Source organism: Crinia signifera, chromosome 4, assembly GCF_055691185.1.
Source record: "Crinia signifera chromosome 4, ASM5569118v1, whole genome shotgun sequence".
Classification (NCBI taxonomy): Eukaryota; Metazoa; Chordata; class Amphibia; order Anura; family Myobatrachidae; genus Crinia; species Crinia signifera.
The window spans coordinates 241215870-241287958 of record NC_139220.1 but is presented as its reverse complement, the minus strand read 5'-3'; the positions used below and the strand labels follow the sequence as shown (position 1 = coordinate 241287958).

The 72089-nt window shown below is 46.9% G+C and overlaps 2 long non-coding RNA genes across 2 annotated transcripts; both read left to right on the top strand.

Moving 5' to 3' along the window:
- The first annotated feature begins 25726 nt into the window (after positions 1 to 25726).
- Positions 25727 to 58068, top strand: LOC146075176 (uncharacterized). The gene is made up of 2 exons (XR_014473516.1): positions 25727 to 25873; positions 56752 to 58068. It is a non-coding gene; the product is annotated as an uncharacterized LOC146075176 (long non-coding RNA).
- A 4233-nt stretch (positions 58069 to 62301) lies between these two features.
- Positions 62302 to 65241, top strand: LOC146075175 (uncharacterized). Its single transcript, XR_014473515.1, has 2 exons — positions 62302 to 63851; positions 63925 to 65241. It is a non-coding gene; the product is annotated as an uncharacterized LOC146075175 (long non-coding RNA).
- Positions 65242 to 72089: the final 6848 nt, after the last annotated feature.

Here is a 72089-nt window from a genome sequence, read left to right as displayed (position 1 = left end):
TTTTCCTTGCACCAGGGACTACAGTTCAGTATATACAGGGTGCAGTATAGTGTTATATGTGCAGTATAGTGTTATATGTGCAGTATAGTATTTTAGTGATGTCATATTATTGTCTTTAATATTGCTCTCTTTGATGTCATTGTCTTTGTGTTTTTTTTATCTTTCTTTTTGATGTTTGCATATGTGTACAAGTATATCACAGCGACTAGTCTAGTTGTTTTTCTTTAATAAATATTTGTCGCTGCTAACTGAAGTAGCGTTGTCTTTTGTGGGTCCCTTGGGTTGTGCCGTTCCCTGCCACAGGTTCTCCAGCAGAAGCCGCGAAGAATCCAGAAGCCGCCGCCGTCACCAGCTCCAGATTAAGGTACGCCATCTTGCACCACACCGTACAGGGGCACTGTCACACTTGGCGTCTACGAACAGGATTGCACAAGACCCCTGTGAACGGCAAGATGTGGCGATCGCAGTACACAGAACCGCAGCAGATGCGAAGAACCACCACTCCACCAGCCCAAGCCAATCAGAACTCGATTGGGGCCATCATCGGAGCGATGACCGAAATGACCAGGATGATCCGTGAGATGCGTCAGGAATGGGCGGAGGATGAAAAGGAAAGACAGCAACGTGAAGGTGGCAGAAGGCATAGATGGCAACAGAATCGCCAATGGAGGTCGAAACGACTACACAGTGACCGAGCCGATGTATGCCCACAGACTGTGAGATGGCATGGTAGAAGAGGTCCACCGGCAGTGTTCCAGAACACGTCAAGAGCATCCGGTGTAACGCAGATGACTGATAGGCCGCGAACCTGCCCAAGAAGGATCACAGGTCGTGTCCTGTGGTTTGATGTGCCACGCGGATATGGATTCATTAAGCGCGCAGACACTGGCCATAGCGTGTATGTCCACTATACCGCCATCCAGCATGCCAACCCCCAAAACAGCTTCCGGAGCCTGAGCAACGGTGAATTTGTAGAATTTGAATTGACAAGCGGGAAGAAAGGCAACAAGGCCGCCAACGTGACTGGACCGAATGGAACACCGGTGCTACGTAACAGACGCACCCCAGCACACTATCCAAGTCATAGAGAGCCCCAACCGTACTACCAGCAAGAGTACAGCCACAGCGGAAGTAGAGCTAAACTGAGGGAAGTAAATGGCGAGAGTGACCGATTTAATGTCAACCCTCCTCGACCAGGACAGATGCCCCGCCCACCAGAACCTGACATCACGAGGTCAAGCAAGAAACCGGTCGTGCGGAGTGAGGCAGTCCATCAGAACTGGCAAAAAGCGACCAGGCCTCAACTTCCGGAGCCGACGCGGGAGTATGTGCCCAGGATGGACGATGCCGATTACCGGGTGGCGAATCTAAGGCCGAGAAATGTCGGAATGGTAGACCAGCAGAGAAGCCCAGAGATTGTGGTTCACATGGCCGTGACACAGACAGTGGAGCCGTCAGCAGCAGAACCAGTTGTGCCACTGCCTGAATCCAAGGCCAAAGTAGAAGCACCAGAGAGAGAAGACAAGGCCAAGATCTGTTTCATCGGTGGGAAGCCGGTAACAAGTGGTGAATATACGACCATCTCAGGAAAGGAATTCGCCCTCAGAATCCAGCAGGCGATACAGAGGTCGAAGAGGCAAGATCGAGAGGTGAGACATGCCTAAAGATGCGTACATCGTGAGAGTGGGCGCCATCCATTGACAGCCTTGGAGAAGCTGGACCGCAGAGGGATGGAGGTCCTGTGGCAGAGGGATGGTTGACCTGGGGAGCCCACATTAGATATCAGGTGGCAGGAAGGTAGTGATGCTTATAGTTGTTATTGAATGTATAATTGATCACACCTGTTTTCATTTAGCGTTTGAATGTTGTCATGGACATTGACAGGACTTTGTCAAGAACTTATTGGTCCGGGTAAGTTGCCTGCGGACAGGCAAATTTCCAGCAGGGAGGTGTGTGGCAGTCCACCCCAGAGGTGTCCCTGTGCCCTCAAAGAAGGTAAATTGCAGCTAATGCTGCTCAGAGAAAGAACTGCATTTTTATAGAAACAGCAGGGCTGTGAGGGGTTAACAGACAACTAGTGTCCCAGCTCCCCTGCACTTGTGACAGGAAGCTGAGAGGTCAGAGGTGATCCCAGCAGCAAGGTGAGAGGGAGGAAGTGTGCAGAGAGTGAGAAGATGTGCTGGGAGCAGGGTGAGACTCAGGCAGAGAGAGGAAAAGGAGAAAGCCCAGCAGCGTGGGTGCAGTGAATGGAGAAGCTGTTTCCCCTGTCCTGCACTGAAGAGGAGTGAGACCCAGAGAGGAGTGAGACCCAGAGAGGAGTGAGAGACCCTGAAGAGTCATGACCAGCAGGAGCTGGCATCTGCAGCTGAGAGTTAAGGTACAGGAGCACCCCTACCCCCAGGCTGGCCTGAACCCCACATTGGCCCACTTTACCCAGCCATTGAAGTGGCTCTCCACTGCATAGGGGACAACTGTTATTGGGGTGCTGATCACCCTGCGACATTAGCAGCCCAGAGACACCTGCAACGCCCCTCTGGCTGCATGCCAGATTTGCCACCACCTCCAAGCCCATATCTACAGCCTGTGTTGTATGTCTAGCAGGGAGTTGCCCTAGGTAACGGGGACTCGCCTGTACCCCGTTATAGGGGACCATTAATATTTTCTGGCCTTTATATAGTAGTGTGCACACTAAGGTAGGGCCTACCCTTGTACTTGTGAGGATCTTCCTTCGTGGGACCGTTTCTTCATTGACTGTTTTCCTTGCACCAGGGACTACAGTTCAGTATATACAGGGTGCAGTATAGTGTTATATGTGCAGTATAGTGTTATATGTGCAGTATAGTATTTTAGTGATGTCATATTATTGTCTTTAATATTGCTCTCTTTGATGTCATTGTCTTTGTGTTTTTTTTATCTTTCTTTTTGATGTTTGCATATGTGTACGAGTATATCACAGCGACTAGTCTAGTTGTTTTTCTTTAATAAATATTTGTCGCTGCTAACTGAAGTAGCGTTGTCTTTTGTGGGTCCCTTGGGTTGTGCCGTTCCCTGCCACAGGTTCTCCAGCAGAAGCCGCGAAGAATCCAGAAGCCGCCGCCGTCACCAGCTCCAGATTAAGGTACGCCATCTTGCACCACATCGTACAGGGGCACTGTCACACTTACCCGGGAAAGACCTGATAAAACCCTGCTTGTTACCTGGATAAAATTCCCGGGACTTGCAGCTGACAAAAAAACAAAGTAGGTGAGTGTTCATGTGCAAAAACCCAGATTTTTCATGTCAGTGGAAAAGAGGCATACATTTACACCATACACACACACATAAAGACATATGCATTCAAACAAATTAGCACACTGATGTCTGGAGCCTGCATAAGAGGGGACTGCAGGAAGTCATTGTATAGGGGAACACTTTTCATCTTTAGGCCATGCCCCCACAGCAGAATTCACCCCCTCAATACTGCTGTGATGGGCTGGGGCTACAATCTCTGGGCAGTGGGCATAGGACCACAGGAGGGTAAAAAAGATATGCTCTGTGTGTGTGTGTGTGTGTGTGTGTGTGTGTGTGTGTGTGTGTGTGGTGGTGGTGGGGGGGGGCAGAAAAGGACAGTGGGCCTTATTCTAGTTCACTCTTTCTGACAAAAACCTTCTTAGATGGACAAAACCATGTGCACTGCAGGTGGGACAGATGTAAAATGTGCAGATATATTTAGATTTGGGTGAGTTATTTTGTTTCTGTGCAGGGTAAATACTGGCTGCATTATTTTTACACTGCAATATAGATCTCACTTTGAAGTAAAACCCCACCCAAATCGAATTATGTCTGCACAAGTAACATCTGCCCCACCTGCAGTGCACATGGTTTTGTCCATCTAAAGGCCCCCATACACTATGCGATTTTTGGCCGATTTCATCCGATTTCGGTCCTTTGGGCCGATAAATCGGGTGAAATCGGCCCAAAATCGCATGTGTTTGACATCTGATCTGATGCGCGGTCCCGCGCGCATCGGATCGGATCACGGCGTCGGACCTGCAGAACATAAGATATATCAGAATCTGAGCCATCATGGGTGCTTTTTAGCACCCACGATGTTCAGATCCAATATATCTTTATATACAGCCCCCCTGTCTTACTAGCAGCGCCCCCCCGCATTGACGGCTCCCGGCGGAGGTAGTGCAGGCGGGGACCGCAGGCGTTGCAGAGCAGAGACCGTCGGTGCGGCGGGAGAATAGGAAGAAATCCTATTCAAAAGACCGGGCGGCCCAATCAGCGGCCGCCCAGTCTTTTGAATAAGATTTCTTTCGGTACTTATATATTATCTGGGCTCCCATGTTAAATGCACCCCATTTTTTCATACCCCTACTATCCAACTACGCATGGAGTTGATTTTATATAGTGTGGCGAGCGCAGCGAGCCACCGTGCCCGAAGCGTGGCGAGCCCCGCGAGGGGACATGGTCTCATAAGAAAAACGGGAGCCCAGATATTACATAAGTACCTTTCTTTCTATTCTCCTGCCGCGCCGACAGTCTCTGCTCTGCGACGCCTGCGGTACCCACCTGCACTACCTCCGCAGGGAGCCAGGAGCCGTCAATGCGGGGGGCGCTGCTAGTAAGACAGGGGGGTGCTGCGGGGGACACAGAGTTGGCAGTAACAGAGCCGGGCAGGAAAAGCTGTCAGCGCTGGAAAAAAAAAGCCCATACAATGAATGGGCAGCCTGTGATTGGCTGAGCGCTCTCTCAGCCAGTCAGCAATTGGCTGAGAGAGCGCTCAGCCAAGCACAGGCTGCCCATTCATTGTATGGGCTTTTTTTTCCAGCACTGACAGCTCCCGCCTCCCCCTGCCCGGCTCTGTCACTGTCCCCCGCAGCGTCCCCTTGCACGCTGCCATAGCAGCGCCCCCCACCAGCAGCCCCCCCCCCCCTGCTCCCCGGGTTTACATGTGATAAATCGAGACGATTTATCACATGTAAAAAATGGCACATCAAGTGCCAATCTTATCAAGCTCCCTCGGGGAGCTGCCGGGGAAGCTCAGGGGGAAGTCGGGGGCGACTTGTCCTCAGGACAAGTCGCCCTAGTGTATGGGGGCCTTGAGAAGGTTTTTGTCAGAAAGAGTGAACTAGAATAAGGCCCATTGTCACCGGCGATCAGAGACGCTTTCTCCCCCTGGACAATGGAGACCTGAGCCGCTGTGTCCACATAACACCAGATGCCGGAGATCTAAGCTGCTTTGCCATAGCCTCCCCCCCCCCCCACCCCTGGACACCAGAGTTCAGAGACTCTCTGTTCCTCCACCTCCACGGACGCACAAGATCTGAGCCGCTCTACCACCCCCGCCGGACGGAGATCTGAGCTGCTCTGTCTGGACGCTGGAGATCTAAACCGCCGCCCTCCTCTAGAAGCTGCATCATGAGGGGGAGCGGTGCTTGGCCTGCCTCTCGCTCTTGCACAGGGATGACTCCTCTGTGTCTTCAACCAGGCAGCCATCATGCTTTGCAGCAGTTCATCCTGGATTCACATTCTGGATTCCCCTGTCACCTGTCTCCCTTTCACCATGTAGCTGGGTCCACGGGTCTGACACCCTGCAGCTCATTACCCCACAGATTGGGAAGTGCCTGGTGAGCCCTGAACCAACCTACCTCCCCACCCAGTATGTGACCCCCTGTATATGAGAAGCATTATCACCCCCTTCCCTCTTCCTCTGTGTGTGTGACTCCCTCAAACCCCCATCATCTCTGGTGTATGCCCCCCTGTAACCCCTATCCCAATGTGTGTGACACCTTGACCCACCATAATCCCTACAACCCGTGTGTGTGTGTGTGTGTGTGTGTGTGTGTGAAACCATGTCCCCCTCCCCCACATCTTTCCTCTGTGTGTGACCCCCCCCCCCCCCCCCTAACCGTCTTAACCCTACCCCCCTAATCCACAGTGTGTGTGACCCCCTGTATGCCTTATCCCTGTACCTGACCCCCCCTGTAGCCCACTGTGTGTGTGTGTGTGTGTGTGTGTGTGTGTGTGTGTGTGTGTGTGTGTGTGTGTGTGTGTGTGTGTGTGTGTGTGTGTAAAACCCTGTCCCCACTACATCCTTCCTCTGTGTATTTTGACACCATGTGCTTGCCAAACATCCCCCTCCCATGTATGACATTGTGTGCCCTCCTAACCCTGTGTGAATATTTTTGTGACACCTTTTATCCCCACACTCACCGTGTGTGTGTCACCCTGTACAAGGGGGCCCCCTTTTCAAATTTTGCTATGTGGCCCAGAGAGTTCTAGTTACCCCCTGATTATAATATTATTGTTTCTGCATGAGAATTCACCATTCTTATCAGATAATAATCTTTCCCTGGCATGCAGTCACCTCCCATCATCCCAATTACACAAAGTCAGGTCTTCTGAGGACACAGGACTAGTAATGTACAGAGAAAGAACACAATGTTTAAACGCGTTGGATGCTGCTGCACTGGCAAACAGTCTACACCGTGCTTCCTTTCATCATGTATAGAATACAGCATTGTCGGGGTGACACTGAATTTTCTGTCACCTGAGGCAAAGTCTTTGTCCTCCCCTCCCCCAATAAGGTAGTAATCACCCTCAGCTTGCTTAAATGCAAATGTCAACATTGCAGAGAACTTCACACTGACCTCCAGTGTTCATTCTAGCACCCAAAACTTAGGGCCTAATTCATGGATCGCTCAACAGAGAATTTGCAAATGAAGCGATTATCAAATGACTGCACATGTGCATTACAAACAGTGAACAAATATCTGTACGCATAGATGTCACAGTTTGACTGGCAGGAAGCCAGCAGTGTGAGGCAGAAACATGGTGCTTACTAGGTTTGATTGTGAATACTCAGGCATCAGGGTCTCTGATGTCGATGACCACTTCCAGCATGGTTCTATATCTGATTAGTTATAGTGTATGCTATAGGGCCAGTATCCTGATTAGTGGAGAGGACATTTTGAAAATTACGTAAAATCTTTATCACATATCGACTTGTGGTAGTTTGACACATTACACACACAGTGGCACTTCTGTGCCCAACTCTCAAAACAGCAAGCAACTGCCCATACAGTAGGGCCGGATTTCCCACTAGGTCTGTGAGGCATTGGCCAGTTGTTGGGGGCGGCAAGGCGTTTCCCTCCACTCATGGATCGCCGGAGAGAATGACCCCGCTTCAAGTAAAGACCCTGTGATACACAAGCTGCACCATGGATGGAAGTATATGTACTTTCAGCGCTACAGGGGTCCATGCTCTCCACACCGCACAGCTATGACGGCAGCCTGGGGCCTGCTCCCCACTCCCGCCTCACAGCTGCTGGCTGTCCTACTACAGGCCGGGTCTATGCAGCTTCTGTATTCCTTTTCACGCCGGCAAAAGTCGCATGCTAAGGGGAAGTGAGTGAGCGGCGCTCAGACTGCCATCATAGCTGTGCACATTTGTGATGGTGTGTGTAGCAGGGTGTGCCAGTGTGTGCCTGAGCATGCTGAGTGTCTAGACAACACATTTATTGGCAAGCTGCTCAGCTTGCTGCGTGTCTCCTGCCAGTGTGGGTGGGAGCAGAGGCCAGGGCAGTCAGTGTGTGCTGCATGCAGGAGGTAGCTGCCAGCAGCCTGGAGGCTCTCAGTAGTGGCACATGGGGCTGCCAGGTAGGTGATGGGCAGGCTACCACACTCCCGTGTATTTAGGTGTCCTGCTGCCACACTGCCAGGGCCAAAACTAGGGTTTCCGGCGCCCGAGGCAAGGCAGTTATTTGGTCGCCCCCCCTCCCCCCTGACTGGGGGGGGGGGGCACCAAATTACTGGCTTGCCCCTGGCGCCGGAGGCTGAGCAAGCCCTGTGGGGTTCGGGGACGGCAGCGGGGTCCAGGGACGGGCAGCGGGGGTTCCGGTCTGGGCAGCGGGGGTTCCAGTCCCGGCAGCGGTGTCTGGGGACGGGCAGCGCCACAGCGGCTTTCACTTGTAGTAAGCTACGCTATTTGCCTGGCAGCGGGAAGCGCTGCTGATTTTGAAAAGACTTGCCGGACGCTGATTGGCTGAGACAGCGCCCCCCCCCCCCCCCATGCAGCGCCCGGTGCGCATGACCCCCCAGCCCCCCCTAGTTACGACCATGACACTGCTGTGTGCATATCATGCCACATGCCTAATAGGAGGGAAGGGGCAGCCAAAAATGTACGTAGGGCAGCCAAAAATGTTGTGCCTAGGGGCGGCCTGATTCAGTCCTGCATGTTTGAGGATGGTATAATGCATGGGTCCTCAAACTGCGGCCCTCCAGATGTTGTGAAACTACAAATCCCAGCATGCCTTGCCACAGTTTTGCTATAAGGGAGTGTTAAAACTGTGGCAATGCATGCTGGGATTTGAAGTTTCACAACATCTGGAGGGCCGCAGTTTAAGGACCCATGGTATAATGTCTGGGGGATTACTAGGAGGAATGGTAGGTGGGTGGCAGAGTGGGGAGGGTAGCTTGAGGGAGACAAGTGGTCAAGGTTATGAGGTTTGTCTACAGCATATCTGATTAAATTCTTTCGAAATGCATCATTTGACTGTCTGGCACTTCACATAGTGCACCGCTGACATATGAGGCAAACCGAACTGATTTTGTCTGATGGTTATTATGATAATGCCTCCCTGGCTTCGATAAGAAATTGGTCTTCTGTGTTTTTTCTTATTTCTGTGGAAGGAGGAGCTGGTGGAGTTTACATTGATGGAGTTTCTGGGGTGGATGGAATGTCCATGTCAGGAGTCTGTTAAACATAAAAAATATAAATGTAATTTATTAAATTTAAAAATTTCTTACAGTTCCCTACAAGTATGGAGGAATGGATAGTCATTAGTGAGGAGTTTGAAAAGTGTTGGCAGTTCCCTAACTGTGGAGGAGCCATAGATGGGAAGCACATAAACATTACCCCACCTGCCAACAGCCGATCTTACTACTTTAACTACAATGGGTATTTCAGCATCGCTCTAATGGCAGTGGTGAATAGGGATGGCCATCGACCATCAATGATTTGAAATCATGGTTCATGGCCGATGTCAAATACTTTTGCCATCGATGGGGGAGAACCAGATGGTTTCCCTCCATCGATGGAACAGCGCAACAATGTTTTCCTTTTTTATTTTTTTTAAGTGCCGGGACACGGAGCATAGATCCGCCCCCTGGCACCCGCGGAGCCCCGTCCCTGTGCTTTGATTGGCCCACAGGCCAATCAATCAAACACAATGGATGACCATCGATATGTAAAAATATTGATGTCAGCCATTGCATAGTTTAGCACTATCAATGGCCAGTTGCAGAATTGCCATCGATCCCTAGTGGCGAATGCTAACAATGAGATTATCTTTGTAGATGGCTGTGATTTGGATGGTTGCTAGTTTAAAAATACTGTTTTCTACATCTGGCTTACCACCAAGACCCTGCATTTGCTAGCCCAGGAGGAAACCAGGCACATTCTAAATTTCATGTTTGTTGCAGATGAGGCCTTCACACTTTGGCCCTTATTCAGATTTGATCGCAGTACAAATTTGTTCTCAAAATGGGCAAACCCATGTGCATTGCAGGTGGGGCAGATGTAACATGTGCAGAGAGAATTAAATTTGGGCGGGGTGTGTTGAAACTGAAATCTAAATTGCAGTGTAATGCTGCTTTCAGACCGCAAAACTGGCTTTGACCAGGTATTTTAAAACGTTTCTAAAAACAGGTCTGCCAGCTAAAACCCCTTTCACACCATCTTTAAACGGTATTTCAGTGCAGTTTTGTCCTTAAACGGTATTTGAAAACAGAAATTTTTTGACTAAATAGGTGCGCAATTAAACCTTGGTGCAGCCACACTCAAATCCACCCAGTAGAAACACCAATTACTACTGAAAGTACAGTTTAGATAGAAAAGAGTGATTCAAGACTGTAGCGCTCACAGGTAACAATGTGATAAGGTAAATGGACCTTACATAGGGGGATAGCAAACCCCCTATGTAAGGTCTGAAAAAGGAATCATTTCCGAAACGCGTTAAGCGTGCGTTTATGCAGACTCGTGGACCCTGAAAGGCTAAGTGGAGAGTGTGACCCCCGGCTGTGGCTTCTTATTCCGGACTAAGGAACCCAGAAGGGAACTCGTGGATATCATCATCTGCCTGCTGCTTTGCCATATGGGACCCCTGTCTTATGCTGTTTTAAAAGTCACTTTGTTGTAAGTGCGAAATTTGTATTAAACCTTTTTAAATGTTATTGACCTGCACTATGGTGTATTCTATTGTGTCTCCCCTGCTTGTCTAATTAAGGGACAAAGAAGGAGCTGTTGAATACACAGGATTGTTGACCTACAAACAATTGGTCTAATTGGGGTTTGCTATCCCCCTATGTAAGGTCCATTTACCTTATCACATTGTTACCTGTGAGCGCTACAGTCTTGAATCACTCTTTTCTATCTAAACTATCCTTAAACAGTATTTCAATGCAGTTTTTGTTCCTTCACAACACTGAACCTGTTTTAACCCATAGAAAACAGTGGATGAAAAAAAATGGGTCTGAAACGGGAAGGACCCTGCTTTAATACCGTTTACAAATACCAGTTCAATAGAACCGGTAAATTCACTCTGCACCTTTCAGACTGCACAAATTACCGTTTTAAAACGGTAAAATACGCCAAAATAACGGGTAAAAAGTGTGGTCTGAAAGGGGCATCAAAATAATGCAGCCAGTATTTACCCAGCACAGAAACAAAATAACTCACCCAAATCTAACTCTCTTTGCACATGTTACATCTGCCCCACCTACACTGCACATCGTTTTGCTCGCCATGCTTTGGGCCCGGTGGCTCACTGCGCTCGCACCACTTTATAAAATTAACTCCACGCCCAATTGGCTAATGGGGGTATGACGTGGATAGTGGGTATATGATTGTGTTAGTGGGTGTTGTGTGTGTGTGTAGTGCATCATACTTACCCATCAACGATGTCCCCGACGCCTCCAGCACTTGGCTCCCCATATTCCTGGCCGCCATGACATTCTTCCTCGACGGGCGCAATGTACGCAATTTGTGTAGTGGCGCTGGGGTAGCCGGGAAAACATGTGATGCTCCCCCAGCGGCTGCCTCGCCTCACCGCCGGCTTTATCCCCCTCCGCCCGTCCGCCGCTCCAGCGCACCCGCCCACCGCTCCAGCACTGGCCGCCCCACCAAGCCTGCTGCCCGGACACGAAGTAAGTGTAAGGGGGCGCCGCAACACACATATTAGCCGGGCACACGACTAGGCTACACTGGCAACGTAGCCTAAGCTACGTTGTCAGCGTAGCGTGGCCGGGCACCCGGCTAATACATAAGTACCAGAGAAGTTTATATCAATTACCAGCTGTCTCGAGCACAGCGCATTGTTGAAAATGCATTCCGGATATTGAGCAACTGATTCCGGGTCTTTTACGCACCAATCAACTTGAGAATGGACAAGATTGACTGGGTCGTCACTGACTTCTGTGTTCTACACAACTTTCTGTGCACAAAAGCCACCCAGCAAAGGACAGTAGGCACAGTTGAAGTGTAAGATTCAGAGAATCCAGAAGAGGTTGCTCAATTTTCTTCCTTTGCGGTATCAGCGGTAACAACAACTCTGTCAAGGCACGAGGACAGCATAAGGAAAAGTGGTCCCTCCCTACACACTACATCATATACACTCCCTCTGCTACATCTTCTCTCTCAGCTACTACCCTTCCTCCCTTATTAAGTATAAATACTGCTACTTATGGGAATGGACTCTAGTGTATCATGCAGATCCTCTGGCTGTCCACTGCACTCTTCAGTCTCTGCCATAAGTACAAGTGAAGGTCTGGTTTCTGGTGGACTGTGAAGAGCAACTCATTGTAGTACCCGAGATTTGGTTGATATCTGTCATCAGCGCTACCTCCAGACCTCTGGGTATTCTTGAATTTGTTGTGTTCCTTTAAAAAAAAATGATTTTCTGAATTTTCTTCCAGCACCAATCAATGGAGGCTATGTCATGGTAAGGTTTGCTGAACCTGACTAGTTCCTCCAATCCACTTTTGTTTGTTGGCAGTCCCTAGACTTAACCCTCCACAAACATTTATTATATCTGTATACGTCAATGAATCCTTGAGTAAATTCTCTCTCAGAATCGAGTGACATTTCTGAAATAGTAAAAAAAATTAAAGACAATTTTAAAGTACAATGGGCAAAAAACATGCACTACACTTAGAAAACGGGCCACCCCCAACAGTGGACATGACCATTGAATGTTGAATTAAATGTTGTATTTTGTATATAATTAAAGTTTGTTTTTTACTCACTTGTCATTTATTTAATAAGTATGTAATTGCCTATGTATAGAATCAATACAGCATTCTTGCCTATTTTGAAAATGAGTTTCAGGGAGATTATAGTTGGTAATAGAATTTTGCAAAGGGAGGGGGAGTGTCATGCTCCACCCAAAGGGCGTGTCTAGTTCCATATATGGATAGATTGTGAAAAGAGATTGTGAACATGGCAACTAGAAGCGTGGGTGTGTGCTGCTACATCTGAGAGGAATCTTTTAAAATGACTTATATCCAAATGTAGACGAGCCCCAAAGCAGTTAGTAAGAGCTACTATACTTGGTAAAGTGCTGGGAAATGGTGCTGATGATTCAATGTAAATGTATCTATCTCTCATTCCTTTTTCTCCAAAAATGTAACCATGTAATGTGGGCTAGGTGACATGAGGGAGATTGCTAGACTAATGAGGGAGAGAGGGAGATTGTTGTTATTTCCGGGAGTCTCCTGCAGAATGCAGGAGAGTAGGCAACTATGCAATAGAGGGACATAAAACCCTAATTGCACATAATCAGCACATGAAAACATGGAGGATACTTTTGTTCATAATGCACATTAGTACATATTTAGCACATGAAAACACGTGGGACACTTGTTTAGGATGCACATGTGCAGTGTATTGTTGGGCAAACTGGGGATCAGTGTTGTGGTCAGTGTATTGGTGGTCAGTGTGGAACCTGATTAAGGGGGGCTCTGGGGGTACGTATCCCTGGGCCCCCCTCTCTAAAAGGGCCACCTGCCACGCATCCGCAGTACTACTCTCCTTCATGATAGCTGCACAGCCGCAGCTGGGCTCAAGGCTGCGGCAGCTCACTATGACATGTGATACTGCAGTGCAGTGTGCAGCTCCTTGAATTGTTGGTTGGTCCAGAAAGGAAGCAGAGTCCCGACATGCTCTTCCTCTCCTCCTGATTTATGTATCATTCACAGCCAGTGCCAGCAGCAGGAGAAAGTAAGGCTGCACCTGCCTTTTTTTATATTTATACTATGAATTTGTAGCTGAGATAATATATATGTTTGTGTTTTTTTATCGGGTTTGGCACTCGGGATGATATTTAATATTCTGGGGTGCCCTCCTCACAATAACCCAGGGATGTGCAGTGCCTCCCCTGTCATTAATGATTAATATAATAAAATAATACAAAGAAAATACTTATTATTATTATTATTATAATTTTATTTATAAGGCGCCACAAGTGTTTCGCAGCGCCGTACAAAGGAACAATACAGGGAAACAAAACTTGGCATAACATTGAATAAATAACAAAAATACAGTACAAATAAAGAGCGCCACAGATCAATACACATTACAGCTTGGGTACAAGTAGTGAGGACTCAATCAACATACAACTAGAGGCTTGAGGCCAATGATGGAGAGGAGTATGCAGACGAAGATGGTCACTGAGTGTTGGAGTAAAGGAGAGCTGTGAGTGAGATGTGAAGAGAAGTGGGCTTTGACAACAGGAGGGAAGAGGGCCCTACTCGGAGGAGCTTACAATCTAGTAGGAAGGGGAGACAGACAGATTACAAGAGGTGCAAGCGAGGGGGTGGTGGTTAGATAGCAGGATGTAAACAGGAAACAGGCAAGGGGTCGGAGAACCAGCTGGTTTATGCAGTGGAAGGGTACGCTTTGATGAATAGGTGAGTTTTCAGTGCCCGTTTGAATAACACATAACACATATTATGTGTCATAAGTATATGCTTTGTATTACTTGAATACTTTTTTCTCCATTTTCCTTTATTTTTAATAGTTTAGGAGGCACCAAGTGCAGTGCCTCCCGTTGCCTATAGTATAGAATTAGAAACAGGGGGGCGGGCAGTAGGAGGGACCGAACACCGGGCTGCAAAAGACCATTTAAAAAAGGTGCATATACGGCACCTATAGCAGTGCCTCAGTGACAGGGACGTGCTTTCTGCCTACATGAAAGCACGCCCCAGTCACTGAGGCAGATGTGATTGGGGACAGTGGCGCCTCCTCAGTGACAAGGGTGTGCTTTCATATAGGCAGAAAGCACGTCCCCCTGACTGTCACAGAGGGGCTCTATCTATACAGTAAGTGCCGCTTATATAGGCGGACAGCACTGGGTGCTGTTGAGGGGGGGGGGGGGGAATGGGCGCACGTATCCAGGCTGATAGCTCCCGCCAGTAGCTGGCCGCCGACACCGCTTATATAGGCGGACGGCATGGGGTGCCATTGGGGGGGGATGGGCGCACGGAGCCAGGCTGATAGCTCCCGCCATTAGCTGACCACCGGCACCGCTTATATAGCCGGACAAGCCGCACGGGGTGCCGTTGGGGGGGATGAAATGGGCGCGCGGAGCCAGGCTGATAGCATCTGGCCACCGGCACACACTGCTACACGCAATCTCTCAGCCCGTACCATCTCCTGTCCGGTTCTGTATCTGATTCTGTCTAAATGCTGGGCCAGGGACGTGCTGTGCTGCTTAGGTAAGCAGTATCAGTAAAAGGGTGCTGTGTGTGTGCCAATTGTGGAGGGTGGGGGCTGTGTTTATGTTAAGTGACAGATGTGTGTTTGTGTAAAGTAATAGAGGTGTGTGTATGTGTAAAGTAATAGAGGTGTGTGTATGTGTAAAGTAATAGAGGTGTGTGTATGTGTAAAGTAATAGAGGTGTGTGTATGTGTAAAGTAATAGAGGTGTGTGTATGTGTAAAGTAATAGAAGTGTGTATATGTGTAAAGTTATATAGTTGTGCACTGTATCTATGTGTTTCTGTAAAATAAGTGTTTTTAAATGAAAGAAGTATACAGTATGGGCCAAATGTACTAGCCTCTGCGTTCAGTGGTTGTGCAGGATGCCGGCTGAACTCGATGTTCTTTTAAAGAGGCAGACATTTACAAGGCAAACCTATCCCTTGTAAATGATTGCCCTCTTAAAAAAACCTCGGAGGTCAGCTGACATCCTGCACAACCACTGAACACAGTCTAGTACATTTGGCCACAAGTGTTTTTTTTTTTTTTTAAGTAGAAGAGGTATGTGGGCAGACCAATGGGCAGACCCCGTGACAGCTTGGTGGAGCCAGCGACGAGGGGGTATGTGGCAAGTGCTGGGTCCAGGTTGCTTCTGCGCTGTCAGGCAGGAGCTGCTCTGCCGGTCTCTCTGCTGCAGGGCATAAAGTGGTCATGCGGGGTGGGGGAACTCATTTCTTTATGCCACCTAATTACACCCCATCCCCTCCCCCCATTAGGCAGAGACAGGGCCAGTGGTAGGGTTTTTGGCACCCCCTGCAAACTAGAATGCTATCCTGTAAGAATTACTGTGCAGGGCCAATGTGGAGGTTAAAATGTTCCACCTCACCATTAGAGGTGGTGGAACTCAGTTCCACCCCGTTCCCCCTCACTTTAACCCCTGCTCTGCTGCTTATGCAGACGGCAGCTCCCACACCTGCCTGTCAGCGCAGAAGCAACCCGAACCCAGCTCTCCCCTCAGACCCCCTTGTCGCTGACTCCACCAAGCCAGTGCCTCACCAACCGCTAACCTCACCGCACGTCACTGCAATAACCTTAACCCTCCTCACTAGTGCCTAACACTACCCTTCATCCACCCAGTCTTACCATCTGCCCTTACCAGCCTAACCCTCCTTGCTAGTGCCCAAGCACAACATTCATACCCCACAGCCTAACCCTCCCCCACCCCACAATCCCATTCTCCTCCCCACAGCCTGGCACTAACCTTTTCCTCCCCCGCAGCCTAACCCTAAATCCCCCACTATTGCCTAAAAGTAACCCCCGCCAAACTAAACCTGACCTGCCCCGCATAGAAACATAGAATTTGACGGCAGATAAGAACCACTTGGCCCATCTAGTCTGCCCCTTTTTTAAACATGTTACCTCAAAATATATTTGATCCTTATTTTTTTGTAAGGATATCAATATGCTTATCCCAAGCATGTTTAAATTGTACTACTGTATTTGCGTCTACCACCTCTGATGGTAGGCTATTCCCCTTATCTACTACTCTTTCTGTGAAGTAATTCTTCCTCACATTTCCCCTGAATCTTCCTCCCTCTAGTTTCAGTGCATGTCCTTGTGTTCTGTTGCTCCTCTTCCTGTGAAGAATGTCTTCCTGTAAAGCCCTTGATATATTTGACAGTTTCTATCATGTCCCCCCCCCCCTTCCCTTATCTGCTCCAAACTATACATACAGATGGAGCCCCTCTCTTCTTTGCCTGTGGCCAGGACTCCATCAGACTGGTATGCGCGAGGGTTGGGGGGCGGATAGGTGGAGACAGGCGTCGGAATGGCGCGGTGAAGCGGCAGGGACCTGGGGGGAGCTTGGAATGGGGCGTCTGAGCATCTTGTGTGCACACGTCCCCTTCCGACAGCTGGCGGAAGGCGGGGGCTGGCGATAGAATCGCCAGCCCCTACAAAGAAGAGTAGCGCTCCATCTGTATTAAGATCTTTTAGTCTTTCCTGGTACATTTTGTGATGTAGGCCATGCACCATTTTAGTTGCCCTTCTTTGTCTCTAATGTATTTATATCCTTCTGGAGATATGGCCTCCAGAACTGAACACAATACTCTAGATGAGGTCGTACCAATTACCTATACAGTGGCATTATTACTTCTTTCTTTCTACTGCTGATACCTCTCCCTATGCAACCAAGCATCTGACCTGCCTTCTTCATTGCTTTGTAACATTGTCTACCTGCCTTTATGTCCCCTGAAATAGTGACAACTAGATCCCTCTCTTCCTCAGTAGTTTCCATTATAGTGCCATTTATATTATATACTTAGTCTTTGGATTTTTGAGACCCAAGTGCATGATTTTGCATTTTTTGGCATTAAACTGTAGTTGCAATGCTCTTGACCATTCCTCTAATCTACCTAGATCATTAATCATTTGTTTTACCCCTCCTGGTGTGTCTTCCCTTTTGCATACCTTTGTGTCATCTGCAAAAATGCACATTTTACCCTCAATTCCATTTGCATTATCATCAATAAAGATATTGAGGTACTTGTGTATTATCACGGCGCCCACGATATTAAGTCGTGCGATATATAATCTCATTGCATGCCATACACCCGATGCACAGCGATGCGATTTTAAATTGTATAAGGCCCCTATACGATTTTTAATTGTATAAGCACCCTAATGGGGGCTTACAATGTTAAATGCACCCCCACGCCACCCCCACTATGAACGCCAACCCAAAGCGTGGTGAGCGTAGCGAGACCGCGAGGGGCGGTTGTACGCGTCCTCCGACCTTTTTATACCTCCACTATCCACGTCGCTATCCATAGTGTGGCGAGCGCAGCGAGCCAACCAGCCCAAAGCGTGGCGAGCGCAGCAAGCCCCGGGAGGGGACATGTATTACTTTACATGTATTCCGCGTCCCTTCGCGGGGCTCGCTGCGCTCGCCACGCTTCGGGCTCGGTGATCTACTCCATGCCGACATGGATAGTGGGGGTATGAAAAGGTCGGAGGACGTGTACCGCTGCCGCTCGCCACGCTTCGGGTTGCCGTTGATAGTGGGGTGGCGTAGGGGTGCTTTTAACATAATAAGCACCCATCACGTTTAATTATGTTATAGGGGGCACTTTTAACATTGAATAACCCATTAGGGTGCTTATACAATTTTAAATCGCATACCATTGTATATGCGATACAATGGCATACAATGCCATACAATGTGATGGTATACAATTTAAAATTGTATAACATCGCCTGCCATTGCGTAACATCGCATCGCATACCATCGCATGCCTTATGGTCTGCGATGCGATGGGCGCCGTGCTAGTACACAAGTACCAATATTGAAAAGCACTGGTCCTCCACTTGTAACCTTTCCCTCCTTTGACTGTATTCTGTATACTACAACTCTCTGTTTTCTGTCGTGCAACCAAGATCTTACCTATTCAACCATCTTGGAATCCAATTTGGGACAGTTCCAAAAGCCTTACTAAAGTCTAGATAAGCTACATCTTCATCCCCACCTTGATCTATTACTTTAGTCACCCAGCCAAAAAAGTCAATAAGATTTGTTTACATGATCTTCCCCCAGTAAACCCATGCTGTTTTGGATCCTGTTAGTTGCTGGTTTTGAGATATTCTACAACTCTTTGTTTTAAGAGTCCTTACATCAATTTCCCTACTACTGCCTCCACGATCCAAGCAGTGTTATTCAAGCCCCGTCCATAAAAAAAAATGCAATATAAAAATACATTTTGCTTTTTTTTATTTTTTTGAGTGTATACTGCACCCCAATAGTATACACCATAAGTTCCGTGTGTGATTGTTCTGCCTCCACGTAGCATTATACAAGCTGCACATTACAAAAAAATAACAGTAAAAATCAAAATCAATTTTTCTCTTTTTTTTTTTTAAAGATTGAATTTTTATTGAATTTTCAAGAACGTGTCAAATAGACCGCTAAGGGGGGGAGGGTACAGAATGAAGAGGAGGGGGGGGGGGGGGGGTAAGGGGGAAGCAACACTTTACAACTTGCAAAAACAAGCAATATATATATATATATATATAATACAAACATATGGTTATAACAATACAAAAGTCACAATAAGGTGCCACTTTCAATAATAATTGACTCTGGGAAAGATGCGCAAATTGTGTATGTGTGGATTGTTCTTTTTGGGGTGTATATTTAGGCCTTTGCTAATTTATAAGCAAGCCAGGCCGACCACCTTGCTGTAGAGGGCGTAGTGGGCATAACACAGGCGGAGCCCTCGGTCTCAAATCGGAAATGGTTGTGGACCGCTTCTTCAATAGTTAGGGTCATAGGAACCAAGGCGGTCCGCCAATGACTGGCCAGAAACAATTTGGCTGATATTAGAATATGTCCCAACACATATTGGGTATCTTTAGGGACAGAGTCTGGGAATAGATGGAAAATAGCTATTTTCGGATGTTGAGGTATGGGGACACCTGAGACGCCCGAGAGTAATGTAAATATCCTAGTCCACATTCCCTTAAGCTTAGGGCACGACCAAAATATATGGAACAGTGTTCCCACTCCTCCACATTGTCTCCAGCATGAGTTGGAGGTGGATGGCCAGATCGTGTGTAGGAGGGCCGGAGTTAGGTATTGCCTGTGTACCAATTTGTAGAATTGTTCTGTATGAGATTGACATTTAAAGATAGGGAAGCAGTTGTAGTAGATGGTTTTCCATTCGTCAGCAGACATAGGGCTCGAAAGATCCTGTTCCCATTTACATTGGGAGCGTGTTTGAACAGGGTGTTGTGGGTCCGTGAGTACATTGTACCACCATGTTATAGAACCCTTGGTGCTTGTTCTTGTAAGTCTATGGTGAATGTATTTGGGTATTGGCACTGCTTTGTGTGTGGGGGGGCCTGTGCTCAGTAGCCAATGTCGTAATTGGAGAAACTTGTAAAAGTGCTTAGCTGAGATTGAGAAGGAGGTTTGGATATCGCCAAATGGGATCAAGGAATTTTTTTCTTTTTTATTCATTGTTTGTGTGTAATGCACCCATAGTATACTATCAGAAGTTCCATTTGTGATTGTTCTGCATCCACGCAGCGTTATACAAGCTGCACTTTAAAAATAAATGAAGAGATTAAAGGGTACTTGATTTCTAGCATGGCGCCCGTCGTGGTAGATTGCATACCTTAAGTTAAGGTAACTTAAGGTATGCGATCGACGCGATGGATGCAATTTTCTGTCAATTAAGTGTTTTAATTGCCGGCAATGAGAAAATCGCATTGATCGCATCCATCGCATGTCATTATAAAGGCATTCGATGCGACCGATGCGATCAACGTGATTTTACATAGGGCTCAATGTTAAATAAGCTTTCAATGAAAAAATCGCGTTGATCGCATCCATCGCATGCCATTATAAAGGCATTCGATGCGACCGACGCGATCAACGCGATTTTAAATAGGGCTCAATGTTAAATTAGCTTTCAATGAAAAAATCACGTTGATCACGTCCATCGCATGCCATTATAATGGCATGCGATGCGATCAACGCGATTTTACATAGGTAACAATGGGAAATGGGCCAATGGGCCCAATTTTTGATTGTATATGCACCGTCATGGGTTTTAAGTATGTAAAGTGTCCCCCCATTGTTAACGCCACCCTACTATTGACGCCAACCCGAAGCGTGGCGAGCGCAGCGAGCCCGCGAGGGGCGGCGGTACGCGTCCTCCGGCATTTCCATACCCCCACTATCCACGTCGGCATGGAGTTGATTTTATAAAGTCTGGCAAGCGCAGTGACCCCCGTGAGGGGACGAGTATACCTGTGAAGTTATGCGCGTCCCCTCGCGGGGCTCGGTGCACTCGCCACGCTTCAGGCTCGGTTGCTCGCCACACTTTATAAAATCAACTCCACGCCGACGTGGATAGTGGGGGTATAAAAAGGTCGGAGGACGCGTACCGCTGCCCCTCGCGGACTGAACGCGCTCACCACGCTTCGGGTTGGCGTTCATCGTGGGGTGGCGTTAACAATGGGGGGCCATTTCACCCATGAGGGGGGGGGTATGCAATTAAAATTGGGGTTTTGGGGGCTTTTTACATTAGGCCCAATGTAAAATTGGGTCTCAGGGACCATTTTACATTGATTCCAATGTAAAAATTGCGTTGATCGCATCGCATGCGATTTGGTTGCATGCGATGGACGCGATTTTTTAGGTCCCGATGCTTGAAATAAAAATCGCTGGCACCATGCTAGGAAACAAGTACCGATTAAGGTACAAAAAAAAATTGTTCTCTTCTTTATTGTTTGTGTGTAGTGTATTACACCCATAGTATACTGTCAGAAGTTCCATGTGTGATTGTTCGGCCTCCTCGCAGCATTATACAAGCTATGCATTAAAAATGAATTGAATAAAAACAACATTGTGAGCTGTAAAGTGGTCAAAATTGTCTGGAAATTAATGTTATCGGGGTTAATAGTACTCTAGGGACAGAAATTGCAAAAATTACGCGATTTGTATTATGATTGTAATTTTATACCTCAGAACCCCTGTCTTAAGTATCCTGGGCCCTCCAGAGCCTTAATCCAGCTCTGGGTCAATACCAGAATTGGGTGATCTGTAGCTGCTCCAGGGACATGTTTCTCTCCTCTGGAACTACAATGCTGTGCCACAGGAGGTGGGGTAGGAGTGTCCGGCTAAAATGCCAGTCAACTGATGCGGGCCGTAACATCTGTCCAACGACCGATCACATGTGCAAACACACACTCACCATCTGCATCCAATAACGACTTATCATATGTGTAGCACATATGATCTGAGAATCGACCATCATGACCAGCGGGACTGCGCATCGTACCTAAACACCTCACAATGTGCAAAAACAAAAAACCACACAATGCATCACACGACCTGTCGAAATTATACTTTCGGCCTGAAATTGTTTTGATGTATGTCACATAGAGGAGATGTACTAAGCTTTGAGTGGTAAAGTATCAGACACCATAGGCGCGCGCACATAGAGTGTTAGGGGTGCACAGGCACCCCCTAATGCTGTGCCCACCCTTATATACTTTTGCTTTTTAGAACTGGTATTCCATTAAAACAAGTGCCCATCAATCAAGTATGTGTGTTTTGCATTGTTAATTCTAATAGACCATTGTCATATCACTACATACCTGCGTCATCCATATATATTTATGACTGTATTTGCATGTACTGTTACTGATTGGTGGTGTTAGACATACCCAATGGGCGTGTAAGACACCCCCTAATAAAATCTGCACCTATGTCAGACACTAAGGTTCACTCCTTCTGGCAAATTCCTCCTCTGTACATTTTACATCTGCCCCAGCTGCAGTGCACATGGTTTTGTCCTTCTAAGAAGGAATTTGTCAGAAAGAGTGAACCAAAATAACCCCCTAAGCTCCCAAGTGTCGTGTTACAGACTCATACCTCTCAACTGTCCCGCTTTCCGTGGGAACATCCCGGGTTTTTTTTGGACATTCTCGGGGGGGCAGTTGGGAGTCCCTGTCATCTGTGAATAGACGCTGTGCGCATGTGCAAAGCATCTATCCATGCCCCCACAGCGGTGAAACCGGGAGCGTGACCTTGCGGGAGAGCGTCGTGAGTATAGGCCACACCCCCAACCCCCGCACAAGCTTCCCTCCTCCTCCATCCTCCATCCTCAAAGTTGGGAGGCATGCAGGCTGCATTTGGAAAATTACAGTTAGGAGCTGATTGATTGGTAGTTTATCTCTCTCCACTTTATCACTCTCAAAGGCTTAGTACATCTGCCCCATAGTTACAAACAGACAAAAAGCAATATAGCTGATATCTAAAAATATATGGGGCATCTCTGCTTGTGAAACTAGATGCAATACATGGACAGAATAGCAAATGACATCTTTTCTCACTTCACTTTACAATTGGAGCCAGTGATAATAAAGGCACTTGTGTTCCATGGCATAGAACACAGAATGTTTGTGTTTCTCCTGTTGGACTCCAGGTTTTTAAATTCTGGCAAGGGACTAAATTAAGTTAGAGCACTAGCTATGCCAGGGGTGGTCCCTCCAGTTGTTGATGAACTACACATCCCAGCATGCCTTGCTTTAGTTGTGCTATTTGGCCATGCTGAAACTAATGCAAGGCATGCTGGGATGTGTAGTTCATCAACAGCTGCAGGGCCGCTTATTGCCCACCCCTGAGCTATGCATAAGATCTTCATATTGAACCCCATTAGAGCTTAAGATGATTGAAGGGTTGTCAACATAAATGATTTAATGGCTGCTGAAGCTTGTAATATCACTTGCAAAGCTAACTTTCAGTGCTCTGAGTTTACACCAGTCTTGGAAAAAGGTTTATTACAGTGCCAGCAGGAGAGGCATAACTCCTAAAGGCAGTGGGGATGTCTGCCTCTGGGCTCCAAGCCAGTGGCGTAACTAGAAATTGTGCACCCCCATACATTACATATATACATTAATTATAATGTTTTTTATACATCTCCTTCCTGTACCTCCATCACAATTATCTCTCCTATGACCCATCACAATTATTCCTCATATCACAGTTATCCCTCCTGTGCCCCATCACAAATATCCCTTGTGTTCCTGTTCCCTCATTGAATATAAAACATACAGAGGCATGTCAGACCTGACACAGGATAGGGGTCAGGGTGCCTGGTCCTCCTGTTGCCAATGGTGGTGGTGGCAGGCAGGCTCCATGTCAAGGAGCAGGTGTCCAGCCTGGCACAGCAGGGAAGTTCATGTGCTTCTTTCTGCACACCGCTCTCTTATGCTGCTTTCACATCACAAAATAAAGGTTTGAACCAGGACGTTGAAATGGGTCAGCCCCGGCGCAAACCTTCATTTTGGGATGTTCACATTCCCACAACGAACCGTCAATAATGCCGGTTCACTGATGTCATCCTGGGGCGCGATGGGGAGTCGGCGCATCATCGGGGGAGGGGGAGGAGGCAGTGCTTAGAGCTGGTGCTGCTCCAAGCATTGCCTCCTCCATAGTGTGAACGGGGAACAGGTCGCTCGACCCATTTAACCAGTTCACACCGCTAAGCAACATGGCAACGAACCGGTAAGAACTTTTTTTACCGGTTCGTATTGCCGTGTTGCTACCCATCTAAGGGACACGGTAACCCTTTTCACATTGCACTAATTACCGGGTCAAAGCGACTTATACCCGGTAATTAGTTGCAATGTGAACGAGGTATCAGACTGTGGCAGACTTTATAATCAATGTAAAGTCTCTCTGTAATGTGCTTTACTTTGAGGATTTTAGGTTGATTGTAAAGTCTGCCCCAGTCTATATAAATCAAGTTTGGCAATGGGAGAGGAGTAGGGATGGCCATCGTTGCCATTACCATCGATATTTTTACTTATCGATGATCATCCATTGTGTTTGACTGATTGGCCTGTGGGTCAATCAAAACATGGGGGTGAAGCTTCGCGGGGTACTTGTGTATCATCATGGCGACCATCGCATCGCATACCACTAAATAGGGTATGCGATGGTATGCGATGCGATTTCCGCGTGAAAAAGCCCAAATGTACAATTAAATATCGCATCGCATGCCAGCAAATAGCATGCGATGCGATTTTTAATTGTACAAGCACCGTGATGGGTGCATACAATGTTCAATGCCCCCCAGAATGTTAAATGCCCCCCCATTGTCAACGCAACCACCACTATCAATGCCAACCCGAAGCGTGGCGAGCGCAGCGAGCCCACGAGGGGCGGCGGTATGCATCCTCCGACCTTTTCATACCCCCACTATCCACGTCGGCATGGAGTTGATCTTAGATAGTGCCCGAAGCGTGGCGAGCGCAGCGAGCCCTGTGTGGGGACGCGGAATACATGTAAAGTAATCCGCGTCCCCTCGCGGGGCTCGCTGCGCCCGCCACGCTTCGGGCTCGGTGGCTCGCTGTGTTGGTCGATGGCCATCCCTAGAGAGGAGACGAGTAATATCTTCATGATGCTGCTCCACTGCCTGACACAGACTGGAAGTGACAGCATACCTCATCTCAGCAAGGGAGCAGAGTGGGAAGAGTGGCTCCCTGCTTCACAGACCTGGCTGAGCAGCTAGCACTGGCTCTGGCTGCAGCACCAGTCATTCTCCTGCCTCCAGCTCCCACAGGTACTTCTGTGACACTGCGCCCATGTGTTGCTGGCTCTCTCAGCCACTGCTAGGGCTGCGGAGCCCTAGTTATGCCACTGCTCCAAGCCCTAAAGGGGCACCTACATGTACAGCAGCACTGGGTTGGCTTCTCCTCTTCCAACAGTGCATCCACTATTGCTACAGAGTTATTTGGCTCTATCCCAGGAGTGGCAACTCCCATACAGTGGCAAACGCAGGAATTTTAGAGGGGGGTTTCCAAATGTAATCCAAAATCTCCCACTCTGCATTAGAGTAAGAACGGGAAATCGGGGGAAATGGTAAAAGCCCTAAAAATTGGTCTTTTTATACACTGGAAATAGCGGATTAATATTTTACAGAAGGTCTATATTATAGGCTCTTTAAACATTTAAATAACATAAATGGTCAGGAAAAATTAAACCATATAATAAATAAATACACAAACATTATAGAACCAGTACTGTACCTTCTAAGATCATAATCTCCCACTTCATGGTAAGGCTCCTATCTCTTCCTCCAGGCAGCTGCTCTCCGGTCCATTGCGATGTTTGAGGGCTCAAATTCACACATGCAGGAAACTTGCCCACCTTCCCAAGGGGCCAGTAGGGGGACCTGATTTTCTGGAGCTCCACATCTATTCCAGGAGGGTAGGCAGGTATGGTCTATGCCCACCAGTGGCGGAAGTCTCGGAGGCAATGGAGTCATTTGCCGCCGGGCGCCACGTTTGAAGGGGACACTCAGCGGCCTGACATCCATTGCCTCTGATAAACGCCACCCCCTGCGCACCGGCAAGAATACTATATCAGAGCAGTGCTGCATTGATAGCAGGCAGCACTGCTCCACGATCTCTGTGAGAGGAGGAGGCGGGACTTCCTGCCTGCCCCTGCCTCCTATTGACAGACCTGTCCTGCAGCCCGTCCAGCTCTTCTTCACCTCTGGCTCCCACACAATCTTCTGACTCATGCTACACTATAATATTGACGGATGCTTCGTTTATAGGTGAGAGGGGGCAGTTGTAGAAGTGTTTGTTAAACTATTTATGTGTAGTGTGTACATCTATATAGGTCTATGTTTATATGCATGTGTTGCTTTGTGTGCATACAGTATGTGGCTGTGTATTTACAGAGGTGTGTGTATGTGCATATGTAGTTGTGTGTATACATATGTGTATGTTGCTGTGTGTATTCATGTGGGTGTGTACACATATGTGTGTATGTTGCTGTGTGTATACATGTGTGTGTTGTTGTGTGTGTATACATATGTGTATGTTGCTGTGTGTATTCATGTGGGTGTATGTGCATATGCAGTTGTGTGTATACAGTACATGTGTGTGGCTGTGTGTATATGTGTGTGTGTGTGTGGTTGTGTGTATACATATGTGTGTATGTTGCTGTGTGTGTGGCTGTGTGTATACATGTGTGTGTTGTTGTGTGTATACATATGTGTATGTTGCTGTGTGCATACATGTGGATGTATGTGCATATGTATCTGTGTGTATACATGTGATGTATGTGGCAGTGTATACATGTGGCTTCATGTGCGTACGTGGCTGTGCATATATGTGTGTGGCTGTGTGTGTGTGTGTGGGTGTGTATATATGTGTGTATGTGCCTATGGGGGTGTGTCTGCATATTGGGATGGCTAACCAATAGTTTTAAGTATGCAGGGGTTTTTTTGTGTGTGTGTGGGGGGGGGGGGGGGGGGGGGGGCAACATCACATTTTCGCCTCCGGGCCTCTGTTGTAAACTTACGCCACTGATGCCCACATATTATGTATATATGATACTGTATATGTAACCATCCATTTAAATAATCAGGTTTCAGTGCTAAAGAAACTCAGCTATTCAGTCATACAGTATAACACAATAACATCAGGTACAGAAGAGGACTAGGAGCTACAGCCATTAAACTTATCTAATCACTGTGTGACATCAATATAAAATGACATTTAAATATCACAGACTTTGGCACTTCACATGACTTTCATTTTCTAGTTCTATCTTTGAATGCTGACTATATTGCTGTTCAGTTTGGATACTATGACAACAATATGGTAATGTGACAAATTTCCTGTGAATAAAAACTGTTTTTAAATAGTAATTAACTGGCAGTATATTCACCCTTCAACTTTTAATGTATCACCAAACAGTACAGATCACATGTTCTCTTTGATGATTGTTTTGTTTCTAGAAAAGACACTTGCACAATCTGGTTTGTTGTAATGATTAAATCTCTCCAAGGTCAAATTCTAATTAAATAATTGGTACTTGTTTCCTAGCACGGCCACAACGATTTAGATCGTTGTGGTCGTAAGATAAAAAATCGGATCGATCGCATCGCATGCGATTTGGTCGCATGCGATGCGACCGATCCGACCGACCGATTTTTCACCCGATTTTTTTTTTTTTTTCACATGATTATTTTCAATTGCCCCCCCAAATGTTACTAAGTGGGCTAGACCCCACGATAGACGTCAACCCGAAGCGTGGCGAGCGCAGCGAGCCCGCGAGGGGCGGCGGTGCGCGTCCTCCGACCTTTTCATTCCCCTACTATCCACTAGGGCGTGGAGTGAGAATAGAATAGTGTGGCGAGCGCAGCGAGCCACCGAGCCCGAAGCGTGGCGAGCGCAGCGAGCCCCGCGAGGGGACGCGTATAACTTCACAGGTATACGCGTCCCCTCGCGGGGCTCGCTGCGCTCGCCACGCTTCGGGCTCGGTGGCTCGCTACGCTCGCCACACTATTCTATTCTCACTCCACGCCCTAGTGGATAGTAGGGGAATGAAAAGGTCGGAGGACGCGCACCGCCGCCCCTCGCGGGCTCGCTGCGCTCGCCACGCTTCGGGTTGACGTCTATCGTGGGGTCATGGCGGGCACATAAAAAAGGTGAAATGGGTCATATTGGCCCATTTCACCTTTTTTATCATTTTTCCCTATGTGAGATGGACTTAATCAAGTCCATCTCATCTTGTGCCATTATAATGGCACAAGACCGACCGATTTCAATGTTAAAAGATTTTTTAACATTGAAGTCTATGGAAAAATCGGGTCAATCGGTCGGTCGCATCGCGGCCGATTTTAATTGGTCGCGACCGACCGATTGACCCGATTTCTGTCAATCAAAGGGAAAAAATTGTAAAAAATCGGCCACATCGTGAGGATCGTGTCCCTTAATTAAGAGCCACGATCACTCACGATTGTGGCCGTTCTAGGAAACAAGTACCAAATAATTAAATAGCAAAGATGCTCAGGGATGACACTGAACTGGTTTTGGACACAGCAGGGCCACTTTGACAGATGGAGCCAAACTGTCTTGATATTAGGACCCCCAACACAGAGAATCACCTGTGATTAGCAGGTCTGCAATGAGGAATGTGGAACTAAATGAGGCTGTAAAGTCATTTTGCCCTGCCCCTCCCCCTCCCCCTTAAGGGTTAGTTACTTAAAGGAAGGGGGGGGGGGTTAGGCTGTGGGCTGGTTAGGTCTAGACGGCGGGGTATGGGGGGTTATGGTTAGGCTGTAGAGAGGGATGGTTAATGTAAGGGAGCAGGGGGGAGGGAAGTACTGTATACTTTCCTCCATCTGGATGCTGGCATCGGTATTGTAACCGCCAGTATTCCCTCCGCCGGTCATCTGTATGTATACCCTGAGGGGGACAACCCCGAAAAACTTGGTTGGTGAAATACAGCAGGTTGGACAACTTGATTTACCAAATCTGATCCCTTTTTGGTCAGAATCGGCGATTGTCAGACCCGATAAATTGCTGATTTTAATTACACCATCATCTACAAAACGCAGAGCTGCCCCAATTGATTGCTGATCTCTATGGGCCCCTGTAGCAAAGTACAACATTCAGTTTATAGAGTGTTTACATTATTTTTCTAAATACCTCTGACAGTAAAAGCAGATCCCTAGTGCCTGAAAGCAAACAATGTATATTACTGTAGGAAACAGAGGAATTTGACTCCCTGAAATTATCCAACAGTGCGGTTAAAGGAGTTCAGTAAACTCCAGCACGCTGAAGAAATAGCTCTGTACACAATCTATAACATGTATGGATTGAGGTTGTTAGACTAAATACACAACCTATACTGGTTACACAGTAACTCTCAAACAACTTTCTTCGGCTTCCACAATGCCCCGTAAAAATTCCATATTAAAAACCAGTTTCCCTGAGCAAGTAGCTGTAAACATTAGTTGCCGACAATATAAACGCCTTCTTGTTTCACCTCCTTAATTAGAGCACTGCGGATTATGTGCCAGACACATTAGGATACTATTTTGCTTCAGAGAACAGCATTAGAAATTTCTACATTACGCAGCAAGGGATTCAACAAATTAACGGAGAACTTTAGCTATGAGATTTTATTTGTTTTTAAACCCACATTTCCTACTGTTAGCAGCCCTATGGAGGGGTTACAGTTCTACTGAGGTCCCGCTGTTTTTCATGAACTAACCCTAAAGGCCTTTTGCATCCTACAGTGCCCTAGACCTGAGAGATTATGTTAGCTGGGCTCTCCCAGATGCCAAGACGAGTAGTAATTACACTCAACTGCTACTAGCTGATTCCTTGTTGTGGGGATAGGCATAACGATGGTGGATTCAACACCATTGCTATGGGGCCCATAAAGTGGGATCACTGTGGGGGTATAGGTAGTTCTGACTACTGGTCAATGACAGGAGCTGGGATCTGTACTATAACCATACCTTTTAATATTATAGTACATACATTCCCAAAAGGCTTAGGGAAGGGGGCATGGCTTCATAGAATGTTCTCAATTGCAAAACAATGCCTGTTTTGCCACTGTGGGGGGGGGGCATGGCCAGTGCACCGTGAGCTGCTGGCCATGACCCTGTCCCTCTGTCTCCCTGATTAGACGCTGTGTACATGCGCACAGTGTCCATTCCGGACTAGACAGAGCAGCGACTTACAGGGGGTATCCCAACTGCCCCCTCCTCCACACACGGGGGACACTGCCGGCCACGGAACAGTCTGAAAACAAATGGAACGGTCCCATGAAAATCAGGATAATTAGGATGTTTGCTTACGTGCAGCACTTGGTTACTGCCACAGCAATTTCCAGGAGCAGCCCTTATCTCCTGGACCCCAGAGTGAAGAAACTGGGGTTAGAATATGAAACCACAACAGCTCTTGTGAAGCCACGCCCCAGTTTACGTTTGGACTCTGAATGACTTCATTGTATCAAAGTGATGCCTCTGGGCTTAGGGGCTTGGTGAGGCCTGGTTCAAGCTCATATAGTTGTCTACCAAGTTTCCTAAAATTGCCTGCTAATAAATTGGGTCCCGTCTGATAAGGGGGCTTGTTGTAATGTGAAGTGAGGTGACAATATATAACAAATATCTTCTTTGCATTATTCTAATACATTTTATTGCGCACATTTTCTGCACAACTCACCAAATTTCCAGCAGTATATACTGCTGCACCTGTGTATAATGCTGACATGAAGCCTAATGTTCATATGTTGCATGTAGGTCTGGTATTAGTACTGGCCAGTGCCCCTCACTGTACATCCCTGATTAGTGGCGATCTGACCCTCCCTCATAGTAAAGCTCCGCATGGATATAATCTATCGCCCACACTCCTGTGTCATGCTCACAGACACATCTGTGCTAATCAGTTAGCCCAGCAATGTCGGAGACTAGGCTTCTCCTTGTTTACGGCTTTTGTAAAAGCTTTGTACCTGTAGTGGTAATTCAGCTTCGAGATTAGGACTTTTTCAGAAAGAAAAAGTGTGCCTACATGTACATATTCTCCACTTGGGGATGGGGACTAATACAGTATATCTCTTGCTGTACCCTTTCATTTTCGGCTATGGACAAATTCCTAAAAAAAACTGCAGGTTCACATATGGACAAAACTAGAAATACTAATAAATCTCAAGCTTCCAAAAGATCTCCACCTTCTCCGAGTTTGTTACTCACTTCTTCTGATATGCCTCATACAACTTTTTATCAGGTTTCCCTGCTGAGTGCTTTAAATGGAAACATCATAAGAAAATCTTCTCAACTTCTTTAACCACTTAAAAAATGGTTAATATCCAAGCAACTCTTAATACAACATTATCTCATCTGTAATCCATCAAATGAATAGAAGGGCTTAAAAAGAGCAAAATATAATATAAGGTATTGGCTCTATGAAATACTTTTGAATAACAGGAGAGTAATATCTTTGTGATGTCATACAAGCTGTGAGACCTGGAGAACAGACATAATTTGCCTTTTATAGCAATTGCGGAGAGCATTAAAGACACTGACCACCTGGACTTTCTCAGGACTGATCTAATCAAAACCCTCAGGTACAGTTAACATTAAGACAACCCATCACCTGGGGACTAAAAGGGGTCCATGTCCATTCTTAGCCAAATTCCTGGAATTTAAAAATAAAGAAAACATATAATAAAAATATATTCAGCACTCAATATGTAATTTCCTGCATTAGGACGTATCCCTCCCAGGTAGGAGCTTTTTGATAACTCCCCCCTGTGTGGCATAATGTGCACTCGCAGCACACAGTGGCATATTGTGAACTGGGGCAAAGTGGCATAATATAAACTTGTAACACTACGTAGTATAATGTGAACTAGGCCACTTCTATGGGGCATAAAACGAATTAGGGCATTATTACAGTATGTGCATAAAATGAAATAGGTCAAAATTATGGGGCATAAAATGAACTAATGCTGTGGAAAGAGGGGGAGGGGTCTATACAAGATGTTGCTATGGAGCACCCAAGTTCCATGTACAACACATGGTTTATAAACATTGCTCCTCCAGAATAAACTTCCAACTGTCCCTATTTTTTCTCAACAGTCATGATTTTTGTGACTGTCCCGCATCCCACCAACAGTGTCCCATGGTGGGGCAGTTGGGGGTCCCCCTGCCACAGTGGTGAATAGATGCTGTGAGTATGCTCTCAGAGTTGTGGTCATGCCCACACATTGGCAAAATGAGAGTGTGGCTTCGTGAGTGCGGACATTTCTACACAGCCATGCCCTTATTTAGAGGGAATGCCCCCTTTTTAGGAACACATGCGACTGCGAAAAAGTCCCGCTTCTCAAATTAAGAATGCTCTGAGGTGTGTACTGGTACGCTGGGTACACAATAGACGATTCCTTTGCCACGGGAGAATGATATTCACCTTAAAAACACTGGTCAATATCAGTCAGTGACGTCACCTGCCCCCCCCCCCCCCTCCTTACATGCAGTTGCTGATGATATCTTCAGATAAAACTACATGTACAGACAACAGGATAATGATATTGTGCATTAATAATGATATTGACTGTACATACTGATATACACCATATTGTCAACTTCTGTATATCGATATCATCCATATTGGTGTACAGTGTGTACCCAGCTGTTAACACATGAGAAATATGCTGCTCCAAATTCTAAATGCTGCATTCACATTTCAGAATGCATTGCTCTGAATCAAGGGCGTAACTACCACAGGTGCAAGGGGTGCAGCTGCTATGGGGCCCAGAGCTGAAGGGGGCCAATCTTTACTGTTTAAGTAATGTTTTATACACATTTATCACCATCAGTTGCTAAATAGGGGGCCCTTAATAAAACCTTGGCTATGGGGCCTACGAATATCTAGTTACGCCCCTGCTCTGAATGATTCCATTGCATCATATTTGCCCTATTTTTTATTTGCTTTTTTATGTATTTTCTAATATGTGGGGAAAATTCCAGCTAGTTACCAAAGATAGATTTTAATTTATGCAGAACAGACTGACAATTCCTTTGCTAAAAATAGATCGAGCAATATCACAGTTACTGTTGCTCTGTCTTTAGTGTACTTCTATCTTTAGTATACTGGTAACTGCAGCATTAATTTAGAAAATAACCACTTTATATTCAGCATATCGAATTCACTCAGAAGTTTACCAATGTGCTTAAATCGTAGTTATCATTTATATGATGCCACAAATTTCAAAATACAAGTATATTAAGTAAACACAAGAACAATGCATGACTAAGCATTAATGCTTTCAGAGATAGTAAAAGAGAAATGCAATGCATAGAATATCAGCACCAGGGCACAGATAAGGGGCAATACCATAATTCAGACCAAGCATGTGAGAGCTTACATTCTAGAGGGAGGGAGAAATGAGAGACATTCGGAGCCTGAGGGACACAAGTGAATGATAAGGGTGAAGGAAGAAGAAAGTGATTGGCTATATGGTAATCTAGGAGGGAGGTGCATCCATAAGGGGGTGTGGTTTACTTTCATATTCATACTGAATTGAATCTACATGAGGGAGCCCTTGACCCACCTCTGGAAGGGCAATTATAGGATTACTAGTTAAAAGCCCATCAAAATGATGGCTAAAGGCCCATACACACTAGAAGATTATCTGTCCAATTTGGCTGGTTGGAATGAAAATCTGGAAATTTCTGGGAACAAATTACAATCTACCATTTGCTCCCAAACGCTGGAACATGGACAAAAGCAGTCATCTGTATAAAGGCCCATACACACTAGAAGATATTGATCATCAATCTTGTTCAGGAAGGGGCTTCTGAATGATATTGATGGCAATATCTTCTAGTGTGTATGCCTAATATCTTTAACAATGCACCTGTTATGCATTGTTAATGATATTGACATCTTCTGGGCATGCAGGTCAATCTTCCAATATTACTCATGCCATTTGTACCCAGTGTTCAGTGTGGATGCACAATATCTTTCATGATCAGCTCAAAGGAAATTATTTACCAATATCTTTTATCTTTTATATCTTCTAGTCTGTATGACCAATTTGCCTCCATGTGTAGGAGCAAATGGTCAATTGTCATTTGCTCCCCAAAAATGCCAGATTTTCATTCCAACCAGCCAGATTGGAAAGATAATATTCTAGTGTGTATGGGCCTTTAGTCCCTATCTGCTCCTACCTCCAATCTCTGTCCTCACTGCTCCCTCTCGCCATATCCAGCAAGTTTGAAACAGATCACTTTGCTTTCACTTTTTGTTAAGGAGTCCATCGAATGGCCTCTAGTGGTCACTGGCAGTACTTCACCTCAGAGATGATAGAAAGACAGATATATATATATAGAATAGATAGATAGATAGATAGATAGATATTCATTCAGGCAAGAACTATATTGTTCATCAATGTCACTCATGTTGCGTTGTATCATAAATATAAATGCACAATCCCATAGGCAGGTTGCAGAGGTGCATCATTTCACAGTACTGATAATCTTTGATATGTAAGTACACCATTAGACTACTCACATGCAAAACATTATCTTAATCAAGAGAAATATCAGTCACCTACAAAACTAATCCCAAATCCAATAAAACATTGTTTGCAAAACTACAGAGGAAGGATCCACTGCTTAAAAGGAAATGTTGTGATTTCACTAGGAAAATGCACGCTGCAATACAATGGAGAACAGAAGAAGACAACTCATTAGTAGACAGGAGGAGAGGGTGATATAGACCAGTGTTCCTTTGCCTGAAACAATCCTGTTACATTTTGTACCCAGCTCCTGCAGTGCATGGCTATATTTAGAACACGGTTGAAGATCTTACTGGGAAAGGGATTGCAAAATGACCACGTGGGTTCTAAACCTCTTGGCTGCAATCCAGGGAATACATTGCTGCTGTGAGGCCGTGCAGGCAGTCATATACAGTATATACACAGTAATGACAGTATGAATTAACCCTCTGATAGTGCCAAGTGGGAAACTATTGAAGGAACCAACCATTGGCCTAACAGATGTTAGTGAATATATAGATTTACTATTATTACATCATTCAGTGGACTACAATGAGTGCAGCTTGTTCAGTCGATTTGGTCATTTTTAACAGAGAAAGTCATTGAAGACACAAATCCCTAAGTTTGCTCATAGCGTACATCTAGCGATAATGGAAAACTTTGTATATTTAGCAGATACAGTTCTCCATTGGTAGGCAGGCAGGAAAATCATTTTTGAGTTTACAGTGTCTTTAAAGCACACTGGTACCAATAAATGATGTTTGCTACTCAGAAGAGGTATAAACTATACAAAAGATTTGTTATGCTGTGTACACACTGAGCGATTCAGGGTCACTTTCTATTTGATATGGACTATATAGTCCAAATCAATTAGAAAGTGACCCTGAATTGCACATGTACAGATACATTCAATCCAACTTCAATCCCGATGAACGGTCCCACGGCATCGGGATCGAAAGCAGAAATTGTCCATTCAGGCAAGTCTATTTCTGCTTCGATATGCTAGAATGAAGGGAGGGCAATGATGCTCAATGCAGCATGGCCTCCCCACCCAAATTTAACTCTCTCTGCACATGTCACATCTGCCCCACCTGCAGTGCACATGGTTTACCTATTTTCCAAACAAATTTGTACTGCAATCAGATCTGAATAAAGGCCATTGTGATACTTCTCATGGAACATGAGGCAGATTCACTGTCACTAAACAAAGACCTTTCTGACCAAGTAGTCAATGACCAGACTGCTCCCTGACACAGGAATGCTGGTTATCAGTAGCACTGAGGATTAAGGGCAGAATTATTAACCTTTTCTTTTTTTTTTTTTACTAAAATAATGTGAAACACCCATTTCATATTAGTTTAGTATCACCTGAATATTTTAAAGGGCATGAATACATTTAACATGGTTAAAAGGATGATGTGGTAAAATGTAAAGGTGGACATTTTTTAGATTTTGTTAATTTATGCATACTTTACCATCCAAGTGGACGCCGATTGGGAACGGTAAAGCTGGGGCCACACATAGCATTTTAGTGGGTCCCGCTTGGCTGGAAGGAGACCGTAGTCTCCTATGCTGTCGCCCACACATATGTGGCAGGGCCGCAACCGCCGGGTCCTTCCACAGCATGCTGCGGTTTGGAAGGATGGTGGGATGACCGGATTTCAAGGCGAACACATACATTTCAATGTATGTGTTCACACAGTGTGGCTGTACCGCACTGTGTTATACTTGTAATCCGGTCGGCAGTGGGGAAAGGGTGTAATGTAAGGCAGTGGCCCTGGGCCTCCAACAGCTGCAACGGCTGGGGGAAGTGGTCCATGTCCCCCAGTGGCGGAAGTCCGGGCTTCCCAGCGGTGGCAGCAGTGGTACGTGCCCCCATCACAGGGGCAAACGCAGGATTTTCAGAAGGGGGTTTCCTGCCGGGCGGAGCAAAGCACGGAGATGGACACTTAGGTGACCCAGTATATGCCGGGTCAGTTAAAGTATTATAGATAGACCAAATGTATATAAATAATAATAATAACAATAAAAAAAAAAAAAATATATATATATATATATATATATATATATACACACACACACACAGCAGTGTAGACCCCTGGGCATAGCAATGTATTGGGGCCCCTACCGATCCTCCAGCGGTAGGGGTGTGGGGTGCTATGAGCGGAGGCTTTGATGTCCTGTGGGTGGTAGGGGGTATTATATCAACCACACAGATGGTGGGAGAAGGGGGCATTGGGCTGAATGAAGGGGTCCTGATACATAACTTCCAGGGTGGTAGAGGATGATTAGTATGCAGAGGAGGGGTGTATAGTGGAGTGGGCTTATTATTCAGAATTTTCTGGTGGGAGGACAGCTTGCTTGACTGCAGATATCTCCAGTTCCTGGAACTAGATTTCTTAGCTTTTAAAGGAATCCCACCTACCAAATGGTATTGGGGACTAGGGGATCAGAGTTCAGGAGGCAGAGCAATCTGCCAATAAATATATAAAACTACATACCAGGTGTGTGGAGCTGGAGCAGTAACCAGCTGCTGGAAGGCTGATATCTCTGGTTCTAGGAACAGTAGAGACCAGCTTCTAGTGTCCCTGAAAGGGGGAGAGTCCCAGCTTTTGGAATATACCCTCAGAAAAACTCTAAGTCAGACAGAACCTGAAATATCTGACTGGGAAGAGCAATTAACAGGCTTGGATGGGGACCACTGCTTTGAAGTCAGATATCTCCGGTTCCCATGGGCCAATTTTTAAAATCCTTATACCCATGGAAAGAGGGGACCATCTGCTTTCAGCCTAGGGCCCTTAGACTCCTGGGGGGGTTTCTGGGTACTCAGAACCCCTCCCCCCCTGCGTGCACTACTGCATCATCAGTGGTGGAAGCGGTGGTCTGGATCCTTCATCATCGGCGGGAGCATTGATGGTCTGGGTGCCTCAGCAGCATTACACCCACTGCAAGTGGTGCCTGGTGCTGGTCCACAAAATATGGCTGACCCCCGCTCATTTTGTCCCCAATATTTTGGGAATCAGGGCCAGCTCCAAGAGCCCAGTGCTGGGCCCTTAAATTTGGGGGAACCCCACTCATTTTTCCTGCCAAAAACTGCATCCTGCTAAAATGCAATGTATGAACACAAGAAGCTGCATCCTGCCAAACAGGTCCTGTTCGACTCCATCCTGCTAAACACAGAGGCCCAGATTCTCTATAAGCTTCAGAAGTGATAAATCGGAGAGTGATAAACAGCCAGCCAATCAGCTCCTACCTGCCAAGCCATAGACTGTGTTTGAAAAATGTCAGACAAAAGCTGATTGGCTGGCTGTTTATCACTCTCCATTTTATCACTTTTGAAGCTTAGAGAATCTGGCCCAATGTGTGCAGGGCCAGAGCTACCACTAGGCAGCTTAAGGCAGCTGCCTAGGGCGCTGGCCACTAAAGGGCGCCCCAGTACTGTGATCATGTAAATTTAGTATTTTACTGGACTTACTGAGTTGTAGGAGAGTCTTGACACTTTCCCCCAGCACATTTTGCACATCAGAATGCTGTTATGCGCGGCAGGGAGCAGGTACTGTGGGTGATTGCTGGGCTCAGCTTCCAGCAGCAGCACAGTTATGAGGCTTGTGTCCCTGCTCTAGGGATGGCCATCGACTATCGATGTTCCCAAACCATCGATGGTTTGGACCTAGTGCTCGATGTTTTGGGCATCAATAGTGGATGGTCGAATAGTTTTATGCCATCGATGGATGGCTTCTGATGGTAAAAGTTGTGGGCACATGCGCACTGCGTGCGCAGCGTCATTGCGTCCAGTGGCATCGCTGCGGGCGGCCCGCCCCGCCGAAAGGTGCACGCATGCGCAAAAGAAACTTAAACTGGATTAATGACTAAAGTTTCTTCTGCGCATGCACGCGGATCCCGGCCGAGCAGGCTGCCCGCAGCGACCCTTCCCGTTGCTCAGCGCATGCGCGGCTAAGCGATGGCAGGAACCATCGATGGTGTGAGATTGGCTATAAACCATTCTATCTCACACCATCGATGGTTCCTGCTCTAGAAGCCATCGATGGCAACCATCGATGGGGGATGTGCCGATGGCCATCCCTACCCTGCCCTTCTGCTTCCTGCTGCTGCTCTTCACACAGAGATCATCTGGTAGCTCCGCCCCTCCAGCACAAGAGCCGATTCCTAAGAGACCCTGCCAGCAGCCAGATCATCCAGACATACAGAACAGGTGACTGGCAGCACATACTTTATGTATTTGAGGGAGGGGAGGTGCAGGGATGGTTTTACATGTGAGTTGGGGGAAGTGCAGGGCTGGGGGCATGTGTGTTGCAGGGCTGGGGAACATGTGTGTTGGGGGAGGAGCAGGGCTGGGGGACATGTGTGTTGCAGGGCTTAGGGACATGTGTATTGCAGGGCTGGGGAACATGTGTTTTGCTGGGCTTAGGGACATGTGTATTGCAGGGCTGGGGAACATGTGTTTTGGGGGAGGTGCAGGTCTGGGGAACATGTGTTTTGGGGGAGGTGCAGGTCTGGGGAACATGTGTTTTGGGGGAGGTGCAGGTCTGGGGAACATGTGTTTTGGGGGAGGTGCAGGGCTGGGGAACATGTGTTAGGGATGAGGCTGGGTGCAGGGCCTGGTTACATGTGTGTAAGGATACTGCTGTGTGAGGGATACTGGAGTACAGGTGTGTGAAGGAAATATATATAATGTTTTATAGCCCTGAGTGATCTGTACATTGCTGCACACCGGGTTCCTGCACAGAAACATATATATATATATACTTTATTCCTAACTAACAACGAAACCGGGTAGGGGGGGGGGGGGGGGCGCATTATTAGAAGTTTTGCCTAGGGTGCCAAACCGCCTTGTACCGGCCCTGCATGTGTGGCCAAAACCTAAAGTGCCCAAAGCGCAGCAGAGTGAGCCACCTTGCCTAAATCATGGTGAGCTAAAATCTACGAATTGACCAAAAAAACCTCATGTTAACCTTTTCATGTGATGAGAATTCTAGTATCAACCTTTTCCTGGTGTTGACATTTTGTCTATATTGACTTTGTGTCTGATGTTCTAGACACTGTTGACACAATGATCTAGACCTGATTTCATAGGGATAATCAGAATATAGCACTAGAGTCCCACGTGAAAAAAAGAGATTGGGTGTCTGGGGATTGTGCTTCTTAATAATGAATGCAACATCTCAACCATTTCACAATACTTTCAAAATGTTTATGCTTGGTAAACACATTTTGCTTTCAGTCAGCTGTGGCATGTTTAGTAAATCCATGTTGAATAGTTTGATTTATACTAGCTTACCTTCCTGGAATGGCATACCCTCCAACATGACCCATTCCATTCAGTACACAATGCTCTGTTCCTGGACGGCCCTGGTAATGTATGATTGTCATCACCTGTGTTGAAACACCCTTCTCTCTTCAATTCCCTAGTTCCACACAGGTGCTGGCAATCATACATTACCAGGGAAGTCCAGGAGCAGAGCATTATGTACCGAATGCAATGGGTCATGTTGGAGGGTATGGAATGGCCGGGAGGCTATTTGAATCAGGTGTCACTCCCAGCATGCAGACAAGTTTCCCATATCCCTCTACAGCCCTCCTTAGCCACCCACCATGGGTCATAAGTGGGTGGGCCCAGTAGACACAATGATGCAATTTGTGCTGAATTCCCATTATTGTAGCCACAATAAGAGTGTGTGTGTGTGTGTGTGTGTTGGTGGTGGTGGTGGTGGTGGTGGTGGTGGTGGTGGGATGATGACACAACCATGCTGCCACGCCCCCAGACAGCCCACCTGTGTGCCGGCAATAAAATAGGTTACAGACAAGTTTTTCTGTATGGTTTGGTCTCCAGTAAGACAGCTGATACACCTAGAGAATAGCCAGGTTAAAATGTAAAAGTACAAATTTTGTCCAGGCTGAGATAAATGTCTTCTGTGTTCTGTAAAGGCAGTGGACTCGGTGGTGTGGAACCAATGCCTCCACATGGATTATTAACTTTAATTGTTTTGAATAGCTTTCCCTATGGCAGCTGAGTCTTGCACAGCTATGATTGTTATAAAACATTGTTAAATCATAGCAAAAAGTAATTCTGCTTTCCGCCACAGAGCTCATATTAACCCCTTCCCGACATTGCCTTTTAAGGTAATTTTTTTTTTTTTTTTCCTCCTTGTGTTCAAATAAGCGTAACTTTTTTAATTTTCCGGCTATATAGACACATGAGGGCTTTTTTTTTGCGGGACAAGTTGTACTTTCTAATAGTACCATTTACTATACCGTATAATATTCTGGGGAATCAGGAAATAATTCAATGTGGGGTAAAAAAAAAAAAAAAACGCAATTCCACAATTTTGCGCTGGTTACGGTTTTTTTGGAGTTCATAGTTCGTTTAAAATGATGGGTTATCTTTATTCTATGGGTCGTTACGATTCCGGTAATACCAAACTTATATAGTTTTCGTTACATTTTACCACTAAAAAAAAAAATAGAAAATGTTACGGTTTTTCGAATTTGCGTCGCGTCGCCATGTTCTGCGGCTTATAACTTTTTTATTTTTCCACCTACGGACCTGGGTGAGGGCTCATTTTTTGCGGGCTGAAGTGTACTTTTTAATTAATACCATTATGGGATATGGGCGACTTTCTGATCTCTTTTAGTTATTTTTTTTTGGGTACGCGATGCGACCAAAAAGCGTAGTTTTGGCGTTGGGGATTATTTTCCGTTTACGCCTTTAACCGTGCGGGATAACTAATGTTATATTTTAATAGATCGGACTTTTAGGAACGCGGCGATACCAAATATGTTTATTTTTTTTATTATTTATTTATTTTTATTTGGGAAATGGGGAAAGGGGGGTGATTTGAACTTTTAATATTTTATTATTTTTTTTTTATTTTTAAACTTAATTTTTTTTTTTTTTTTACTTTTACTACAAGGCCCCCTAGTGTACTTGACCACTAGGGGGCGCGATCGCCTGTACTAGGTTCAGCCATAGAGCTCTATGGCTGAACGTAGTGATTTTTTGCACTTCCTATTACATCCTGCCTGAGGCAGGATGTAATAGGTATGAATACACGGACAGCACAGGGGTCTACATTAGACCCCTGGCTACCATGGCAACCGATCGGCACCCTCCGATCGCGCTGCGGGGGGCCCCGATCGGCGCCGGAGGGGGGCGCCCCCCCCTCCGATCAGCTATTTAAGCACTGCGGGCGCTTTGCCCGCGGTGCTTAAAGGGTTAAACGGCCGCGATCGGCGAACTCGCCGCTCGTGGCCGTGAGAGCAGGGACATGGCTGTAATATACAGCCATTACCTGCTCTCTATCAAGCCAGCTCACTCCGTGAGCTGGCTTGATTCACCCCCAACCGACATATGGCGTAAATGTACGTCATATGTCGGGAAGGGGTTAATAAACAGGCCTCTGGGCTTGAAAAAACACACATCTTTGCAAATTGATGAGACTCAGCCTATACACAGGATTGGGGCCAGAGGTGATGGATTGCAATAGGTTTTGCACATTTAAGCAGATAGGAAAACAGACTTTAATAAAATTTTGCTTCATGTAAACTATGGGCCTGATTCAGGTTGTTCGATGGGGCCGCAGATAGTGCTGAACTGTTCGCTAGTCTGCAAGTATACACAGCCTAGTGAACAGCTCTGAATCAGGCAGTATGTGATCTGTACAATAAACCAGAATGTGTCAGTCTATAACAAAATGCTAACCTTAGCCCCAATATAAGTATAGGCGATCGGTTTGCTTTTGACTTGGTTCTACATGACAAATTCAGATCTAAAAATGACCCAAAAAATTGTAATCTTTTGCGGTACTTGTGTATTTTGGCGGCGCCCGATTTCTGCATCGTACGATGAACGTATCGCATCGCATGCCATGTACCCGATGGCATGCGATGCGATGCAACGCGATTTTGACCCCCTATACGATTAAAAATCGTATAAGCACCCTAAAGGGTGCTTTTGAGCACCCTAATGGGTGCTTACAATGTTAAATGCACCCCCACGCCACCCCTACACTATAAACGTGAACCCGAAGCGTGGCGAGCGCAGCGGTACGCGTCCTACGACCTTTTCATACCCCCACTATCCACGTCGGCGTGGAGTTGAGAATAGATTAGTGTGGCGAGTGCAGCGAGCCACTGAGCCTGAAGCGTGGCGAGCGGACGCGGATACCTTCACAGGTAAACGCGTCCCTTCGCGGGCTTCACAGGTATCCGTGTGCGCTCGCCACGCTTCGGGCTCGGTGGCTCGCTGCGCTCGCCACACTAATCTATTCTCAACTCCACGCCGACGTGGATAGTGGGGGTATGAAAAGGTCGTAGGACCATGTACAATGGCATACAATTTGAAAATTGTATGCCATCGTACACTAACCAACGAAATCGCGTCGCATCGCATGCGTTATGGTATGCGATGCGATGGGCGCCGCCAAAATACACAAGTACCTCTTTTGCTGATTTTATTTTCTGTAAAGATGATGTTTTACCTCATGGTCAGACCTGAATTTGGCAGGAAAAACTAATAATGGGGCCTACACATGGGGCGATTTCAGGGAATTTTCTAAGCAATCTCCCTAGATCGCTTAGAAAATGCCCCTACATCGCTTATAGCGATAGTGATGCACCGCCCCGCGCATATCTATCACCTGGTGATTAATATCCAGCATGCTGGCTAAATCTATCTATATCATCGGTCAGGGCCAGTGTTCTCACAGGAGAACACTGGCCCTGACAGATCACCCAGCCCACAGCGCTGTTTGCTAAGTGATTTAACATTGCTCAGATCTCTCAGCACAGTTGCCTCATGTGTAGGCCCAATTAGTCACCCTCTAACTGATTAGATAGGCCTTCATCTATTTGCAAGAGTAGTACTGCAGGAGTGTCCGACCACACATAGGGCGCACATGCACGGTACATGCAACCAAATAGAGTCAGAGCAGCAAAGCGATAGAGGTCCATGGGAGAGAAACTGCCTTAGAAATGTTTTGCCAATGTATTGTGCTGACGTGTAGGTGGCTTAATGTGCACACAGTGATGGTCTGTCCTATTGAAGTGTTCTGAGAGAGTCACATATAGTAGTTGTGTACAGGGTTGGCCCCAATGCCTGATCAGGCAAAAAATGCCCAAAGTTTTATAGGGTGTCCCCAAATGTCTACATGGGGTGGATGGCTGATGTCACATGATGTCAGCGCCCGCCCCCTCTTCAGTAGACTCTGACGGAAATAATAGTCAGTTTAGACTGACTTATATCCAAAGCAACCATCGATTGATTTCTCTCCCCTTCACCCGCATGTGAGGGGATGTGTTCGCGTACCTTCCCTTGCATGTTACTAAGGGAATTCGGCATCCAGGATGCAGACATTTGGCCAGGCGGCAAGTGTCGTTAAGCTGTTCGCTAAGCAGTGAATGACCACCGCCTAGCGAGCGGTACTGAATAACCCCCTTATTTCGAACCAGTTTGCAGACTCTATACACACATTCGATAGATAGATAGATAGATAGATAGATAGATAGATAGATAGAACAGCAGTCATTAAGCAAACTCTTTATTTGCAAAATATATTTTCACTCTTGTCTGATACCAGTATCATCAGTTATCAGCATTTATACTTTGTTTCAACCTTTGTATCTATATGAACACAGGAAAGGTTATATGAAACTTTGAGGCACAACACAAGCTTAAGAGCAAACTGTGCATGTATGATATACTGGATTTTTCCTATTAAAACGCAAAACTTATATTGCTTTTAGACAAAAATCCCTGTGTCCGACACAGTATTTGGAACACTGTTCCAATCTGAGTTGGATACAGGATTTTCCCCATTTACACTGCGGTGTCGCCCTGGAATATTCCGGATGCAGCACCTGAACCGCCGCGCTGATGGAATGTCCAGCACCAAGGTAAGCTGCTCCGTGCACCCCCTGAGGTGAATGGACAGACAGGCATACACACAGGCATCCATTCACCTCCTCCCTGGCTCTGCTGATGTCTGCACAGTACAGCAGATAGCAGCAGAGGCTGTGTACGCCCCCTGCCCAATCTCCATACTGGCCGCAGGACCCTGCGGGCGGGAGGTTGGGCTCCCCCATTGGTGTAAATGGGAGCCGGGCTGAATGACTCAGCATACCCATTTACACTGCCCCACGCCTGGATCCTCCCCATGTTACACCCTGGTCAAGAACAGGGTGGTAACATGGGGAGGATCCAGGTGTGGGTCCATTCACGGAGAAATGGACCCCTTTTTTTCAGTACCCCTTTTACACTGTCACTGACCCAGGTCCACAAGGCATAACCTGGGTATTTGCCTTAGTGTAAAAGGGGTATTAGAGGCAAAGGAGTATCTACCACAGGTGCGGGGGGGGGGGGGTGCAGCTGCTATGTGGCCCAGAGCTGAGAGGGGCCCACTTTTCCTGTCAAAGTTACATGTGCTGTATACATTTTTCAGCATTAGGTGATAAATAGGGGCCCTTTCAAACTTTTGCTATGGGGCCCACATGAACCTAGTTATGCCACTGATTAGAGGCATTGATTGAACAGTGTTAATCATTGAAACAGGATTATATGTTTATAGGAATACAAATGTGTAGACAATGCATAAAGACATCCCTGCTTCTAAATATACTGAGGGCCAGATGCACTAAGCTTCAAAAGTGATGAAATGGAGAGTGATAAAACCACAGGCCAATCAGCTCTTAACTGACATGTCACAGACTGTGTTTGAAAAACGTCAGACAGGAGCTGATTGGTTGGTTGTTTAACACACTCCATTTTATCACTTTTGAAGCTTTCTGCATCTATGTTGTATTTTTGATACGCGTCAGTAAGGGAGTGGGGGGCTGCTATCGGATCACTGGGCTCGCCTCCAAAGTGGAATTGTGGTGTTCCCTCTGACCACATGCCTTGAAGCTCCGCCCCTTCAAGGGCCGGACACGCCTCCGCACAGCTGGTCCCGATTTTAGATTTGCACAAGTTGGAAGGAATGTTTTAACTGTGTCTTGCCCATTACCTGCAACCAGTGATTCCAGGCAGTGTGCACCATGACCCCCAACCTCTTGACAGCCTATGGGACACTGCGGTTTAGGAAATAAATGCTCTCTGCATTCTGTAAAAGGTTCCTGGGTTGGGTATTGGGTAATACTTCATGGCTTGAGTTTCCAGGTAAGTGGACACTGATTTTTAGTTTGAACAAAAACCCATTTTGATGAGCAAAAACCCAGGTTTTTCAAGGCACTGGGAAAGTGGTATTATAGTTACAATGTAAGATTCATTCAACACAAAAGAAAACTCTTATAACCCTTTTGCATTGTACATCAAATTACCAGGTGAAGCAGTTCTACCTGGTAATATGTTCAGTGTGAAAGGGTCAACCCGGGTCTTAAATCCCAGGTCGCCGACCCTGGTCTTTACTAGAGTCGGAGACCCAGATATTGCGACCTCGGTTGACCCTTTCACACTGAAGGAATACCCGTATAATTCAGCAAATTACAGGGTTGATATTTTTAACCAGGTAATTTGCTCCTCAGTGTGAAAGGGTAAATGCCAAATAAATGCCGGGTAATGCTGGGTTGCATATATGAAAATGACAGGTAAATGCTGGGTTGCATATATGAAAGTCGTAGCAGGTTTCTTTCTCATAGCAAACTCTTCCTGCTGGTCATTTGAAACGTGTCCTGAAAAAAATAGTTGGAAACAAGAGAATATGCAGTTTTTACATCAAATGTAAAAGGGGCAGTTATTGGGTTGTAAACCTGATAAGCGTAGTTACATCACACTGTAATGTTGGACATAAGTATTATTAAAGGCTTTCACAAAACATACAGCAAATGAACAATTCTGCAAATTTTGTACACATAGGACCTTATTCCAGGGTTGCCTACCTAACACTCTCCTTCAGGGAGAAAATGCTCTGTTCCTGGCCTTCCCTAGTAATGTATGATTGCCATCACCTGTGGTGAAACACCTTTCTTATCAATTACCTAGCTCCACACAGCTGATGACAATCATACATTACCAGGGAAGTCTAGGAACAGAGCATTTTTTCCCACATGGAGAGAGTCAGGTAGGCAACCCTGCTCAAAACAGATTTATAGGTGCCCATACACGATGCGATTATCGCATGCGTTTTGTACTTTTAAAGTACAAAACACATCACACGTGCGATAATCGCACCGTGTACCTGCGGGGATGCGATGCGCGTACCCGCAGGTACAATTTTGTTAAGCACAAAAAGTATCTGCAGGCAAAGGTACTTTTTGTGCTTCATTGCATTGCGTCGCATCAGTACAGGAGTACATGCGATGCGATGAGTACCTATTAACTTAAAAAAAAAAGTGGCTAAAATCGCATCTCACCGCATCGTACCCGCAAAGTACAGTACATCGCATCGCATCCACTTCAAGTGCCAAAATCGCATGGCAGCTTGAAGTACAAAAAGCACAGCACACAAAATTGGTGTGTGTATAGGCACCAAGTCTAATTCTACATGGGCTCCTCAGTAGGGAACAGGATTAAAACGAAATACTACTACTTTAACAGCAGGTGGCAGTACTTGCTCATTTTATAGTCGAATTCAGTACAAATAATTCTGCACTGCATTATATACGAAACTGAAGTTTTAAAAAAACGGTACTCTTTACTTAGTTGGGCGCCCGTCGCGGTCATCGCGGGTACATTTATGTCCGACCTTTTCATGCCCTACTATCCACTAGGGCGTGGAGTGAGAATAGAATAGTGTGGCGAGCGCAGCGAGCCACCGAGCCCGAAGCGTGGCGAGCGGACGCGGATACCTTCACAGTTATACGCGTCCCCTCGCAGGCTTCACAGGTGTCCGTGGCGACGCGGACACCTGTGAAGCCCGCGAGGGGACGCGTCTACCTGTGAAGGTATCCGCGTCCCCTCGCGGGGCTCGCCACGCTTCGGGCTCGGTGGCTCGCTGCGCTCGCCACACTATTCTATTCTCACTCCACGCCCTAGTGGATAGTAGGGCATGAAAAGGTCGGAGGACGCGTACCGCCGCCCCTCGCGGGCTCGCTGCGCTCGCCACGCTTCGGGTTGGCGTGGATCGTGGGGTGGCGTTAAAAATTGGGGGGGACATTTAAGGGTTAATTGTGCCTATTTGGGCTCTGTGGCCCATTTAACATTGATTCCTATGGCCAAATCGGGTCCATTGAGGCATTTAACAGTAAAATCGCGGTCAATCAGCCTTTTTAACATTGTTCCCTATGGGAAAATCGCGGTCATCGCGGGCATCGCGGCCATCCCGATTTACCCGCGATGCCCGCGATGACCGCGATTTTTTCCCCCGACGCCCGCGATTTCAATCGCTGGCGCCCATCTAGGTAAAGAGTACCAAAAAAACACACTAATATTCTAAGCATAACAAATCAGAATCACATTATTTTAACTTATTTTATACATTTTTTTTGTCTAAAATTGTCGCTACCATCTCACAAGCATTATTACCTACTAAAATATAGTGAGGCTTTAGAATATCCACCAATGGTTTTATTAATACTCAGAGATTCACTTCAGAAGCCTTTGTGTGTGTGTGTCCTACTAATCACATCAAATCATTGACAGGTTTCATGACAGTAATAAGATAAGCTAATCACATTATAATCAGCATGTGATAAGATAGCTTTGTGATTGTGTAATAATACTTGCTAATGATGGGAATGTGCTCACTTAAGCAGCCCATACACGCTGCGATGCGGGCTGTCCCGATGTGTGCTTTGAGGTGCGCGCTCCCGCTGCACCTCATCGCACAGTACAGAAAGTATGTGCTTGCACAACATGTGCACAGACAATGCAATGCGATGTGATCCGTGCTAATTAAGCACGCCCGTATCGGGGCGTGTATGGGCAGCATTATTCCCCTTTTCCACTGGGTCGCACCCAAAATGTTGTACTCGGGTGCAACCTGGCTTGCAAATTATTTATTTATTAACAGTTTCTTATATAGCGCACACATATTCCGCAGCGCTTTCCAGAGTATAGTTGAACATTCACATCAGTCCCTGCCCCAGTGGAGCTTACAATCTATATTCCCTACCACATGCACAAGCACGCACAGACATTATAGGGTTAATTTTTGTTGGAAGCCAATTAACCTACCAGTATATTTTTGGATTGTGGGAGGAAACCAGAGTACCCGGGGGAAACCCGGGGAGAATATACAAACTCTGCACAGTTAGGGCCATGGTGGGTGTTGAGCCCATGACCTCAGCGCTGTGAGGCAGTAATGCTAACCATTACACCAAATGCTTTCCCATTAGAAATCTGACCCAGCATAAAGCTGGGCGGTGATGTCAGTGGGAGGCGGGGCCAGGGCGCCGCTGGGAGATGAGAACATCTCCCAGCAGTGGCTTCGGATGCGGGACCATTTGTCTACAACAAGAAGATAGACAGCCATTAGATCGACACCATTAGTTCAACAACTCAATAGGTCGACATGCCATTAGGTCGACATGCCATTAGGTCGACATGCCATTAGGTCAACACTGCCATTAGGTAGACAGTGTCTAGGTCGACAGTCAAAATGTCGACATGGTTTTTTTCACTGTTTTTTTACAAAAAATGTCGACACAGTCGACATGGACACAGTTTGAAGTGAACCGCTTCGCTCGCGATTATAATCTAACTCCACGCCGTAGTGGATAGTAGGGCATGAAATACTGCCTGTCGGCACATGTCGGTTCAAAAAAACTGTGAAAAAAACCATGTCGACCTAATGGCAGTGTCGACCTAATGGCATGTCGACCTAATGGTATGTCAACCTAAAAGCATGTTGACTTATTGAGTTGTCGAACTAATGGTGTCGACCTAATGGCTGTCTATCTTCTTGTTGTAGACAAATAGTCCGGATACCGAAGATAGATAATTGTAGTTAAATAAAGCACTAACCACATAGCTTCTTCTGATTTTTTAAAATACAACCTGTAAAATGAGAGTTAAAGCTGATTGGATACTGCATTATATCACTCCATGCGTCGAGTTTTTCGTGATTTTTTTAAAAACCAACTTCTTCGATACACTTATACCCCTTTCACGCTGCACTTGTAAAACGGTATATTGCCTTTTTTTAACATTTCAACACGTTTAAGGCTGCAGTGGGAAAGTGCAAGAGTTCATTTACCGGTTAAAGATAACCGGTATTTCAAAACATTTAAAAAGCAGAGTCCTACATGTTTCAGAGACGTTTTTTATGCAGTGAGAATGGCTCTGAAATGGTATTTAGCAAAAAAACAACAGACTACAGACCTGTGATAGGCTGTCCCCTGCATTCTGCCTTGAAATGTGTTGAGAGGATCAAAACGGGTTGACTGATGTGAATGGTATTTAAATGGTATTTAAAACGGTAATCTACTGCAATGTCAAGGCTCAGACCCATATTAAATACCGTTTTAAAATGCCGTATTTTTTAAACCTTTAGGCAGTGTGAAAGTGGTATCAGACTAATGTAGGGTACACACTACGACGACCTTCTCACGATGCACAGGCAGGCGGGACCAGTGGGTGACAGGGAGAGGCAGAGGGTGACAACATAAGGCAGTGGGAGGCAGGGGCGGGCTGGGCCGGGGGGCAGAGTGCCACATGCCCCCCGGGCCGGTAGATACTGGCTAGGACTCGGCCGGCTGTGTGCATCTTGCGCACCCCAGCTGCCGCAGCCGTCGCCGCCTCCGAGTCCAGCCGCGCAGACAGCCTTCTCTTCTGCAAGGGGACGGACCCTCCAAAAATGGCTGCCGCCTTGGAGGAGACAGACACTAGAGGTACTGCCATACCTCTAGTGTCTGTCAGTGTAGCCAGCATAGGCGTGCGCACGGGGGTGCCGGCGCTGCAGCGCTGCCTCCCACACCTCGGCCCGCCCACACACTTTCTTCCTGTGCGGCGCACAGTTTTCGACCCTACCACGCTGTTGACACAGCGCAGCACCGGTACCATTAATAAGTAGCTGCTGCAGTGCAGCTTCATCACCACAGACGGCCCCTACACCGATCAGCAACAGACCGAGGCAGAGCCCAGGCAAGAACTTGCATGCTAAATGTATATATATATAGTCATGTATGAACTTCAGAACTTCTAGTTTCCAGCAGCACTCCCACAGACTTGCACAATATATCACTCGGACACGGAGATTAACGCTGGTGCAAGTCCGTGGGAGTGCTGCTGGAAACTAGAAGGCTACATTGCTAATTACTGAGCACCCCGCCAGTTACTTTCCTGATCCATTGAGTGCTGGCCTGTCAAGTATCTCTCTCTCTCTCTGCCTTCCGCTGTCTCTGTCTCTCTCTCTCTCCCTCTCTCTAGATATCTGTTGTGTTTTTTTTTTTTGGGGGGGGGGGGGGGGGTTTACTATTATTATTATTTTTTTTTGGGGGGGGGGGGGGATTTTCATCCACCCATTTTATTATACTGTGTATAATATATATATATATATATATATATATATATATATATATATATATATATATATACAGGGGGGGGTGGGCGGCACTCACGCGGGTTTTCTCAAATAAAGCACTACCAGACGGGTAATGAAGTCGACCTTTATCAAGGAGTGACGTCCGAAACGTCGACTTCATTACCCGTCTGGTAGTGCTTTATTTGAGAAAACCCGCGTGAGTGCCGCCCACCCCCCCTGTATCCATTTTCTTGGCAGCTGCACCCCGGTCAGTGGGACTTATTGGATTACGGCGTGCCAGTCATCCCCCCCATATATACAGTATATATATATCTCAAATGGCATCACTCCAGTGCAAATAGCATTACCAGTGCTGTAATGTGCTTTTGTCAAGCATCTGTACTGTATATTGTGTGACTTCTGTGTATAACACTCTACCTTTTCGGGCGCATATAAATACTACTGGCATGTAATTAGTATAATTTTTTTTATTTTATTGGTGTATTTTATGGTTGTTTTTGTTGGTTTGGTTGATTTTTTTTTTTTTAAATCATGCTGGCCACACATTCTAATCCTACAATAGTGTATATATACTGGTCGTCAGAATACAATGCTGGTATCCCAATAGAGGGAATCCTGACAGCTGTCAGGTAGGTATACTGTACTTATCCTCCCCCTTTACCCTCCCTCACTTCCTGCTGCCTAGCCCTGCCCTAGTAGCCTAATACTATCTGTCCCCACTACTCTAATCCCCGTGCCCCAGCACCGAAACATATCCACACTGCAGACTAACCCTAACCCCACCTTCTAAGTAACTAACCCGAAACCACTGTTACCCTAACCTTCCCCCTCCCACAGCCTACCTCTAAGTTCCCCCATTGAGCCTAACCTCCCCACCCCCCTTTCCCGACCTAATGCTAATATTTTTTGTTTTGTTCTCTTGCAAATGTAAAATATTTAATTTGCTGCATTAGTTTTGCAGAAATAAATGTGGGTATTCTTATGTCTGACAGTGAGCATGTAGGTAAGCAGCAGTTATTTGGTAAAATATGTAATAGGCATCATTATGTGTAATGGGCATTACGGTGTGACGTAGTGTGTTTATTGGGCATTACGTTGTTGGCATTATGTGTAATGGGCATTACGGTGTGTGGCATTACGGTGTGTGGCATTATGGCATTGGCATTATGTGTAATGGGTATTATGCTGTGTGGTATTATGTGTAATGGGTATTATGCTGTGTGGTATTATGGTTATTGGGCATTACGTTGTTGCCTTTATGTGTATTGGGCATAACGGTGTGTGGTATTATGTGTAATGGGTATTAAGGTGTGTGGCATTATGTTTATTGGGCATTACGTTGTTGGCGTTATGTGTAATGGGCATTATGGTGTGTGGCATTATGTTTAATTGGCATTACGGTGTGTGGCATTATGTTTAATTGGCATTATGGTGTGTGGCATGATGGCATTGGCATTATGTGTAATGGGCATTATGGTGTGTGGTATTATGTTTATTGGGCATTACGTTGTTGGCTTTATGTGCAGAGCCAGATTAAGGTCTAAATGGGCCTGGAACTGAAAATTATCAAGGGCCTATTATGCGCAATAATAGGGGTTGCGGCTAGCATCTAATAATGTGGGGGACGTTACCAGTGTTCTGGTTGGGTGGTCTGCTCATGGGTGTGTCTCTATTTGTGTAAATACTTTCAAATAATTATATATGCCTGGAAAACGCAGGGGGCTGGCATAAGAAAAATGCAGGGAGATATATTGGCGGGTGCACTCCAAAGGTGCACCCGCAGGACGCCGATGTCCTAAGATACTTGAGGGGTGAGGCGGCACTCCAGTCATAAAAAAATACTGAAAGCCGAAACTTGGTAGACAGTATGTCAGCACCTTTTATGTGGTAACCTAAGTTTACCACACCATATACCCCTTATACAAATCATGCAACACAATAGTAACCACCTTATGCTGAACTTGCTTCTTACACATTATGCCACATGGAATGAGACAAAATTCACACCGATTGAGCAAAAATTCACGATATGCCACACAGATTAAGGCAAAATTCACATTTTGCCACATGGATTGAGCCAAAATACACACTATACCAGGCATGTCCAAACAGTGGTCCTCCAGCTGTTGTGAAACTACATGTCCCAGCATGCCTTGACATTCCCTAATTGCAAAACTGTGGCAATGCATGATGGGACTTGTAGTTTCACAGCTGGAGGGCCATAGTTTGGACATGCCTGCACTATACCAAACAGATTGAGCAATAATGCACAATATGCTTCATAAATAGGGGCATTGCGCGCGAAAAGGCGCACATTAAAAATTTACACCATAATGCTCATTACATGTTAAGCCGCACACCATAATCTCCATTACGTATTATGCCAAACACCATAATGCCTATTAAAAATTATGCTACATAAGTGTTGAATACCTACATGCTCATTGCCAGGGGTTCCATGCTCATTGCCATGTGGGATTACATGCTCATTGCCAAGGGGGAATACATGCTCGCGGTAACTGGGGGACAGTCGCCGCCAGGCAGAAATGACAGCCATTAACAGCCGGGCAGAGAACAGGGGGCTGCCCGGCTGTATTTAGAGCACTGCATGTCCCGGCTATTTGAAATAATACCCCTTATATACCAGAAAATGCAGCGAATATGGTCCCAGGATCTTGCAGGGACATTCTCGGACTGGCCCCTTTTACACAAGCCTAGTCCCTGCATTTTCTGGTGTGAGGGGGAGAGAAAACCACCCCCGCCCCCCTTTAAACAACCAGCTAAATCTTCGGAACCAACTGACCCATTTACATGTAGCCTTCAGATGATTTTGGTCCAGTGAAACTGGCCCGTTTGGTTCCAGAGAAATCTGCCCTCAAACAACATGAACAGCCATGAAATTACATTTCAGAAATGAAAAAAAAAAAAGGTTTTACCTGCAATATCTCTAGAACCAATGAACCCATGTGGACCAGGTATCAGATTGAAGGCCCAGCGATTTGGGTTCGACTGAGATCAACCTCAAGTTTCTGTGATGCTGTAGGGCAGACCTGGCCAAAAGGTAGATCCTGATCTACCAGTAGATCTTGGGGCATCCGCTGGTAGATCACAGCCAAATTAACAAAATACACGTGAACTTGAACATCTGACGTTTCAGAATGCCAGCTCCCGGTAGTGCCCCTGATGTCATGACGGCACCGGAGTGCTGTGAAGAGCCCTCTGCAGCTGCTATATATCAGTATGGCCCCACACCCACATATGCTGGGCTTACCGCTCTGTACCAGCACAGAGGCTCCTAACAGCACCAAGTACATCCTGACCGACTCCTGAATGTAGTGTGTCGGGTGTAATTGTCTGATATGGGTGGTACAGTGGCTGCAGGCTGATGCTGCTGTAGTACAGCTGCCGCCTGCTCCGTTAATATGATACAATACCAGAGTGGTTCCGTGCTTGTGTCCTGGTTATCAGTCGCTGGCTGACTAATAGATCCTATAACAGAAGAAAATGGCTGTCGGACCACGGTGTAACAAATTATGAGCAATCACAAATATTCTGTTCAGTCAGCAGTCAGATGCGGGTACTTGGACCACATATAGAAAGATCACAAAGAGAGAAAAAGACAGACTGCGCTAAAATAGAAATCAAATGTAATCCAAAAATAAACATAAAGGTATCAAAGCAATTCAAATACAAAATAAAATATAACAATATAATTTCATTTGAAGGTCACTATGGCCAGTATTAGTAATACTATTAGTAATCCAATCACATATAGCATCTACCATTCTTATATATGTGATTATATAACTAATAGTAGAGAAACGTGTATGCTGCATGGGTGTATATTGTGTGTAGGTATTTTAGCAATTGTCCGTGTTGATCGCCCCTGCGAATGTGGGGCAGAGATTTGGCTGTCCTGCAAGGCGTAAGACTTAAGGCCCCTATACATTAGGCCGACTTGTCCTAGGGACAAGTCTGACCCAATTTACCTGCAAGCCGCCCGGCAGCTCCCCGGGAGGCTCACATACAATTTGGCACTTGATGTGCCATTTTTTACATGGGATAAATCGCATGCGATTTATCCCATGTAAAAAAAAACCCGGGGAGCTGCAGGGCGGTGAGGAGTAGTGGGGGCGGGCAGCGGCAGTAGTGGGGGCGGGCAGCGGCGGCGGTGGTGGGGGCAGGCAGCGGCGGCGGTGGTGGGGGCGGGTAGCGGTGGTGGGGGCGGGCGGCGCCACTACGCGTCCCGTCCCGTCCCCGCTGCTGCTATGTGTAAGTACACTGCCCGGCCAGGTCAGTCAGCAGCACTCGCCGGCGCTCAGGGACCCGCTGCCCGCCCCACTGCTCCCCCGGTGTCTGCATGCATATGCCTGTCAGGTGGCAAGCATATGCATACAGGGAGGTTGGACGTGATCGTATGTACAGACCGTCCGACCTCCCTGATCCGGTCCGATGCGCACGGGACCGCGGATCGGATCAGATATCACACACCTACGATTTTGGGCCGATTTCACCCGATTATCGGCACAAAGTGCCGAAATCGGATGAAATCGGCCCAAAATCGCATAGTGTATGGGGGCCTTTACTTTTACCGAGCGAATGATTTTAAGCTCAATCAGTCCGAGCGCTCTCACAGTGGAGCGAAGCCACCGCCCAGCACATGTAGGCACCACCCCAGTATACGCCCCGATTACCGCCCAGTTGTGCCCTCGCCAATCCATACGCCCACATTACGACTACTCTGCACGAGTTTGTTCGCTAGCGTATTTCTACTCGTAAGGTCGCGAGTGTGCACGGTTGCCCAAACCTACACATGCGCCTTGCGAATGGTACGCATGCGCAGTGGGCTAAGATACACTATGCAAATGAATTGGTGTCCGAGCGAGGCAAGCAGAATGTGGCCCTATGTGTGTAAGAGCGGTCAGCAAAACAAAATCTATTGTGGGAAGCATAGGGCCTGTGAGCCTGGTTCAGAGGTGGATGCTATGTATGTATGTATGTATGTATATATATACATATATGTATGTATGTATGCATGTGTGTATGTATATGTATGTGTGTGTGTGTGTATGTATGTATGTATGTATATGTATGTGTGTGTATATGTATGTATGCAGGGCCGGCCACTGGAGGGCGGCAGTTCGCCCCTCGCCCCCCGTGCAAAGGGGGTCCATGCCGGCTTCTGACAGGAGCCTGCAGTGGTGTCCTTGCTGCGCGGGTACCTGCGGCGCTGAGTATAAAGCTGGCGGCGGTGGCGGTCCCTTCAGTGAATAAGAAATAACTAGCGATATGCGGCGGCGCGGGAAGCGCTTCTGTTTTGAAAACATTGGCCGCACGGCGCACGCTGATTGGCTGAGATTCACGCTGATTGTGCAGTTCTTGATTCTTATGTATTTATATCTACAGAAATATACAGTTACCATCTCTACTGGCAGCAATGCCGTGTGCAACTGTGCCCGCCATCGTACAGTTAGATTTACGGGTCTGCAGTAAGGGTTTCCGGTACTTTCATGCATGCGGAATAGCAAAACTAAATATCAGTATATGGGCCACCTCCGAATCAGGCCCATTGACAATGGTAGATCTCTGCTAAATATGTGAACTAAAAGTAGATCCCGCATACCTCCCAACATGACCCATTCCAGGAGGGACAAAATGCTCTGCTCCTGGACTTGCTGCCAGTGGTAGTTGTAGATGTGGGACTGCACCAATGTCACAAATTCAATAAGGGGAGCCACACCTGCCAGTGAGTCCAGACTGTGGTGTTTAAGGTGGCAGTTGGTGGGGCTCCCCTATCTGAATTGTGGACTGTGCTGCAGCCCTGCAACTGCCACTGATATGAATGTCCAGAAAGAGAGCATCTTGTCTCTCCTGGAATGGGTTATGATGGGAGGTCACCCCTGCTAGAATACAATGTAATTACAGTGAAAATTGTGTTCATATAAAACCTCACATTACCAAAGATTTATAGGGAAATCCTGCCATCAAATAATACATTAGATTCTGATGTGAATGTAATATTTAAAGTGAGAAGTTAAATCACATTTCCCTCAGATCAGCCATGCAAAAGATAAAGGAGCTGTGATGTCATAATGGGCCTCAAACCACAAACTGGCCAATCAGGTGGGGTCTGTGAGGTCATAGTGATGTCATAATCAGGGCTATACTGAGGCTGTCTCACTCATTCACCTCACAGAACTCCGGGCAGTGCGCATCTCACCAGCAGGAGGACATACTCACATAAGGTTAGTGACTGGACAGAGATAAGGGCAGTTTAGCACGATGCGGCGGTAGACTCGGAGCGTGACTACTGTAATATATGACTGATCACCTGACCGACAGGACAGTATTGGATAATAACAAATCTCCCACCTAGGGGGGCAGTACTAAGCAGCCACTAGGGCTGTGCCTGGGACACCTAAGGGCGGTGTCTGGATGGCGCTGGATAAACCCTGTATGGAGCGGTTAGGACGTGTCGCAAGGCACAAATGTGTCCTACTATGCTGCATCAAGTCCCCGTACGGATCCCTACTTATTAATGTGCAGAGGTGGGAGAGATGTATACGGTGCTGTACCCATTACTTTGTTATTATCTGATACTGTTGTTATAGCTTTATCATAGTTTGGGCTCCATGTAAGAGTGATACTAAATCCTGGCAGCATATTGTGTTAGTGTCCATGTGATACACAGGATATGCCGCTGGTATTTACCATCACACACAGTATCTTTCCAGCGAGGACCAGCGGTGTCCCCTCCTCCGCTGTATCCTCCGCTGTGTTGCCAGCAGCCTGTTGGCAATGGGTTACTGACTAATGCACATACATGACGGCCGTCTGTGTATGTGTATAGAGATCAGACCCGGTGGGGACATAGGAAACAGAGTTAGAGCTGTCCTATATATATCATTGCAGCCCTAACCCCTTATAGCACCAGAGACGAGTCCTAAAGGGGTTCTGGCTGATTCTTACATGGAGTCCTAATACTAATGGGTAGCTAGCTACCTTGTCTCTTTCCCCCTACCTTGTCTCTCTCACCCCCTACCTTGTCTGTCTCGCCCCTTTTACCTTGTCTGTCTCTCCCCCCTACCTTGTCTCTCCCCCCATTACTTTGGACATGCGCGTGCCCCCCGGTGCCATCGGGTGCGTTCTTCATCATCTGGGAAAAAAGTTAAAATACAGATTTGGGGTGACAGAAGGGATGACGGGTTATATAAGGTTAGTGGGTGGGTGGTTTGGGCAAACTCTGCAAAGTCTCTTAATGCCTAGAGGGACGGGCAGTCCGTCAGCCATGGGTCCCCAGAGGTTTCCCCCACAGGGGGTTTTTCCTCTCCTGAGTGCTGATGGATGACTCTTCATGAGTCATGTGGCTTCCACCATCTTGTTCCTCTTATAGGACAAGTGTGTAAGAGTTCTGGAACAATCCTGTTCCAGTATTCTCTATTTTATAATGCAGAGCAAAAATAATATATACATTTTACTTAAAATAAAAGTTTGAATTTATTTATTAAATATATTTTGTATGAATTTGTCTTTATTTATATTAATAAATGCTCCAAAAGGTCAGGAGGTCGCAGTGAGGGCTGGTGGGTAAATGAGATTAGAGGTGGTAATGGAAAGTAAATGGAGTAGGCTTACACCCTGATCACTGAGGTGACCATACAAATGGGAGGGGCGTATGGAGTAGGCTTACACCCTGATCACTGAGGTGACCATACAAATGGGAGGGGCGTATGGAGTAGGCTTACACCCTGATCACTGAGGTGACCATACAAATGGGAGGGGCGTATGGAGTAGGCTTACACCCTGATCACTGAGGTGACCATATATATACAAATAAAAACAAGATTTAACAAAGGAAGAAGAAGAAGAAGAAGAAGAAGAAGAAGAAGAAGAATTATATTTCTACAGTATTTTTCTCCAGTTCGGCACAGGACACGTTACAGATAACATGAACATATTACAGAAGTTTAGGTTTTCAGAGAATTCAGAAACAATGAATAAAATACAAAGGTGTGACAGACATTTTGTGTTATCGATGCCAAGGATTATTCCTCTTACGCACATTGGGATTAGGAGAGATCATTGCATAATTAACAGAACCAGTCACGGCTCTTTCTACACAGGAGAGTCCCAGGCGAGGCGGCCATCTTGGACGCACTACGTAGGTTAAAATGTGCAATTAGCAATACATGACAATAGAACATACAAGGGTAAAATAAAAAGCAACCTATACCCCTTTCCCATCGCACCTACTGTGATTACCAGGTTCATGCCGGTTTCTTGCCGGTTCGACCCGGTAATTGGTGCGATGTGAAAGGGGTTACTGGGTCCTGCAAAGCAACACTGCAATATGAACCAGTAAAAAAGAAGGGTTCTTACTGGTTCGTTGCTGTGTTGCTTTGCGGTGTGAACAGGTTAATAAGGTCGAGTGACTTGTTTCCCGTTCACACCAATGGAGGAGGCAGTGCTTGGAGCAGCGCCAGCACTAAGCGTTGCCTCCTCCACCTCCCCCGATGATGCTCTGCCACGCCCCTGGGTGAGGTCAGCGAACCGGCAATATTGGCAGTTCGCTGAGGGTATGTGAACAGAGTAAAATGCAGGGATTCAGTATTGAATCCCGGCGGTCGGGATCCCGGCGTTCAGAAGGCCGAAATCCTGACAAGGGGGGGACGGGGATCACCCCCCTTTGCCAGAGCCAGATTAAGGTCTAAATGGGCCTGGAACTGAAAATTATCAAGGGCCTATTATGCGCAATAATAGGGGTTGCGGCTAGCATCTAATAATGTGGGGGACGTTACCAGTGTTCTGGTTGGGTGGTCTGCTCATGGGTGTGTCTCTATTTGTGTAAATACTTTCAAATAATTATATATGCCTGGAAAACGCAGGGGGCTGGCATAAGAAAAATGCAGGGAGATATATTGGCGGGTGCACTCCAAAGGTGCACCCGCAGGACGCCGATGTCCTAAGATACTTGAGGGGTGAGGCGGCACTCCAGTCATAAAAAAATACTGAAAGCCGAAACTTGGTAGACAGTATGTCAGCACCTTTTATGTGGTAACCTAAGTTTACCACACCATATACCCCTTATACAAATCATGCAACACAATAGTAACCCCTTATACTGTACTTGCTTCTTACACATTATGCCACATGGAATGAGACAAAATTCACACCGATTGAGCAAAAATTCACGATATGCCACACAGATTAAGGCAAAATTCACATTTTGCCACATGGATTGAGCCAAAATACACACTATACCAGGCATGTCCAAACAGTGGTCCTCCAGCTGTTGTGAAACTACATGTCCCAGCATGCCTTGACATTCCCTAATTGCAAAACTGTGGCAATGCATGATGGGACTTGTAGTTTCACAGCTGGAGGGCCATAGTTTGGACATGCCTGCACTATACCAAACAGATTGAGCAATAATGCACAATATGCTTCATAAATAGGGGCATTGCGCGCGAAAAGGCGCACATTAAAAATTTACACCATAATGCTCATTACATGTTAAGCCGCACACCATAATCTCCATTACGTATTATGCCAAACACCATAATGCCTATTAAAAATTATGCTACATAAGTGTTGAATACCTACATGCTCATTGCCAGGGGTTCCATGCTCATTGCCATGTGGGATTACATGCTCATTGCCAAGGGGGAATACATGCTCGCGGTAACTGGGGGACAGTCGCCGCCAGGCAGAAATGACAGCCATTAACAGCCGGGCAGAGAACAGGGGGCTGCCCGGCTGTATTTAGAGCACTGCATGTCCCGGCTATTTGAAATAATACCCCTTATATACCAGAAAATGCAGCGAATATGGTCCCAGGATCTTGCAGGGACATTCTCGGACTGGCCCCTTTTACACAAGCCTAGTCCCTGCATTTTCTGGTGTGAGGGGGAGAGAAAACCACCCCCGCCCCCCTTTAAACAACCAGCTAAATCTTCGGAACCAACTGACCCATTTACATGTAGCCTTCAGATGATTTTGGTCCAGTGAAACTGGCCCGTTTGGTTCCAGAGAAATCTGCCCTCAAACAACATGAACAGCCATGAAATTACATTTCAGAAATGAAAAAAAAAAAAAGTTTTACCTGCAATATCTCTAGAACCAATGAACCCATGTGGACCAGGTATCAGATTGAAGGCCCAGCGATTTGGGTTCGACTGAGATCAACCTCAAGTTTCTGTGATGCTGTAGGGCAGACCTGGCCAAAAGGTAGATCCTGATCTACCAGTAGATCTTGGGGCATCCGCTGGTAGATCACAGCCAAATTAACAAAATACACGTGAACTTGAACATCTGACGTTTCAGAATGCCAGCTCCCGGTAGTGCCCCTGATGTCATGACGGCACCGGAGTGCTGTGAAGAGCCCTCTGCAGCTGCTATATATCAGTATGGCCCCACACCCACATATGCTGGGCTTACCGCTCTGTACCAGCACAGAGGCTCCTAACAGCACCAAGTACATCCTGACCGACTCCTGAATGTAGTGTGTCGGGTGTAATTGTCTGATATGGGTGGTACAGTGGCTGCAGGCTGATGCTGCTGTAGTACAGCTGCCGCCTGCTCCGTTAATATGATACAATACCAGAGTGGTTCCGTGCTTGTGTCCTGGTTATCAGTCGCTGGCTGACTAATAGATCCTATAACAGAAGAAAATGGCTGTGCGCTGTCGGACCACGGTGTAACAAATTATGAGCAATCACAAATATTCTGTTCAGTCAGCAGTCAGATGCGGGTACTTGGACCACATATAGAAAGATCACAAAGAGAGAAAAAGACAGACTGCGCTAAAATAGAAATCAAATGTAATCCAAAAATAAACATAAAGGTATCAAAGCAATTCAAATACAAAATAAAATATAACAATATAATTTCATTTGAAGGTCACTATGGCCAGTATTAGTAATACTATTAGTAATCCAATCACATATAGCATCTACCATTCTTATATATGTGATTATATAACTAATAGTAGAGAAACGTGTATGCTGCATGGGTGTATATTGTGTGTAGGTATTTTAGCAATTGTCCGTGTTGATCGCCCCTGCGAATGTGGGGCAGAGATTTGGCTGTCCTGCAAGGCGTAAGACTTAAGGCCCCTATACATTAGGCCGACTTGTCCTAGGGACAAGTCTGACCCAATTTACCTGCAAGCCGCCCGGCAGCTCCCCGGGAGGCTCACATACAATTTGGCACTTGATGTGCCATTTTTTACATGGGATAAATCGCATGCGATTTATCCCATGTAAAAAAAAACCCGGGGAGCTGCAGGGCGGTGAGGAGTAGTGGGGGCGGGCAGCGGCAGTAGTGGGGGCGGGCAGCGGCGGCGGTGGTGGGGGCAGGCAGCGGCGGCGGTGGTGGGGGCGGGCAGCGGTGGTGGGGGCGGGCGGCGCCACTACGCGTCCCGTCCCGTCCCCGCTGCTGCTATGTGTAAGTACACTGCCCGGCCAGGTCAGTCAGCAGCACTCGCCGGCGCTCAGGGACCCGCTGCCCGCCCCACTGCTCCCCCGGTGTCTGCATGCATATGCCTGTCAGGTGGCAAGCATATGCATACAGGGAGGTTGGACGTGATCGTATGTACAGACCGTCCGACCTCCCTGATCCGGTCCGATGCGCACGGGACCGCGGATCGGATCAGATATCACACACCTACGATTTTGGGCCGATTTCACCCGATTATTGGCACAAAGTGCCGAAATCGGATGAAATCGGCCCAAAATCGCATAGTGTATGGGGGCCTTTACTTTTACCGAGCGAATGATTTTAAGCTCAATCAGTCCGAGCGCTCTCACAGTGGAGCGAAGCCACCGCCCAGCACATGTAGTCACCACCCCAGTATACGCCCCGATTACCGCCCAGTTGTGCCCTCGCCAATCCATACGCCCACATTACGACTACTCTGCACGAGTTTGTTCGCTAGCGTATTTCTACTCGTAAGGTCGCGAGTGTGCACGGTTGCCCAAACCTACACATGCGCCTTGCGAATGGTACGCATGCGCAGTGGGCTAAGATACACTATGCAAATGAATTGGTGTCCGAGCGAGGCAAGCAGAATGTGGCCCTATGTGTGTAAGAGCGGTCAGCAAAACAAAATCTATTGTGGGAAGCATAGGGCCTGTGAGCCTGGTTCAGAGGTGGATGCTATGTATGTATGTATGTATGTATATATATACATATATGTATGTATGTATGCATGTGTGTATGTATATGTATGTGTGTGTGTGTGTATGTATGTATGTATGTATATGTATGTGTGTGTATATGTATGTATGCAGGGCCGGCCACTGGAGGGCGGCAGTTCGCCCCTCGCCCCCCGTGCAAAGGGGGTCCATGCCGGCTTCTGACAGGAGCCTGCAGTGGTGTCCTTGCTGCGCGGGTACCTGCGGCGCTGAGTATAAAGCTGGCGGCGGTGGCGGTCCCTTCAGTGAATAAGAAATAACTAGCGATATGCGGCGGCGCGGGAAGCGCTTCTGTTTTGAAAACATTGGCCGCACGGCGCACGCTGATTGGCTGAGATTCACGCTGATTGTGCAGTTCTTGATTCTTATGTATTTATATCTACAGAAATATACAGTTACCATCTCTACTGGCAGCAATGCCGTGTGCAACTGTGCCCGCCATCGTACAGTTAGATTTACGGGTCTGCAGTAAGGGTTTCCGGTACTTTCATGCATGCGGAATAGCAAAACTAAATATCAGTATATGGGCCACCTCCGAATCAGGCCCATTGACAATGGTAGATCTCTGCTAAATATGTGAACTAAAAGTAGATCCCGCATACCTCCCAACATGACCCATTCCAGGAGGGACAAAATGCTCTGCTCCTGGACTTGCTGCCAGTGGTAGTTGTAGATGTGGGACTGCACCAATGTCACAAATTCAATAAGGGGAGCCACACCTGCCAGTGAGTCCAGACTGTGGTGTTTAAGGTGGCAGTTGGTGGGGCTCCCCTATCTGAATTGTGGACTGTGCTGCAGCCCTGCAACTGCCACTGATATGAATGTCCAGAAAGAGAGCATCTTGTCTCTCCTGGAATGGGTTATGATGGGAGGTCACCCCTGCTAGAATACAATGTAATTACAGTGAAAATTGTGTTCATATAAAACCTCACATTACCAAAGATTTATAGGGAAATCCTGCCATCAAATAATACATTAGATTCTGATGTGAATGTAATATTTAAAGTGAGAAGTTAAATCACATTTCCCTCAGATCAGCCATGCAAAAGATAAAGGAGCTGTGATGTCATAATGGGCCTCAAACCACAAACTGGCCAATCAGGTGGGGTCTGTGAGGTCATAGTGATGTCATAATCAGGGCTATACTGAGGCTGTCTCACTCATTCACCTCACAGAACTCCGGGCAGTGCGCATCTCACCAGCAGGAGGACATACTCACATAAGGTTAGTGACTGGACAGAGATAAGGGCAGTTTAGCACGATGCGGCGGTAGACTCGGAGCGTGACTACTGTAATATATGACTGATCACCTGACCGACAGGACAGTATTGGATAATAACAAATCTCCCACCTAGGGGGGCAGTACTAAGCAGCCACTAGGGCTGTGCCTGGGACACCTAAGGGCGGTGTCTGGATGGCGCTGGATAAACCCTGTATGGAGCGGTTAGGACGTGTCGCAAGGCACAAATGTGTCCTACTATGCTGCATCAAGTCCCCGTACGGATCCCTACTTATTAATGTGCAGAGGTGGGAGAGATGTATACGGTGCTGTACCCATTACTTTGTTATTATCTGATACTGTTGTTATAGCTTTATCATAGTTTGGGCTCCATGTAAGAGTGATACTAAATCCTGGCAGCATATTGTGTTAGTGTCCATGTGATACACAGGATATGCCGCTGGTATTTACCATCACACACAGTATCTTTCCAGCGAGGACCAGCGGTGTCCCCTCCTCCGCTGTATCCTCCGCTGTGTTGCCAGCAGCCTGTTGGCAATGGGTTACTGACTAATGCACATACATGACGGCCGTCTGTGTATGTGTATAGAGATCAGACCCGGTGGGGACATAGGAAACAGAGTTAGAGCTGTCCTATATATATCATTGCAGCCCTAACCCCTTATAGCACCAGAGACGAGTCCTAAAGGGGTTCTGGCTGATTCTTACATGGAGTCCTAATACTAATGGGTAGCTAGCTACCTTGTCTCTTTCCCCCTACCTTGTCTCTCTCACCCCCTACCTTGTCTGTCTCGCCCCTTTTACCTTGTCTGTCTCTCCCCCCTACCTTGTCTCTCCCCCCATTACTTTGGACATGCGCGTGCCCCCCGGTGCCATCGGGTGCGTTCTTCATCATCTGGGAAAAAAGTTAAAATACAGATTTGGGGTGACAGAAGGGATGACGGGTTATATAAGGTTAGTGGGTGGGTGGTTTGGGCAAACTCTGCAAAGTCTCTTAATGCCTAGAGGGACGGGCAGTCCGTCAGCCATGGGTCCCCAGAGGTTTCCCCCACAGGGGGTTTTTCCTCTCCTGAGTGCTGATGGATGACTCTTCATGAGTCATGTGGCTTCCACCATCTTGTTCCTCTTATAGGACAAGTGTGTAAGAGTTCTGGAACAATCCTGTTCCAGTATTCTCTATTTTATAATGCAGAGCAAAAATAATATATACATTTTACTTAAAATAAAAGTTTGAATTTATTTATTAAATATATTTTGTATGAATTTGTCTTTATTTATATTAATAAATGCTCCAAAAGGTCAGGAGGTCGCAGTGAGGGCTGGTGGGTAAATGAGATTAGAGGTGGTAATGGAAAGTAAATGGAGTAGGCTTACACCCTGATCACTGAGGTGACCATACAAATGGGAGGGGCGTATGGAGTAGGCTTTACACCCTGATCACTGAGGTGACCATACAAATGGGAGGGGCGTATGGAGTAGGCTTACACCCTGATCACTGAGGTGACCATACAAATGGGAGGGGCGTATGGAGTAGGCTTACACCCTGATCACTGATGTGACCATACAAATGGGAGGGGCTTATGGAGTAGGCTTACACCCTGATCACTGAGGTGACCATATAAATGGGAGGGGCGTATGGAGTAAGTTTTCACCCCGATCACTGAGCTGACCATACAAATGGGCGGGGCTTATGGAGTAGGTTTATACCCCGAACACTGAGGTAACCATACAAATGGGCGGGGCTTATGGAGTAAGTTTACACCCCGATCACTGAGCTGACTATACAAATGGGCGGGGCTTATGGAGTAATGAATCAATGCCTCCGACTAATATGTGCTCAAGGTTTGGTAGGGAAACATTATATTTGTATGTGTTGTATGTGAATAATGCAAGTCGGTTATATGATATATGGGTTATTAACTCCTGATAAATAATAATAATAATAATAATATATACAAATAAAAACAAGATTTAACAAAGGAAGAAGAAGAAGAAGAAGAATTATATTTCTACAGTATTTTTCTCCAGTTCGGCACAGGACACGTTACAGATAACATGAACATATTACAGAAGTTTAGGTTTTCAGAGAATTCAGAAACAATGAATAAAATACAAAGGTGTGACAGACATTTTGTGTTATCGATGCCAAGGATTATTCCTCTTACGCACATTGGGATTAGGAGAGATCATTGCATAATTAACAGAACCAGTCACGGCTCTTTCTACACAGGAGAGTCCCAGGCGAGGCGGCCATCTTGGACGCACTACGTAGGTTAAAATGTGCAATTAGCAATACATGACAATAGAACATACAAGGGTAAAATAAAAAGCAACCCATACCCCTTTCCCATCGCACCTACTGTGATTACCAGGTTCATGCCGGTTTCTTGCCGGTTCGACCCGGTAATTGGTGCGATGTGAAAGGGGTTACTGGGTCCTGCAAAGCAACACTGCAATATGAACCAGTAAAAAAGAAGGGTTCTTACTGGTTCGTTGCCGTGTTGCTTTGCGGTGTGAACAGGTTAATAAGGTCGAGTGACTTGTTTCCCGTTCACACCAATGGAGGAGGCAGTGCTTGGAGCAGCGCCAGCACTAAGCGTTGCCTCCTCCACCTCCCCCGATGATGCTCTGCCACGCCCCTGGGTGAGGTCAGCGAACCGGCAATATTGGCAGTTCGCTGAGGGTATGTGAACAGAGTAAAATGCAGGGATTCAGTATTGAATCCCGGCGGTCGGGATCCCGGCGTTCAGAAGGCCGAAATCCTGACAAGGGGGGGACGGGGATCACCCCCCTTTACAGGCTCGCTACGCTCGGCACACTAATTTATTCTCCCTCCAGGGGTGTCGTGGACACCCACGGAGGGAGAATGTGTCGGGATTTCGGCGGTCGGGATTCCGAACGCCGGGATCCCGACTGCCGGGATCTTAACTGCATCCCAAATGCAGGGTTGTCTAGGGACTGAACCATTTCAAAGTCCCAGTGCGACCCTGCATTTTGTGATGTGAAAGGGGTAGGACAGGATTCACACTGCAGAGGTTCCAATTACAGACAATAATTACATAACTGACCGAAAGTAAAAAAAATAAATAAGAAAAACGATATTAATTCCGTGTTACATTTGGAAGATGTTAAACTCTGAATTGCATATAATATAGGCATGATCCCACGTGGATTGCTGACAGCTCAGGAGTGATAACTGTGGGCTGTGGTAATGGTTCCAGTGATACAGACTGTTCAGTAGGTTGTGTATGTTAGCAGCCTAGCGAACATATGTATGTATGTATGTATGTTTGTGTATGTATGTGCAGTCAGGGGCGTAACTATAGCACAGCAGCCTCCACCACCGCGGGGGGGGCGCTGTGCATGTGGGGGCGCCGGGGGCTGCGGTGCTATAGTTACCCCCCCCCCCCCAATCCCCCGCAGACTTACGTATCTTGCTGGTCCCGGCGGCTCCGTTCTTCTGATGAGGACCACAACAAAATGGCCGCCTTCATATAGCAAACAGTTCTCTGAAACTGTCTGCTGTACGGGGGCGGCCATTTTGTGGTGGTCCTCAGCAGATGAACGGACGGAGCCGCCGGGACCAGCGCGATAGGTAAGACTGCGGGGCAGGGGGTTAGCATAGGCGATGGGGCGGCCGGGGGGGTTGCTCGACGGGGCGGGGGTGGGTATGGGCGCCCCCCCCCCCTAACAGCGGGGGGGGCGCCCAAAACGTAGCTACGCCACTGTGTGCAGTTGCTGATTCTTATATATTCATATCTGCAGAAATATACAGTTACCATCTCTACTGGCAGCAATGCCATGTGCAACTGTGCCCGCCATCATACAGTTAGATGTACGGGTCTGCAGTAAGGGGTTTTCGGTACTTTCATGCATGCGGAATAGCAAAACTAAATATCAGTATATGGTCACCTCCGAATCAGGCCCATTGGTAGATCTCCGCTAAATATGTGAACTAAAAGTAGATCCCGGGACACAAAATTCTGGCCACCCCTGCCCCTCAGAGCCAGATTAATGTCTAAATGGGCCTGGAGCTGAAAATGATCAAGGGCCTATTATGCGCAATAATAGGGGTTGTGGCCAGCAAATAATAATGTGGGGGGCGTGACCAGTGTTCTGGTTGGGTGGTCTGCTCATGGGTGTGTCTCTATTTTTGTAAATACTTTAAACTAATTATATATGCCTGGAAAAAGCAGGAGTCTGACATAGGAAAAATGCAGGGAGATATCCAAAGGTGCACCCGCAGGATGCCGATGTCCTAAGATACTTGCGGGGTGAGGCGGCACTCCAGTCAGAATAAAATAGTGTGCCGAGCGTAGCAAGGCACCATGCCCTCTGCTTGGTGAGTGCAGCGAACCCGAAAGGGGGAGCGATCCACAGCCCCCCTTGTCAGGATTGCGGCGGTTGGTAGTCCGGCGTCGGTATTTCGACCGCCAGCATATCATACCGGACCCCATATATCCCTTAGACAAATCCTGCAACACAATAATAACCCCTTTATACTGTACACACCCCTTTATACTCTTACACATTATGCCACATGGAATGAGAAAAAAATTCACACTGACTGAGCTAAAATTCACACTATGGTTCACGGATTGAGTCAAAATTCACATTATGCCACACAGATTAAGGCAAAATTCACATTCTGCCACATGGATTGAGCCAAAATACACACTATACCAAACCGATTGAGCAATAATGCACAATATGATTCATAAATGGGCATTGCGCGCCAAAGGTGTGCATTAAAAATTACACCATAATATCCATTACATGTTAAGCCACACACCATAATGTCCATTACGTATTAAGCCAAACACCATAATGCCTATTAAAAATTATGCTACATAAGTGCTGCTTACCTATATGCTCATTGCCAGGGGTTCCATGCTCATTGCCAGAGTTTCCATGCTCATTGCCATATGGGATTACATGCTCATTGCCAAGGGGGAATACATGCTTGTGGTAACTGAGGGACAGCCGCCGCCAGGCAGAAATGACAGCCATTGACAGCCGGACAGAGAGCAGGGGGCTGCCCGGCTGTATTCAGAGCAATGTAGGTCCCAGCTATTTGATATGATACCCCTTTCACACCAGAAAATGCAGGGATTTACCCAGGAATATTGACCCAGGATCATGCAGGGACATTCCCGGATTGGCCCCTTTTACACCAGCCTAGTTCCTGCATTTTCTGGCGTGAGGAAGAGAGAAAACTACCCTCCCCCCTTTAAACAACCAGCTATATCTTCGGAACCAACTGACCCATTTACATGAGGGATTTTAATTATTTTCAAATGAATTTGGTCCTGTGAAACTGGGCCATTTGGTCCCAGAGAAATCTGTCCTCAAACAACATGAACAACCATGAAATTACATTTCAAAAATGAAAAAAAAAAAAAAATAATCGGTTTACACGAAATATCTCTAGAACCAATGAACCCATATGGACCAGCCTGGTATCAGATTGAAGGCCCAATTTGGGTTAGACTGAGATCAACCTTGAGCTTCTGTGATGCCGTTGGAACCAGGTGGGAGTCGGAATTTGTGGGTCTCATGTTATCCTATGGGGAAAACGTTCCAGCTTTGCCTGGCAGTATCTCCGGTTCCCGGGTGGCTAGAGACTCGGGGCTGGTCTCGTTGGAAAGCCCTGACCCTCAGCTACAAAATGGGCCTATTTAGAGAGTGGGCCTGGAGCTGTAGCTCCATCAGGCCCATTGTTAATCCGGCTCTGCCCTTTACAGGCTCGCTACGCTCGGCACACTAATTTATTCTCCCTCCAGGGGTGTCGTGGACACCCACGGAGGGAGAATGTGTCGGGATTTCGGCGGTCGGGATTCCGAACGCCGGGATCCCGACTGCCGGGATCTTAACCCCTTCCCGACATTGGACGTACATTTACGTCATGGTCGGGAAGTACTTCCCGACACATGGCATAAATGTACGTCATGGGTTTAAACTGTCACCGCGTCTATAGACGCGGTGACAGTTTGGAGATGTCTGCTGTCCCTGACAGCAGACATCCCCCCTCGCCGCCCAGGGGGGGCAGGGGTGCCCCCCCCGGTCGGCGATCGCTGCGATTGGCTGTTCAAATGTGAACAGCCAATCACAGCTATTTCTGTGTTACCGGCGGCTAAGCCGCTCGGTAACACAGAAATCGGTGGTGATCGGTGCTGTTAAGTACAGCACCGATCACCACTTCCCTCCCTCCCACCCGGCAGCCCTGCTCGCACTCACCCCGGCAGCTCCCTCTCAGCTCCCCCGGCAGCAGCAGCAGCGCACGCAGCGCTCCCCCCCTCCCCCCCCCGCCAGCAGCAGCAGCAGCATCATAAGCTGCTTGTATAGATAATAAACTGAATTTTATATATATATATATATATGTGTATATATATATATATATATATATATGTGTATATATATATATACACACATATATATCATAGGCGTGCGCAGCCCGTTTTCTTAGGGGGTGCACCATTGGAGGGGCGTGGCCATCACTACCTTCTGGGCGTGTCCATCATCGCCTATTATTACACATAATGCAACACACTAATGCCCAGACATAATGCCACGCACAATAATGCCCATCACAAATGCCATACACCGTAATGCCCATTACACATAATGTCAGGGCTAAAAAATATTAGTAAAACAGGGACAATAGGGACTGTGCGCGTCGAAGGCGCGCGCCAAAAATTTACACCGTAATGCATATTACACATCACATAGCCACCACATTCCATAATGCCCATTACACGTTACGCCTCACACCGTGATGCCCATTACAGGTTACGCCTCACACCGTGATGCCCATTACAGGTTACCCCTCACACCGTGATGCCCATTACACGTTACCCCTCACACCGTGATGCCCATTACAGGTTACGCCTCACACCGTGATGCCCATTACACGTTACGCCTCACACCGTGATGCCCATTACACGTAACGCCTCACACCGTGATGCCCATTACACGTTACGCCTCACACCGTGATGCCCATTACAGGTTACGCCTCACACCGTGATGCCCATTACACGTTACGCCTCACACCGTGATGCCCATTACAGGTTACTCCTCACACCGTGATGCCCATTACAGGTTACGCCTCACACCGTGATGCCCATTACAGGTTACGCCTCACACCGTGATGCCCATTACACGTTACCCCTCACACCGTGATGCCCATTACACGTTACGCCTCACACCGTGATGCCCATTACACGTTACGCCTCACACCGTGATGCCCATTACAGGTTACGCCTCACACCGTGATGCCCATTACAGGTTACGCCTCACACCGTGATGCCCATTACACGTTACGCCTCACACCGTGATGCCCATTACATGTTACGCCTCACACCGTGATGCCCATTACAGGTTACGCCTCACACCGTGATGCCCATTACACGTTACCCCTCACACCGTGATGCCCATTACACGTTACGCCTCACACCGTGATGCCCATTACACGTTACGCCTCACACCGTGATGCCCATTACAGGTTACTCCTCACACCGTGATGCCCATTACAGGTTACGCCTCACACCGTGATGCCCATTACAGGTTACGCCTCACACCGTGATGCCCATTACAGGTTACGCCTCACACCGTGATGCCCATTACAGGTTACTCCTCACACCGTGATGCCCATTACACGTTACCCCTCACACCGTGATGCCCATTACAGGTTACTCCTCACACCGTGATGCCCATTACAGGTTACCCCTCACACCGTGATGCCCATTACACGTTACCCCTCACACCGTGATGCCCATTACAGGTTACGCCTCACACCGTTATGCCCATTACACGTTACGCCTCACACCATGATGCCCATTACACGTAACGCCTCACACCGTGATGCCCATTACACGTTACGCCTCACACCGTGATGCCCATTACAGGTTACGCCTCACACCGTGATGCCCATTACACGTTACGCCTCACACCGTGATGCCCATTACAGGTTACTCCTCACACCGTGATGCCCATTACAGGTTACGCCTCACACCGTGATGCCCATTACAGGTTACGCCTCACACCGTGATGCCCATTACACGTTACCCCTCACACCGTGATGCCCATTACACGTTACGCCTC